The sequence below is a fragment of the Coptis chinensis genome, chromosome 5 (genome assembly GCF_015680905.1).
Source record: "Coptis chinensis isolate HL-2020 chromosome 5, ASM1568090v1, whole genome shotgun sequence".
Lineage (NCBI taxonomy): Eukaryota > Viridiplantae > Streptophyta > Magnoliopsida > Ranunculales > Ranunculaceae > Coptis > Coptis chinensis.
Window position 1 is genome coordinate 97974985 of NC_141460.1, and position 51052 is coordinate 98026036.

The 51052-nt window shown below is 35.6% G+C and overlaps 7 protein-coding genes and 1 pseudogene across 8 annotated transcripts; 2 read left to right on the forward strand and 6 right to left on the reverse strand.

The window, feature by feature from the left end:
• Positions 1-375: 375 nt before the first annotated feature.
• LOC147500751 (inactive protein kinase SELMODRAFT_444075-like) lies at positions 376-5235 on the forward strand. Its single transcript, XM_086562356.1, is given in 11 exon segments — positions 376-767; positions 1070-1218; positions 1302-1396; positions 2118-2647; positions 2748-3295; positions 3297-3333; positions 3421-3593; positions 3769-3845; positions 4077-4224; positions 4382-4531; positions 4641-5235. Coding segments are annotated over 11 exon segments (2490 nt in total). The 5' UTR covers positions 376-571; the 3' UTR covers positions 5028-5235.
• Positions 5236-6846: 1611 nt separating this feature from the next.
• On the reverse strand, positions 6847-10006 carry LOC147500752 (cyclin-dependent kinase inhibitor 5-like). The gene is made up of 3 exons (XM_086562365.1): positions 9354-10006; positions 7455-7658; positions 6847-7360 (listed from the first exon to the last, which is right to left on the reverse strand). Exons 1-3 carry the CDS (start codon positions 9794-9796, stop codon positions 7291-7293), a joined length of 717 nt encoding a protein of 238 aa, XP_086418491.1. The 5' UTR covers positions 9797-10006; the 3' UTR covers positions 6847-7290.
• A 3783-nt stretch (positions 10007-13789) lies between these two features.
• On the reverse strand, positions 13790-16382 carry LOC147500753 (vicilin-like seed storage protein At2g28490). The gene is made up of 5 exons (XM_086562358.1): positions 15904-16382; positions 15358-15539; positions 15174-15254; positions 14692-15069; positions 13790-14471 (listed from the first exon to the last, which is right to left on the reverse strand). The coding sequence occupies exons 1-5, from the start codon at positions 16247-16249 to the stop codon at positions 13977-13979; spliced, it is 1482 nt and encodes a 493-aa protein (XP_086418484.1). The 5' UTR covers positions 16250-16382; the 3' UTR covers positions 13790-13976.
• A 2292-nt stretch (positions 16383-18674) lies between these two features.
• LOC147500754 (E3 ubiquitin-protein ligase PRT1-like) lies at positions 18675-20685 on the reverse strand. The gene is made up of 5 exons (XM_086562362.1): positions 20357-20685; positions 20234-20262; positions 19983-20162; positions 19098-19499; positions 18675-18995 (listed from the first exon to the last, which is right to left on the reverse strand). The coding sequence occupies exons 1-5, from the start codon at positions 20449-20451 to the stop codon at positions 18697-18699; spliced, it is 1005 nt and encodes a 334-aa protein (XP_086418488.1). The 5' UTR covers positions 20452-20685; the 3' UTR covers positions 18675-18696.
• Positions 20686-35347: 14662 nt separating this feature from the next.
• Positions 35348-37719, reverse strand: LOC147500755 (vicilin-like seed storage protein At2g28490; annotated as a pseudogene).
• Positions 37625-41328, reverse strand: LOC147500756 (E3 ubiquitin-protein ligase PRT1-like). Of its 2 annotated transcripts, none has more exons than XM_086562359.1 (8): positions 41121-41328; positions 40998-41026; positions 40745-40924; positions 39947-40348; positions 39613-39816; positions 39353-39474; positions 38602-38932; positions 37625-37935 (listed from the first exon to the last, which is right to left on the reverse strand). In XM_086562359.1, coding segments are annotated over exons 1-8 (1353 nt in total). In that variant the 5' UTR covers positions 41204-41328; the 3' UTR covers positions 37625-37933. The 2 variants fall into 2 exon arrangements, with proteins under 2 accessions (XP_086418485.1, XP_086418486.1); XM_086562360.1 differs by having other exon boundaries at positions 39628-39816; positions 41121-41324.
• A 1763-nt stretch (positions 41329-43091) lies between these two features.
• LOC147500757 (putative vacuolar membrane protein YML018C) lies at positions 43092-50722 on the forward strand. The gene is made up of 4 exons (XM_086562361.1): positions 43092-43177; positions 43274-43859; positions 43970-44390; positions 49441-50722. The coding sequence occupies exons 2-4, from the start codon at positions 43293-43295 to the stop codon at positions 49722-49724; spliced, it is 1272 nt and encodes a 423-aa protein (XP_086418487.1). The 5' UTR covers positions 43092-43177; positions 43274-43292; the 3' UTR covers positions 49725-50722.
• Positions 45483-48704, reverse strand: LOC147500758 (peptidyl-prolyl cis-trans isomerase CYP22-like). Its single transcript, XM_086562366.1, has 6 exons — positions 48145-48704; positions 47137-47224; positions 46774-46866; positions 46584-46616; positions 45840-45896; positions 45483-45728 (listed from the first exon to the last, which is right to left on the reverse strand). The coding sequence occupies exons 2-6, from the start codon at positions 47161-47163 to the stop codon at positions 45618-45620; spliced, it is 321 nt and encodes a 106-aa protein (XP_086418492.1). The 5' UTR covers positions 47164-47224; positions 48145-48704; the 3' UTR covers positions 45483-45617.
• Positions 50723-51052: the final 330 nt, after the last annotated feature.

Consider the following 51052-nt stretch of genomic DNA (forward strand, 5'->3'; position numbering starts at 1 on the left):
CAATGAAAATTTTCATTTTTCTTAGTGTAGTATAGCACGTAAAGAATTCTACATTCTCTGCAACAAAAGCAACTAGGTGGATGACCACAGCCCACAGGGTGTCCCAATCACCATCCAAGAAAATTACAAAAAACAAAGGAAACGTCAAAGTCTGAATTTTTGAATTTCTTATTATACTTGCAAAGTTGCAAGGTATGAAGTTGGAATGAAAGTTTCAAATATCAATACAAACAGAATGATAGACATCACCATCCAACTGCAATAAGACAGAACTACAGTTAATTGCAGTACCTTATTCTGCCCAATGGTGCATATTGCACCCTCTCAAGACTCTGTCATCCCCAATGCCAAGCTGTTTTGTCTTCCCATACTTTGATACTTTCCAACATCACCTTCAGACGTCTTCAGACACTTTTAACACTTGTGATTCCTCCAAATTTATAAAGTAATAATTAAACAAGAATATCTCTTAAGTCAATAGCCCATTTCTCTATGCTACTATTTGAGTTCATAGAATCAAAGATATATACTTAGGTTGATTGTAGTTGGATTTTTTGAGATTCATAGCAGAATGGGTGGTGAGGTCGTATTAGTTGCAGTTGATGCAACTAAAGAGATAACGGATTACGCTCTTGAATGGGCAGTGCGCAATGTGATTGAAGCAACAGATTCTATGGTCTTCCTCGCAATACTTCCTTCTCTTAGTCAACCTCCAGTGTCTGCAAATCGAACTAAACACCATTCTGGAATTCATCAGTTCCTTGCATGTAATACTTATGCCTCTACTCAGTAGTCCAAGTATCTTTTCTTGCTCCTTCACTCTTTGATAATTCTCAAAGTACCCTTCCTCTGTTGAGGAATCCAACTTCTTAGTTGTTCTTTGTAATATAGATGGCCATCTATACATTTTATGATTTAAGTGACTTAGGCATACTCATTTGAAACAAAATACTTATGCTAGCTAGGCTTATTACGGTGCCAAATAATCTTGGAAGTTTATCATTGCTCCTCATCGCAGTAATTTGTATTGAGCCATTGAGGTTTATGTCTTCATTGGTTTTTGTCCCAGGTCTACTAAAGAAATTCCGTAACAGCACAGATGATTCAACAGATCAGATTGGACTTGTAAATGCAATTAGTCAGGATGCATATCATCGAATGACTGAGGTCTGTCTTCAGATGATGAGGCAGTTATGTGTGGCGAATAACGTTAGGCAGGTATGCATTCTTTTTTCTGGTCGGAGTGTAGTTACTTGTATGGTTTTGGATTTTCTGTTTTGATAAATATATAGCCACATTAGGTGCAAACCAAAGTAATAGTTGCTGCTGATGCACCTTTGGGAACAGTTGCTACAAAAGCAGAAGACCTTGGAGCAACATGGGTTGTTCTTGATAGGTATGTGACCATCATATTAATACTTTTGATTTTAATAAGTTGGAGTCTCAGAATAAAGGTTTTAAAGAATCTCCTATAATGTTGTACACTAGAAATAATTCAATACCACTTAAAGTTGATGTCTACTTATATAAATAAGTAATTAATATATATATTAACAAGAAATAAAACAGAAAAAAAAGGGTCTAAAATCTGTGCAATGGAGGCGTACGCCTCGATAAGCTTCAACAATGCCTCAATGCTTCAGGAACGCTTCACACACTGAAGCGTGTGCTGCCAATGGATACATGCTTTGCTCAATGCTTCTAGGCGTTTTAGGTACGCCTCACCTTGAGGCGCGCCTCGAGGCGTACGCCTCAAAGGCTTTCAAAACATTGCCGACTAGAACACTGCAAAGTAGTCACGGAAGAGGCCTATTAATTCGACAGTTAACTTGTTAATTATTTGGACATTGCTGCTGTAAAGGACTAGGAGTGTCCACTTTTTACTGCTTATGAGCAGTGCCACTCCACCACACTATGTGCTCGTTTATGAGAACACATAAACTGAAATATCTTCAAGAATGATAACATTAAAGTCGGGCTAAGGTGCTTACTATTACTTTTTCTTCTAAAGACATATTTATTACGGTAAATATGGTATAAATGTATAATGGAACATTTTCAACTGCAAGGGCTTTCTTTTCCATTCAAATTAAGTTGATTGTTGCTGATCATATCAGGAGATTGAAGAAGGAATGCGACTGCTGCTTGGAGCAATTGAATTGCAACATCGTAGTCGTGGACCATGCCATTCCAAAATACCTGAAAACAGTGAGCTCCCAATCCATGAAAAAAAGAAATATGAGTAAGCACCAAAATGACCACGTACCACTAGCAGATGTGTTGGGTGTTTTCCCAACTTACAATCTTGATTCCAACAGTGTAAATACTTCAAGTAGCCTTGGTTTCAATACTCATAGTCCACATACAGACGGTTCATGCTCCTTATCGTATAAAGAAAAAGCCGCCAATGTCCACAAAACCACCAACTTAATAACCAATATCCAATCCTCCAATACATATGTTCAACATTACACACAGTTCGTTCACCAGACCAAACCCAAGGTTACTGCATATCCTTCCAGCCGTTACAGTAACTCGCAACCGTTGAACAAGGTTTCAATATTTGATTTCGATGAAAAGTCAAGTAAATCCTCCGCTAGCCCCAGGAGGGAAAGAACAAAAAGCTACAGCGGTCTTCTAAAGAGTGGTAAGTGGACAAATCAGAAATTTCATACGGAAATAAACTTTAACTTATTTTGAAAATCCAGAAAAAACGACTTGTAAAAGCTTTTTGTGAACATGAACAGATGCAAACCAAGGATTTCCACCAAAAGCACTTATACCAACTAGAAGGTCAACAGATACTCCAAGATTCAGGCGGAGTGCTTTAAGCCAATCAAGACAACTTATAGTGAGTAAGCAAGCCTCCAAAGATTGGAACAGACACACTGCCCCCCTGTGCCCGTCGTCTCCGATTGATAGAACTTCAAGTATAAGAAGAGCTATGTCTATCTCCATCAAACAGCCTCCAACTCCGCCACCTCTTTGCTCTGTGTGCAAATACAATGCCCCTATCTTCGGAAAGCCTCCAAGAAAGTTCAGCTACAAAGAAATTGAAATAGCAACAGATGTATTCTCAAGTGTTAACTTCTTGGCTGAGGGTGGTTACGGTCCTGTATACAGAGGAGTCATGCCAGATGGACAAGTTGTTGCAGTGAAACGGCATAAGGTAGTAAGTGCACAAGGAGCATCAGAGTTTTGCTCGGAGGTTGAAGTGTTGAGCTGTGCACAACATAGGAATTTGGTTATGTTAGTAGGCTACTGTACTGAGCCTGAGTGGCTCCTTGTTTACGAAGTTCGCGTGCAATGAGTCCTTGGACAGCCATTTATACAGTAAGATAAACGTACACTGCTACTGCCTTTGTAGATTTAGTTATATGTATCACCATAACTAAATGGATTTTGAATATTTAATGACAGATTCCAGTGGAACTGGGGGACAAGAAGTGATGACTTGGAAAAATAGGATGAAGGTTGCGATTGGAACAGCCAGAGGTCTGAGATATCTTCATGAGGATTGTCGTGTTGGTTGTATCATACATAGAGACTTGAGGCCTAAGAACATTCTCCTGACACATGATTTTGAACCCATGGTTAGTTCAACTATGTACTACTTCCATTTTGAATCAGTTTTCTTATTGAACTGACTGATCATGTATTTGTTCTATGCCTACTGTAACGATATGATCCCTCTTTAGTCTCTCATATTTTAATATTAAGAAGAAAATTCTTCTCAAGTACCATAAATCTCACAACTGTAATACATAGGTGGGAGATTTTGGTCTAGCAAGGTTGCAATCAGACGGTCAGTCAGCTGAAGAGACGCGTGTCATTGGAGCATTTGGGTAGAAATTCAATCTTTTTTCATTTGAATCATCTTGTACTATGCATAGAAGTCTCATCTGGGGCTTTCTACACATGTTTCAGGTTCATTTTATTGTTTAGAGTTATGAGAATAGTTACTTGCACTCTGACATTACATATATATGCATATAGCTCATTGTCCAGAATTGCATTTTAGGAATTTAGGATGCTGTATGGTTTTAACTTTTAACTTACTTCCACAAGTTAAGCAGGTATTTAGCCCCAGAGTACACACAGACAGGGTTAATCACAGCGAAAGCTGATGTATACGCATTCGGAGTTGTGTTATTAGAACTGTTAAGTGGTCTAAAGGCAACCGATTTATCCAGAAGCGAGGAGCAACAATATTTACCAGAATGGGTTAGTAACTTAATATCTGCTTTGTTCTTCTGTGGTAACCATTTGTCTGAGATAAAACTCATATCAGTTTCTCAAGAGAATTGTAATATTGTAAAAAGAATGCGAAAATTGTACATACGACTTGGGGATTTAACATCCGCTGATTCTGGTATGGCAGTGTCATACCTTGCTTGAAAAGAAGATGTTGACTGAGATTATTGATCCAAGACTGGAGAGCGACTACAATGAACAGGAAGTAGAGTCCATGCTTCGCTCTGCCAGTTTATGTATTTCACCTGACCCTGAAAGACGACCCACGATGTCCAAGGTTCTTCATTAACATAAATCCTTGCCTCTCATTTAAGCTTTTGTCATTCCATTCTCCCTTTATTGTCTCTGTTCTCTTTATTCTCATTTCCTTTAAACCGAATCTATAGGTTTTGCGGATATTGGAAGGAGACATGCCAAGTGACATCGCATATCAGCATGGTGAACCAACCTCACCCTTCATGGATTACCGAAGAAAGAGTACTTCCGCTGCTACTAGACCATTCAATCGACCTCATCCAAACAGTCGTGATTTCAGTCCTTCACCTCCAATAGAATCAATGCATCATATGAAGCTCTCTTCGTTTAGCCCCAGAGCGTATAAAGTTGACACACATAACATGAATATCGTGCCAACTACATCATTGAACAGTCATGGACTTGAGAGACGAAGCAATAGTACTAGAAGCTTAAATCAAAATGAAGAATCAGTCAGCAAAGACTACCAAGATTATCTTCAAGAATCACTTGTAGAGTTTATTCACAACATGAATTGAAATAAAAATGCATTGAAGTTAACAGAGAACACACGCCATCTTTCGTGCTGCAGCATGCACATAACACTATCATGTCTCGTTCTCACTGAGACACTGACTAATAATAGTGACTGGTAATTGTAGTAACAACAACAGAAGCTCGTTTGGCCTTCTCTTGATTTCTTGCTTCAAGCATTAATGATTTTTTTTTTCTATTTTTCTGTAAAAACCACTCAATATACATTTCTAAATTTCTTCATATAAATTTCAAAAAACAGTCACTCTAAAATACAAGATTTTTGTGGAAGATTATACTTCATAAAAGTAGTTCATCATGAAATTCTCAATCATTTAGCTCATCAAAATTCATCATAACTTTGTCGTCCAGCATCATCATTATAGGACAGGCCAAAAAATTGTATCAGAAATTATGAAAAATGTTTGCCACGCCACCTATATCGTTCATAGGCATATGTGATTTGCTTATGAAATCTAAGCACGTTATACGCTGCATCAATCGGTCATGACTGATTTCAAAGAATTCTTGATTAACACTAAGAGATTCAAATAATTATGACGATGAGACTTTTACAAGTTACACTTAGTCAATGTAAGCAATTGATGAAATTTTTGACCATAACTATTTGACAAATGGTCCTAGTCAATTGTCAATCAATTTAGGAAATTACCTTAAAAACTGTATTTTTATTGAGTCAGTGGAGGTATCAAATCAGTTCTAACCTCTAAGAAAGGATCCTCTAATTCCTCTTTCTCAAGGATGATCAGTCAAGGGCTTTTAATGTGTTGAATACAGCAAGTATAAAATTTCAAATTTTCAATGCGACACACCTTAGAAACCAGATTAGTTTTGAGTACAAAATCGCCACACTAACTCCGTACATAAATGGTTCCCATTATTGACTAGCATCACGTAATGCCAAAGTCTTCCCTCATAATAATACACTCTAGAAGTGATCTGCAGGACCATGGTGTAGGGCGGTCCAGGCACCAAAAGCATATCCGTATAAATTATAAAGAAGTAAATATATAATGGATGTGTCCTCCTTTCCGTACCCATATTCCATTAGATCTATTGGCAAAAAGGAAAAGAAGATAAAACTAAAAGTTCCGCACTTCTAATTCTTCAAAACAACTGCCATAGTTAGATTTCTGGTTGCCTTCACCAAGAAAGCAAGATCGACTGACTATATAAATCATGCCCACATGTTTCTCAGACGACACTCGAGGCCCTCACAGAAACTTCTAAGGCGGTGAATGAATGAAATGGTCCAAAGTGTTGACACAAAAAACTACCTTGGATTTTCACATTACTATTGAATTTTCATAGGGTCATTTACATCAGTACCATAGAACTAGTACAGTATCCCACGTGAGATGGAATTTATGTGCACATTAATATAGTAAAGATTCCATCAATCAGTCCTGAAGCAACCACAACCATCACTACTCACATGGGGGAGAAAATATGAGCAAGCAATACAAACAAAATCAATTAGATGTTGAAATTCGGCACCCCCTTTTGCTACATGTTAAAATCTGTCAAACAGAGTGAGCTTAAAATTCATCCAAAAAATTTTTGAGCAAGAAACCCACCTACACGGCTACACCAACCATTCTCACAAGTTAAAGGACTATCAACATCTCACAAAATGTCAAAACTAAGGGAGAGAGAGGAAACCAACAGTTTACTTGGATAAAGATGGACATACAAATCTAAAGTCTGTTGCAAAAGTGAAATCATTGATAATGTGACAAACAGGTAAAAAGAACAGTGCAAGCCAGAGATTCTGCAAATAATAAGACAAAGGACAAGAGGGGAAACGGGGAAACGGGCCTTGTTTATTTCGAAAGAGCTATCAAGTTCCATCAGTCCTAGTATAGACAAAAGAAAGCGCAACAAAAGAAAACAAAACCTGGTAATTTGCTATACCCCCACTAGTCACTCTAACCTACCTACCAGATTGAACACATTCCTAACCCTAAGTTGAACCCTTTGCCCCTCTCAAATGATCTGTTAGACAATGGACTTCAGATTTATACTTACTATTGCTCGACTCATCAGCTCTGTTATGTTACAGACCATTAGTAGACTACACATCTTTCACAGTTCCCTTTCTACTTTTTTACAACAGAAAAAGGGTGGAAAATGAAACCACCACTGTCACTGCTGGCTGCCACACCACCGCCGTTCCCCTGCCCATCTTCAAACAAAATAATTGAGACATTGCAGGAAAAGAGCCCCGGTGGAACCTGAGCTGCACATCTACGGATCTACTCTTTGCCATTCATAACGTCCAGGAAGAGGCGAATCATTCACAGGGTCGAAGTTGTACCTGCACCAAGTCAGATGTAAGAAAAGTTTTCATTAGAAATCATGTTAGAGAACACACCTAAAAGAGTTCAAGCAATAAAATATATTTTTTGTACTTCTCTGTAAAAACTCTCTGTTGCTGTTGCTCTGCACCAGCAAAAAACTCCTCCATCTCATGTGGCGTCGGGACATTTCTCCGAATGGAACTCTGTATTCTCCGGTTGGTGGCAGCTGAATTGGTACGTCTGGTAGTAGAGCCAGGGGTCCTGACAGTATCTGAGCCCCTTATCAGACTGCACGGTGTAGTTTCCCTAGTGCTCCTGGACATTTAATTAAATATTAAGAACATGAACTCGATAAGGTTGAAAAGAAAACTAATTCAGTATTGATAATAGTATATTTCAAGCATGATTGCAAGCTTCAATAGAAGTTATTCTTAGAAATTAACAATACAACTTACTATAATGAAAGGCAATCATTGTGATAAAACAATGGTAAGCAGGAATCAATTCCTTTTAGCAAGTAGTATTATATTCTGATATCATGATCCTTTACTAAGGACCACATAACATGCATGGTAACTCACATATAAGTTGCAGCCACAAGATGACCCCAGGAGCCCAACAATTGCACCACATCAGTCACAAAGGAGGTATCAAAGTTTCCAACATGAGCATTTTTTAATATACAAAAAGAGAATAAAAAGGTGTAACATATTACAGTATTCTATCACAAATGCCATACATATTATCCTTGAAAAAAAAAAAAAAAAAAAACCCTATGAAGACAGTTGCCAAGAATTTCAAGGAAGCAACTATAACAACTATCATTGTGGACTATATATAAAAGATAGTCTTCAAAAATCAGTTGGACTAAGGGCAAAACTGACACTTTTATATCGGTACAAATGTAGAATATATTCTTATATATTTCACTATTCACAAAACTCGAAACAAATAGAACCTCACCGACCCTCTTCTTTTCTATTTTACTCTTTTCTGAACCGAACATTTTTCTCTGGTTAAACAAGATAAGTGCATTATATCAAGTTTTACTAGTATAGAAACACCAATCAGCAACCATAAATAACATTATTTTTTTTAAAGAACTGCAAGTGGATACATTTCTTTCAGAATCAAGAAACAAAACTGATATCAAAGAGAATTAAGTTCAACCAGTACTATTTTTACTGGAGTTAAAAATAGTACTGATGCTATATCAAAGAGAATTAAGTGGGACTGAAGTTAAATGAATATATCTTCAACCAGTACTGTTTTTACAGGAACTACAAATGATGTCAAATTGTATGGAAAGACATAAAGATATCAAAGCATCAGAACCTCTCAAACAGAATTAAGTTCGACATTTACCTTTTTTCAGTTATTAAATAGTAAAAACATCCCCATTCAGAACAAGTTCAAAATATAAAGAACTGCTTGAAAAGCCATATACAGCTATATTTGGTGACACAGAACACCCAGACAGACCGCTGATACATGCATAAATTGTTTGCCCCTTAAAAGAAAGCTCATTCTTATATGTTTCCATGTTGAACAAAGTACTTTAAACACAAATAAATGGTGAAACAAGAAGAGACTAGCCTTAAAAACAAACATGAAAAAAAGAAAGCACCCTAACTTTTAACATGCAAAGCTACACCAGTAAAGTAATCCATTCTAAAAGCAGTTTCCTCACCTTGTCCTTTTCAACTTTCAAGATTAATGGTTGTAGACTGTGGTTCAATTTTGTTTGTTTCTGAACTGTATACTTCACTTAAGGTGATGTAATTTTTTATTTTTTTTAATTCATTAAATAGAAACTTTAAACCTTCCAACATTCACAAATTCAAGAAAAATGAGAGAAAATCTACTAAAAAGAACATATCTTTACACAACAACAACAGTAAAAAGAGGAGGGCAAAACCCCCAATTTTTCAAGCCCTAAAACAAATTAAACAAAAATTTAACCTAAACATAAAAATAAACAAAATTTAAACAAGTGTAAAAAGAACAAACCTTCCTTCAATTTCCAAAACATTTTCACCAAAAGAAGCTTCAACAGCAGCAGCAACACCCAAATCATGAAAATTATCACTTCCATCTTCACTCTTCTTCTCATTCCTCAAAGAAACAGAGGCAACTGAAGCTGAATTATTAGCTAACCTAGAACTAGGGTTAGGGTTTGGCTTCTTATTAGAATCAGTAGCAGTAGTATTATGATTATGACTAACACCACTAAGTAAAGAAGGTGGCTTTTTTTCAAGTCTTCTACTTCTAAGTTGTAAATAACAAGAAGAAGAGTCATTTGATGAACCACTAGTTGTTTTTTGTAGTCTTTGTAAAGCTAATGTTTTTGCTCTTGTTCTAACACCACTTACTAAAGAAGTAGTTGTTGTTGTAGCTAGTTCCATCACTGCTATCTCTCCTGTTATTTTCGCCTTCCTCATATACTTGCCCATTTTATGTTTTTTCAACTCTAAAAATTTAAACTTTCATCAAGTTTTGAAGCAAAGGGTAGAAATGGAACAAGGGTTTAAGGGGTTTTGAGACAGAACGGGGGAGAGTGGGTTTGGTTTTTGTGTGTTTTGTGAGTTGAGAGAGAAGGGGAAAAGAGAGAAGTAGAGAGAAAAGGGGTATTTTTATTTGTATAAGAGTGGGCAGAGGAGAAAAAGTAGGGTTGAGTGTGAGAGTGTGTAGAGGTGTTAGAAAGAAATTGTACTTTCAATTTCTCTTTTGTTTTGTGTATACTATTGGATGAGAAGTTTAGTAGATGAGATTTTGAGATGTTTTTTTTTGTTTGTTTGTTTTTTGGGATAAAGATTAAATTGTAAAAGAGTTCTGAAATTGGTAATTGTGTGTGGGGAGTTAATTTGGAATTTGTTAAGCATTTATTAGTTCTTATCTTAGAAGATTCCTTGTGATAAATGGCATTAATTTCTGTGTGAGTTTTGAGATTTGTGTGTGTGTGAATTGTGAATGGGTGAAAGTGGAAATGGATGTTTTTAGTAAGTGTACTATTTTAGTAGTTATAAATCTTTATACAGGTTAAATAAGTTGTAGACAATGCTTATGTTGATTTTTGAAAAAATCACAATGTTTGGTAACATCTTTATAATTGATGCACGTTTATTGGATTTGGATTTATATTTTAATTAGTCTATTAGATGACTTTTATCTTTATAATTGATGCACGTTTATTGGATTTGGATTTATATTTCAATTAGTCTATTAGATGACTTTTCATAATACATGTGGTTTTAAACATGGTACGACTTAGTCTCACAAGTTTTGTGTGCCTTTTATTGTGTCAAATAGATCTACGCAAGCCTAATCGATTCAAATTTCAAAAATTATAACTGTTGAGAATGCTAAAGATGAACTTGTTTATCTATTTTTTTTTTTTAATGAATGTGAACAAATACATGATGGTCGTTGAAGTAGAATAAAACGATTGGTTAAGTATCATTTTTTGGAAAAGAAATGTAAAACTTTCACCTACTAAAATGATATAGCATTAGGATTGGTCTTACTTCAAGGCCAAAAGATTATTGTTAGGTGATGTATTTAAGTTTTTATGTTAATTTGATTGATTGGGTAAGATTATGTAGAAAACTTTTACATTACCATAGATGATTTATCCAATATTCCAATTACAAAATTAATATGGGTACCGAATAAACATATAGTTCGAGGAGAAATTTCATTTATCGTGATATAAATGGAACGAGACTTTAAGCTATGACTTGACAACCAAGTCATTGGATTCCTCTTCATGATAGACAGGTGGACAGTGCCTTGCTTTTTGGTCATTATCTTTTGATATTTTATCCACCGTTTTAAATTATTTTAATAAACATATCAACGGCGTTATTTTCCATTAAATTATCATGATTTTATGCTGCTCACGGTACCAATAAAAGCTTTAATGGCCTTAACTTATATACTGTATATATATAGTACACTCAGTGCAGCTGGGCAGTGGGGAATAAAAGAAGCAACCCATATACAAAATTTTGCATAAGTGGTGCATTCCATTCCACTAGAATTTCAGATTTAAGAAATTTTTTATTTTCTGAAAGTCTGAAGTTTCACTTGAAATCCGACACATTTCCGGTACTTGTTTGCATTCCCAACATAGTAACAGTGTAATACTGTTCCATGCAAACATGAAATAATGCATACATATCAAAAATAGCTAAATAACAACAGAAAATGTTAGCAGTTAGATTAGTAGGTATTAAGATATGATTTCTTGAAAAAGCATCTTACTCGAATGTACCTTTTCCCAATACAAACGAATCTTTTTCATTTTTCAATTTTCATAGTTACAAGTTCCCCGCTAAAAATGTACCGGAAAGAGGTATTCCCGCCAAAACAATCTTGCGTAGCTGCTCTAGGTAATATTATACTTTTGTAGGCCCCAACAGTTCCAATTTTATTTTGTAACATTTCATTCTTATTTCCATGAACAAAATATTTAAGAAAATGATGAGTACTTCACCACTATCTTAGTTAATTAACTGACTTAATTATATAATGCATAACATCATTGAGTTGATATTTCAATCACACTATAGTTTATATAAAAAAAATCATATGTTAAGTTCATAGTTAATTAAGGTGTTTATGGTGATTTAATCGGGCTGCCTCCGCTCAAAGCCCGACAACTAAGTCCAACAACAATAGCCCAATACACCCCATTTCGCATATCCACTACTATTTTTTTAAAACATTTTCAACGTGTTCATACTTCGAGTGTTGAGTTGTAAATCAATAATGGGAATTGAATTTGACGACTTCACCCAATTCGAATCGTGTCCTGTTTGAGTAAACTTGGTTGAGTTGATTAAACTTAATTAAGTTGATTAAATTTGATTGAGTGAGAGATTGGGTTAATTAAATTTGATTGGGGTGAAAGATTGGGTTGATTAAACTTGATGTTTTTTTGGAGTTTGGGTTGATTAAACTTAAGTTCGAGTTTGCCCAAGCTTGATGAAATCATTTTCGAGTTTGAGTTGATTAAGTGAAAGTTGATTTTTAAAATGAACATCGTGACAAACAAACCGAATTTTTTAAGTCCAAACGACCCAGCCATGTCACCCAAAAGAATCCCTAAACGACCCGCCATTTGTTTCCTCTGAGACCGCCAAACGACCCCGCCATATCGCCTAAGCAAAAGTCGAAGTTTTGTCTCAAACGACACGCGTATGCGGGTTAAAGTGTACACTCAAACTACATGGTGAGGTTATTTAAGTGTACGCTCAAACTTCATAGCGAAACCGTTCACTCAAACGACCCGAGAAGTTCGTTATGGCGAGACCAGCTGGATTGGTTGTTAAGTCTAGACTTTGATGACAAACTTGTAATATATATATTTTTTGAGGTTAGACAATCCAATTTGACAATTTGATGAGTGCCCCACACAGGACCCTTAATTAAACATTGTTCATCAGACCACGAGAGTCAAATGATACTAAGGTTGTGCATTCACTATAAGGCTGTTTTTATCGCTATTGTGGTATTGGCGTATTGCCCCACTACACTAGTGTAACTCCTTATGACTTTGGCATGCAATATTTTTTTTTATATCCAGATGTAACAAAAAGATGATATAGATTAATCACAAATCAGTTGATGCAGACGAAAGCACCCACTTTTGGAACCCTAATTTCTGCCCTTTTTGAACATAGAATCTACTAGAAGAGGTGAATACCTGAGAAACCCTAACCCTATTTAGTAGTTTACATTGTCTTATTAAAGAAGAAAAATATTATTTTAAGTCTATGGGCACGGATTCCAGGGGTTTTCACCTCGATTTATTGGTCTATAAAACCGTACAATGACCCACGTGTGGGCACTCAACCAATCATCACTCTGTGTAAATTGCAAACCACCTCAACGGGATTACCCACTCAAAGTCTGAAAGTGAATCATGAATCATCATCATCAAATGACATAAATTTTTAAGTGAAAGTATCCAGTGCTTTTCCAGTTTGATCTTGTTTTCAACTTTTCATAAAATAGTATGCGCGTAATAAATAGCTACATGGCAACTCCATTTTGTGAGCTGCATACATGCTCTCTGCCTTGAGAAAATAAGCTCATTTATGCAACACACTCAGATACATATTACTTTTCCTGATTCACTGCATGCACGTTATTCTAAGACTACATTTTCCTGATAGCATTCCTCCACAGACATTGTTCAAATTGTTAAATTTTTATTCTCCCAAGTCTCAAATCGACCAATTCCTCGGCTTAGTATTATATTAGAGAATCTTCTTGTGTATGGACCATACCATCCCACATCGGATAGCAAAGAAGCTTACTCCTAATCTGGGTTCTCGCCCTTGCACTAAACAGAGAAATTATGCTAACTGCATTTTTTTCAGTGTTTGAACTTTGAAGGCACAGTATATGCCTACTTGCAAAACACATACATGAGCCTGATATAAACCAAGCAGGTGCTTTATTACCAGATGATATATACTATATATCTGACCAAACTTAAGATCAACCACAGTGATCCTACGCATAACTCAAACGCACACAAGTATCCGCATTACAACATACATAAAAACAGAATTAGATGCATCATACGCATATTTGTACTAGTTCCTGATCTAACCAAATCCATTCTCACCAAAGCTCTATCAGTTCACCCTCTGGATCAGTTTGCTTATGATGCTCGTGCTCTTGTTCATGCTCCTGCTCCTGCTCTTGTTCATGCTTGTGCCTACGTCCTTGCCTTGGTGGTGCCGCAGGTGCAGATGGTAGAATAGCAGACTCGTTCTGGGCGTTGATCAGCTTAGTGAACCTGTCCTGACTTACACCAAATGCTGTCGCAAGTTCAGGTCCATTCATAGTTCGGAGAATTGAGCTAGCCCCAATGAGAAACTGGGGGTGGTTATTGCCAGCGGATGTGGTGAATCCAAAGAATTCAAATGGCCCATGTCGAGACGCAATTTGAGAAAAAGGGAAGTATCTCGGCACCCAGAAAACGTCACCTTCGTTCACCACGGTGTTCATTGCAGATGTGCCATTTGGATATACTACTTGGACCGATCCTGATCCCATTAACACAACACCATATTCTGTAGCTCTTGGGTTCACATGGGGTGCCATCATCGCTCCCTGCAATGTATCACATTGCGTCATAAGTTACAACTCAGATTGTACTATCTTCCATAAAACTTCAACTAAAAATTTAACAGAAATCCCAATCTATCAAGTGGTTGGTTCATGTGTTAGTTATGATTTATTTCGTTTAAAGTCCATATTCTAAATCCTAATGTGCTCAAACACAAGCTCTGTTTCTAAGTGAAATAAGAAAGCAAAAGACAGTGTTACATACCGCTGTGAGGTTAACATGGTAAACTCCAATGTCAGAGTGAGCCAGGGGAGCATAATCTTTGTCTGTGAGAGCTAAACTCGATCCATATTTGTTTACAAAATCAGGCTTTCTATCATAGAGATTGTAGGCATCAGTCGATTTGACGCTTCTCTTTGGAGCCTTTTCGCCAACCACAAAGTTCATAAGCTTCCTCCATGTCCATGAGTCTTGTTCATCAGTTTTGTCAACCTCATCATGCTCGGCAATGTCATATGGTCTCTCCTGATGTTTCAATTGCATAAATGAAGCCCATTTGCTTGAATCATGTGTACCATTTACAAAAACAAATGGACCTTCTTGTTGCCTTGTAAATATGCTCTCCAATTGACTCGAGGATACCTACAACCATCAACAAAACAGAACAATACAAAACTTTGTAGAAAAAGATAGCATATAAAAAATCAATAATATTGCGCAACTCATAACAAGCAAGAGAGGCTTACATTGAATGCCGTAGTGAGGGTTCTTTCATCAAAACCTGCCAGTATAGACATTGGAGACAATCCTCCACCAATGAAGAATGACTGCATCAAATTGATTTTGAAGTACATGATCAATAAAAGTTCATTCTTAATTTGAACATCATGTTTTATTTGAAAGGCAGCAAAGAGGTTTCTAAATTATTACTTGGAAAGCACCCGTTCCCAAGCTCTCCGAAGTATCGATACTGCAAATCATTTGAAGAATTTGTCCTTCACCTGTATTAACAATGTAGAATGTAGAACCTGCTGGAATTCTGTAAACATCTCCAATCTTCAAATTTTTCTCCACCAAGCCATCTTTGTATATCCATCCAATCTTAGCTTTCCCTGCCTCATACCAAAATTAAGAAAGCATATAATTAACATAATCTTATGTTCGTACTCAAAGACAAAACGTTATGTCATCTGAACATCTAAGCCATAAAATTATGCACTTGCATTTGAAAGTCATCAAGAATATAAACTGAAGGCATAAGAACATCGATCAGACCAACCTACCCAAGTCTAGCACTATCTTTCTTTTTTTATTTCTTAAAGATTTTGTTAAAATCACGCATTTCATATATTGACCATGAGTTGGGTGTTGCTTTTGAGATTGATGTGCATAAGATCACAAACATTTATCAGAAATATATGAATATAAATCAATTTATCATTCGAAACTGCTTGAAATTGCACTATTAATCGTTACCTCGGCGGACAAAGATGATCAAGCTTGAATCAAGGTACTGAGGAACGAAAAGAGACTTAGGTTCCATATTGATAAATCCAATGTGCATTGGGGGTTGGCTATCAATACCGCTTCTCTTCTTCCCCACGTTAAAACCACTCACAACTCTGAATTCCCCTGCTTCACTCCTCATTACTTGCCTTGATTTTGGCAACAAAAACACCTGCTCTTCTCCTCCTCCTCCATATCTACCTTCCTCTTCTTCTTCATAACCTCCACTTCCTTCACTGTACCCAAATGCCAAGGTAACTGAGAAGAAAAACAGCAACAGGAACACAAACAGCTTTGACGATCTTGGTGCAATCATCTTGTTTAATCAGCTTATGAGGCTTGCTTTCTCTCTTCCTTTCTGATTCTACTTTTCAAGGCTTCAACTACTGCAACTGATGAGTGGTGTTGTGAATGTAAGTAGTGAATCTGTGCGGATAGCTAGAGAGCAATGTGTGCGAGTTTATGAAGACTGAAGAGATGAAAGTGAATAACACGTAGCAGCCATGCAAATACTTTTGTGTCTTGCTGGCTGATTTTGCTATAGCCAACGCATGCAGATAAAAATCAGACAGACAGAGTCACAGAGACTATTTTATCTAATTCTTTTTTTTAAGATAGCGGTAATCCCAAACCATCATCAAAATCTTGCACCCTCGGATGCACGACCCGTCTTGCCAAGCATCCTTGTAAAAGTTACATGGCTGAGTGAGTCCTACCCGTGGAGACCATAAGAAAAACCATTTGGCGAGGCCTACCAAAATATGGTTGGTACCATTTGATCTGACCACAAGCATGATGTTTCCTCACTTTGGTTTTGCCATCCCCTTAAATTTGCATTTCATGCTAACATGGTAGAGTAAGTTTAAACAACATGATGATTTAGACAGAAAACAACCTCACCATTTCAAGTTTTTACTTTCTGTAACACACTCAATCACAGTATATACAAATATGTGAATAGTTATCTCTCTGAGTCTTTCCAAGAGATGATGAAAAATTATTGAGGAGTTTCCTAATAGTAGTATGTAACAATACATTCTATTAAAAAAAAATCCAGGGTAGACATTACCTGTTGATGATTTACATACACAAATATATCACTTTCTTTCGTTCATTGGCGAACACGGCAAAAACCGATAATTACAAGATGTCATATGTATTACACGTTCTTATTTTCCTGAAGAAGATGCAATACTGAATCATTTAGAATAGTAATAATTTTAAACCGTGACAGCTCTCCAGTAGTGTCCTCGCCTAAAATTGTCGCTTAATTCTCTCTCCCGCCAACGGATTGCAATCTTCTTCTTTGCTCAAGTCATTCTGTAACGAAAACCCCAATGTCAAAATATTGTTTTCAATTGCACTCCGGGCAATTATAAATGAGAATACATTTAATGAATATCCAAGTCATTATATCTACAAACACCAGGTATCAAAAACTAACTCGTGAATCAAGAGTTATATTATTTGGAAGTTAAGAAAGAAAATCGGGGAAGCAGAAGGGAAAAGGCAAAAATGATTTCTCTGTTGCACAATCCCTCCGTCAAAATGCACTTTTCTCTTTTCTTTCCCCTTTTGGACTGAACGTTATTCAAGGGTTTTCAGAACAAAGATGATGTATTAACATATAAACACACTGAGGTTATAAAAAGTGAGAACAAAGTACTCACTAACAGACTTGAAATGCAGCCATTTGGGTCCAGTCCCACTGGCGGACTGACCGTAATATGACAACTAAACTTTTGCCTCCTTATTTTTTCATTTCTCTATCAGTATACCAGATAGATTGAATCCTTCAATAACCAGAAGTTCAAATTCTCTAATAATTCATAATGAAATATAAAGTATTCAGATTGAACTTACAACTTTGTCTTGTGGAATGAGAATCTCCTTCTTGATTCTCCTCGGAGTATCATCGAGGGTGCATGAGAAGGAAGACCATCTTCTAAATCTTCCAAACGCCATCGAGAGAACAGAGTAGAACTGTCTTCAAAGTGTTCAGATACCAACCTCCTCATTATATTACGTTATCAAGTCGGAGTTAATGTGCTCAAACTTATGCTCGGTGTATGTTGCTGATTAAATCGACCGAAGCTTGGAGGAAGTATTATAACACTCTCCACACAAATCAAAACCAATTGCCTCCTCACAGTCATTGCATTTATATCTCTCACCAACTATAGGAAACATCCAAGGGAGCAATCAAGAGATAAGAGAACGAGTGAAGGAAAAAGGTATTACTAGGAAATTATTGGATATCATCCTATTGAAGATGTTACCATAAATCAAGATGGCCAATATGCTTCAAACATGGAAATAAGGCAGCCAAAAATTCAAAATTTTTGTATGCACTAATCTATCTGAATCGACTTTCCAATCTGAAAAAATAGATGCCCCACCACCGATTAGGTATTTCACCTCTAATCCAAATATCATCATACAATACTTGCATGTTGACAATTATCCGAAGTGTGTGACACTCTTTCCTCAAATGACTTAGTACAAATAAGAACACTAGGAATTTACTCTAATTGGTTCAAAGATACCAGAAAAAATATAATATCTTTCAAATAACAAGAAATTACGAGAAAGACGTTACCCCACAATAATCACAACCAATTCCAAGATGGACATTTAAACCACGGTCGCCTAACCAAGACAAGTAGCTCCAAGTAAGAGGAGGCGATGATTGGGGACACTACATCTATCAAGTTTGGCACCGAGAACATAACTTTGTCTTAGTAAATATAGAAACAAGTTGTGCTAGACGATAAAGACATGTGCACAACACATATATGTTATACGAAACATGAAATATGTATCACTTGAAAGGAGCATATAATATAGGTGATACACACCAGCTGATGGATTACCCTGTTGTCCATGAATAGGTTGAAGCTGAACAGCCTCTCTTCGCAATGCATATTCTTTGGGGAATATTTTCTCCAATAGATGATCAAGTTCTAGACAGACCTTCGGTAATCCTTTAGGATGTGAACTTTGACAAAGTTGACATCTAAGCGCTTCATTTACTGGAATAACTATACAAGATTGACAACAGACTGCAAAAAGAGAGAAATCAGGATGATTTGACTTTCAACATGATACATGTCAGTGTAGTACACTAGTATATATAGCGACTCTTTACATGACTAAGTTCCTACCATGCCCACAATTAAGAACTGCAGGTCGAAAGAGCAGTTGTTTGCATGCAACACAAAGTACATCACTGATTGAAACAAGCTCGCATATTCCATCCTTCAGATCATTTTCTAAGATACTACTTTCTTCAACAGCTAAAGCACTTATCACTTCCAAACCAGAATGAGCTTCCGCAGAAAGTAATGAAGCATTTGCATGAGCCAACATGTCAGGAGTTTGCTTCTCCACAGTACTAGAGGTATTTATTTTCCCATTGGAACAAGTGCTACCATATGAGGCAGCTTGGGAACACATGCTGGAGAATGCTTCAGGGGAATCCAGACAATTTGATTTCTCACAACTATGTGCACTCAACACATTGTCACCAAGCTGAGGTGAGAAGAAGCCTTGATTCTTTTCTTTTTCTGTAGAAGGAAATACATCAGGACAAATAAACCTTAGTTATAGAATTAATCAGATCAAATAAAACTAGAAAAGCTTCAGCTAACCTAGGATAATAATATAAGCATTGGTGTAATAATGTGTATTGTTCACAAGAGGTTCTATAACAGCAGTGTTTTTGATAATCAATCCTACAAAACAATAATAATAATACCAATTTGATCCAACTTATGTGTTCTGTTGATTTCACACAATTTTAGCAATTATCAAAGGGATAATGATGGCAAATTATGTTTCTATCGAGATCCAAGAAGTATGATATCAAGACACCTCAGAACTATACGTGGGCTTTTTGCTTAAAGAATACATGAAACAAGATAGAAACAAGAACAACAACAAGGAAGTAAAATGCTCCAAAGTGTTAAAAGCACAAAACTACTACACAGGTACTAAAAAGCATACAAATAAAAAGAGAAAGTATAAATAGCTTATATGTTAAAAATTACCTAGCACTTGTTTTGCCCTTCTCTTGTAGGCCACAGGGTACATTTTCAAGAGCAAAAAATGAAGCAATTGACAGATACTAGGGAAGTGACTATATGGACAAGTACATATAGGACAATGAGACTCTCCCATTCCGCTCATTTCCAAGTGGACACACCAAAAACAAGAAATATGGCCACAAGCTGCAAGGGAAAAGAAGAAAGTTAATCACTTTAAACTTTAGTCCTCACAACAAGTAGTAAAATTTACTCACCGAGTACAATCGGCTTGTAAATAAGATCCCTGTAAATCAAACATAGATTAACTATCAGTCATAAAAATTTAAAAAAAAAAAAAAAACAATAAACGAATTAAAAAAAAAGCTTTGACAACTTACAAGCAAACGGAACAAAGAAAGGCTTCCTCAACATTCTCAACTTCATCAATTACAAGAGATGATAAATTATCTGTTTTAGAATTAAGATGATCCATTATTATATTTAAAGAAAAAAACAAGTGTGAATGAGGAGACTCCTTTTTATCTGTTCTTCGGGTGGATTTTTTTTTTTTTTTGTCCCGCGAATTTATGGAATTTCAGAGTTTTAGTATTTAGAGCTTTGGTAGGCCAACAGAGGAAACTAACCGGAGGAATTGTTTAGTAAAGGAATAATTAGAAATGAGAGAGAGAGAGGTGACTCTTCATTCTTTTCTAAGAGCATTCCCAGTCACAAATATTCACCTCCACAACTCTACAGGGGCAGTATTTTCTTTTTTTTTTTCTACCGTTTTGATAAAAAACAAAGTGAGACTACTCAATGCAAAGGTGAAAAATAATCTCGGACGGGATGTTATATTCTGTTTGAATGTAAAAATTGAAAAAACTAGTCGGACGGAATGAAACATCCCGTCTGAAGTTTTAAAAAAAAACGAAAAAAAGTTGAAAACACGCGAGACGGAATCCAACATCCCGTCCGAAATTCACAACTCAACCACTATCTCGGTTGAAAGTTTCACTCTTGTTTTGACTTGGGAAAATAGTCACCGATATATTCATCTTTGTATTGGGCAAATGTTTTGAACCATAAAGAGGTTAATAAAGTCACATTCCCACCATATCCACCTGCATTGGGAATTAGGGGTGTCCATGGGTCGGTTCTGGGTCGGTTCTTACCGGTTTCGATTCTGGGTCTATTTTTAGCGGTTCCTATCGGGTTTAGTTTTTTCGGGTTTTTTTCTATATTTTGAAAACCCGGACCCATACCCATTAAATAAGTCGATTCCGATTCCGGTTTCGGTTCTTTATTGGGTTATACATTTTTATTGCTAAAATTATTTTTTTTAGTTATATAACCGATATAAAAGTTGGTTTACGGGGACTATAACACTTGTCATCGATATTTTTATCCTCTCATAAGAAGCAATGGTCCTAAATTTAATAATAATATTTGAAAGTTATCTAAAAATTTTAAATACATTCTCATACATTATATGTATGTGTATATTTTAAATCGAACATATGTATATTATACTATACGTAATGCGTCATATATAGAATAAATACCACATGTACCAATTGTTGTTAGTTAGCATTGCACGATTATTCGTTATCTAATATATATACATATAATATATCAAGCACGCATTAACGCTCATGTATTAGTTAATATAAACAGTGCATAAGTTAATTCATAGTATATCTAATATACGTATAGACGTAGACACGTAAATATTATTATTAATATTTATAATACACATATTTAATGTAATATTATAAAAGATGCATTTAATAACACACATTCACTATTATGCTAAATGTTATATATATTTAGTATAATTTTACACCTAACAAATATAGACTATATATAATACTATATATAATAATAATGTTTGGATTTGTTTTTATTTAGTGTAATATAATACTAAATTATATATATCAAAATCAAACTAATCGGTTTCGGTTTCGGTTCGGGTACCCATCGGTTTTTTACTATTCGGTTCTAACGGGTTCGGTTCTTTATCGGGTCGGTTCTTGAAGACCCACTTTAAATGGGTATAACATTTTAGGATCCAGACCCGCTATAAATGGTTCCAGTTCCGGCTCGGGTTCGGATAATTGGGTACCCATGCACACCCCTATTGGGAATGCTATAAGTGTCGAATTAGTTTTCCATTTTTTTTACTATGCAAATCCATAACTACACCATGGTTGTATTAACTACTATATATTACTTCAAAATTCAAACATTGTTTTAGCTTTAGAGATTGCTTACGTGTACAATACTTTACATTGAAATCAAATAATTAATTTAAAGATATGATTTGTTTGAAGAGGAAAACAAAAATAATAGGATGTGTTATAGTACTTAGAGGTCAAAAAAAGATATGAGAATAAAAATAGATGAGAATAATGGATATCTACTATCTATATACTAAAGCAGAGACCTCTAATAGAGGATTTTCTCTCTCCTACGTGGCACTCTAATATGAGAGTTAGTTTTTTTCTCTTTCCTATGTGACACTCTAATATGAAAGATAGTATTTTTTAATAGCCTACAATCTCATGTACATGGAATCTCTTTGGAGAATTTAAGTGTATTTATAATTCTTATATTTGGAGAGTTTTAGTGTATTTCCAATTCTTATATATTTGATCAAATAAAAAAAAAAATTGCTAAAAAATAGGTGATTTGTAAAAAGTAATTTCGTATTACGAATCAAACACTTTTTAGTGTTCCAATTCTTATATATTTGATCAAATAAAAAAAATTGTTAAAAAATAGGTGATTTGTAAAAACTAATTCCCTATTACAAATCATACAATTTTAGTGTCTATGATAAAGCACCGACTTATTTCGAATATATTCTTAACACGGCCTCAAAACATAGTTAAAAACAATTATACAAAAAATAACGTCACAAAGGCTGTGTTTGGTTCAACGAATTTTGATTCTCAAAGAAAGAGAAAATCAAGAAACTAATTTGCCATAATCTATTTTCGAAGAATGTGTTTTCTAATTGTTTGGTTCACAATTTTTAAAACTGGTCCACTGGATCAAACCCCACCTAAAACCTGATAACTCTGTACACACAAGTGACTTTCTAGTTCCTCTACGAAATAACTTCAGCAAATCTCGCCCGACAGACAAAAGGAAAGCAACTTCTCTCGTTTTAAAAAAGATGTTGTTTTCCTCATTATTAGCCCTGAATGGAAAATGTTTTCTCTGTTTATCATTTTCCATGGTCTACCAAACACTTAATAGAATTTAAAATCCAATAAAATATTTTCTTTTCTCCCATTTTCCATGAACCAAACACAGCCAAAATATATAATAGAAAATGAAAAAAAAAAATAACGGTAAAGCAATAATGACAAATATTTTAAAAATATATATAATACTAAATGAAACTAACATAAAAAAACAATTAATGGGGAACCGAAAACTGAATGCAAATGCATCGAACTAACCTCAAATAATATTTAACGGGAAATCGAAAACTGGATGCAAATACAAGCATTAAACTAATCTTAAAAAGTAATTAATAGAAAATTGGAATATGGATACAATTGCATTAAACTAATCTTAAATAATAATTAACAGAAAATCAAAACTTGGATGCAAATACATCAAATTAACATAAAAAATAATAATTGTCATAAAATCGAAAACTGGATGCAAATGCATTGAGCTAACCCTCAAAGATTAAATTAAAAAAAAATCGAAAACTGGACGCAACTGCATTGAACTAACCTCAAAGAAAAATTAATTATAAATTGGAAAATGATGCAAATGTGTGGAACTAATATTAAAAAATAATTAACATGAAATCGGAAACCGGATGTAACTGCACTTAACTGATCTCAAAAAATAAATTTGATGCAAATGCATTGAACTAATCTTAAGAAAATAATTAACGGGAAATCGGAAACTGGATGCAAATTCATTGAACTAACCTCAAACAATAATTAACGATAAATTTAAAACTAGATTCAAATACAACTTTATCAAATAATAAACGAGAAATCGAAAACTGGATGCAAATGCATTAAACTAATCTCATAGAATAATTAACGGGAAATCAGAAACTAAATGCAAATGCATTGAACTAACCTCAAAGAACAATTATATTAACAGGAAATTGGAAATTGGATGCAAATGTATTGAACTAACCAAAAAGAATAATTAACGAGAAATCAGAAATTGGATGCAACTGATAGGGTTATATACTAAAAACATTACTTTTGTATTAACTCTAATTATTTATATTTTGAATGAGAATCATATGGGCAAATGTTATGCATATTATATATGTTATTAGTTATATGTATGTGTCTAATACTTTATGTTGTAGATGATATGGTGTGAACACCTGTAAGATCATATCATCAAGATTTTTTATAAAGTATAAGTAACGTTCACAACCTAGATGGATTTTGACAAACCATTGGTACGGTTGTAGTATAATCTAGTATTAGTCTATCTTGACTATAAGATTACACTAGTACACTTTGTGTGTATTGAACAGGACCAAGTGAGGTTGTTTTTCTTTATACTGACTATATAAGATAACAAACGCCTCTGTTATTATGGATGTTTGTCCTTTTAATCCGGATATAATAACGGACATTTACGTACATTATATATTGCTTTAAATCATCAATGAGTGAGATTCATTTGTGAATCAACAAACTCGATAGATTGGGTAATGATATTATATGTAGGTGTGATGTTGATTATAGAAGGAATCTGTGACCTGCAGAAAGTCGGGTTGATGATGTCCCCTTGAAGAGCTCATAAAGATTGTCATGTAAACCCTGCAGGTGGATTTATTCCGACATGACAATAAGGTTGAGTGGTATTACTCAAGGACATAAGAAGTTGATTGATGTAGTTCTCAGTAACTTGACTTAATCAACGGACATTCAATATCTTAAACACGGGGAGATCAACGAGCATATAATATGGAGTCTATAAACGCTGACACGTAATTTGGGATTAAGGCGGTAGTGCAACAATGGCCTTTAGTGGAATAAGTCATTTGTTGACGGACTTGGGCAGTGTGTTTTGGGCGAACATAGGAAGCCCAAGCCCGTCAGGAGGCCCAACCCTAATTTCTCCTCATGATCCCTGTTGTAGCCTATAAATAGAATCCCTTCTCTCCTGGCCGAAATTCACTATTCACTGGATTGAAAAGAGAGGCAAGGAAAGATAAATCCAAAATTGGATCTAGCTTTGTGAGAAAGAAGGGGGTTGGTAAATCGTTGCCCACACAACGTCCAATCTATTGAAAGGAATACAACAAAAGATCAAGGGGTTAATCCTTGATTTGATTTCATAGCTATTGGATTCTCAGAGATATCACAACCGGATCTAAAGGTATGTTTCCTATCCAAAACCGTGAACCCCATTAATTCCACTGCGGTAGTTTTCACGGTTTGTAGAAATATTCATTCTGAAATAACAGTTCCTACAACAATTGCATTGAACTGATCTCAAAAAATAAATAACGGGAATTGAAAATTGGATACAACTGCATTAAACTAACCTCAAAATATAAATAACGGAAAATCAGAAATTGGATGCAAATGCATTGAACTAACCTCAAAACATAGTTGGGTTATATGTTGTGGGAATGTCTCGATAAGTATAGTTTGACATTTAAAATGATGTTTATTTTATCTATTTCCGTATGATTGGGAACTCCTTGCCATTCAAGTAGCTTCAATATATATGAACTTCACCTTATTAGGCAATTTCACAAAACTTCAGTCAAACTTCTATTATTAAACAACAAAATGAAGTTGAAGGGTTTTATCAAATGTGAGTTTTTTTTTTTAATGGAGAGTGAGATTTTCACGTTATAAGAATTGTGGTTGAGTGATCAATATAATATTAATATATAATAGTTCTGCATAGTTGCAAATATTTTTTAGAATAATTAATATAATAACACCCGTTCGTAGATAATCTTTGAATATTCTACATAGTGAGTCATGCATAATTTAAAGAATAATTAATGAGAAATCGGAAACTGGATAATTTTCGATGATCCCACATAGTAAATCAAGCATAATTTACTTTTTATGTCATGTTTGCAAAGACACTACAGATGGATCAGTAGAAGTTGGTATTACACTACACCACATTGGATAGTTAAAAGGAAATCGGAAACTAGATTCAAATACATAACTAAGTTCAAAGAGTAATTAACGCAAAATCGGAAACTTTATGCAAATGCAATAAACTAAACTCAAAAAGTAATTAATTGAAAATCGGAAACTGGATGCAATTACATTAAACTAACGTCAGATAATAACTAATGTGAGATTATTAGAAATTTGATGCAAATCCTTGAAAAATATATAATCGGAAACGGTATGCAAATACATCAAACAAACCTCATATAATAATTAATGGGAAACAGGAAACTGGATGCAAATACATTGAACTAAACTCAAAAAAATAATTAACTGAAAATCAAAAACCGAATGCAACTGCATTGAACTAACCTCATAGAATAATTTGTGGAAAATCATAAACTAAATGCAAATGCATTGAAGTAATCTCAAAGAATAATTAACGAAAAATCAGAAACTGGATATAATTGCATTGAACTAACCTCAAGGCATAAATAATCAGAAACTAGATGCAGGTGTATTAAACTAACCTTAAAGAGTTATTAACGGGATATCAGAAACTGGATCCAAATACAATGAACTAATCTCAAAGACTAATTAACGAAACATTAAAAAATGGATGAAACTACACAGAACTAACATAAATGAATAATTAACAAAAAATTATAAATTTGATGTAACTGCATTGATCAAACTAACCTCAAAAAATAATTAACGGGAAATCGGAAACTTGATGCAAATGCATTGAACTAACCTCAAATAACAATTAACATAAAATCAGAAATTAGATGTAACTGCATTGAACTAATCTTAAAGAATACTTAATGAAAAACCAAAAACTGAATGCAACTGCACTAAACTAATTAACTAACGAAAAATTAGAAATTTGATACAAATGCATTGAAATAACCTCAAAAAATAGTTAACTGGAAATTAGAAATCGGATGTAACTGCATCACATTTACCTCAAAGCATAAATGTCCGCTTTTTTAGCATTCTCACATGAGTAATTACGAGTAATTAGGAACCCAAAACGAAAGTGAGTTTATAAAAACAGACTCTTACATGTATGCAAACTGTATAGAAATTGTAAACTATCGAACTAACCTAGAAAAACAATTAACGGAAATCGAACCGGATGCGATGTATTGAACTAACCTCAAAGAGTAATTAACGGGAGATTGGAACCTGGATGCAAATGCAATGAACTAGTCTCAAATACTAATTAACGAAACATCGAAAACTAGATGCAACTGTACTGAATTAACCTTAATGAATAACTAACAAGAAATCATAAAGTGGATGCAATTGCACTGAACTAACCTCAAATAATAATTAACAGAAAATCGAAAACCTTGATGCAACTGTATTATTGAACTAACCTCAAAGAATAATTAATGAGAAATTGAAAACTAGATGCAACGTACTACATTAAACTAACCTCAAAGAATAATTAATGGAAAATCATAAACTTAATGCAAATGCATTGAAGTAATAACTGTCACACCCCGAATTTCGATAAATCAGATAATAATAATGATATCCGACTCCTCGATATCCGAGATGTAACAACAACCTCACAACCCAATCTATCTCATAACCCTAATGAATAATAACACATGCGGAAAAACTAAACAATAAAATACTCAAAACAATCCACTCATCATTAAGAAAACTTGTGATCAAAAAATTAAGTTACAAACTTCTTCACTTAAGAATTCGGAAAAATAAATTAAACATATGTCCCCAACAAATTCCACTACATCTCTGAGGAAAAATGAAACGACATCTTATTAAAAATAAATGCTAACATCAATCACGAGCAGCACGCCACCTTCTCGAACATCAGCTAACCCTGTCCAGGCTGATCGACTATGTTCATATAAGAACACATCCGATTAGCAAATATGCAAATTGGGTCAACATTATAAATAATGTTGGTATGAGTAGCCTTAGTAAAACCATTTAGACATACATAATATTTCATTCTTTACATGGCAGGTAGTTCCTCCATCGAGGCGCCTTAGCTTAAGGTAGTTAGTTCCTTCATAAAGGTACCTTAACTTCTAACTAAGAGTAAATAACTTATGTCAGCCTAGTACTTACCTTTATGCATGCTCTATCACAGAGTGGGTCCTCTCTACAAGAATAATTAGTTTAACCCACTCTCCTCGCCAAAGAATTTGTAATAATCATAACAAAATGAAACTTAACTTGAAAGTCTTAAATCAATAACCACACCTGAGGAAAATATCATGGCGGTAACATTTATCAAGTGTCCCTAGTAACCCGTCGTCTCTATGTTTTACCTAGTTTTCCTAGCTACCACAATCGCTACCCAACGCCGAACATGTACATCCACATGCCTCCCCTTACATAATGTACCACTTCGCTCGTGTAAATCACTCCTCGGCGGGGATGCCACACACCAGGTAACCCTCACACGAAAGCCATCATGTAAGTAATGCCACTATTCGCCATAAAAGTAATGCGTGTCTCGTTCTAAAGTTTTGCGAACGAGATAATCAAGCCACTATTCGGCTACGCCAGAAGGGTCATTCAGATTTACTGAAACGCCCGAAGGGCCAATCAAATTACACATGCCCACACAGGGCAAATCACATGAGTTGTGGTAGCTAGGTTCTAGGATTTTCGTTACGTAATTTACTCAAATGTATATATCTATGCATCTTAAAATTTCCCTATCTTCACGTGTCAATATTCACACAAGATCAACGTCAAATCTATATTAGATACTGACAAACAAGTTTATACAAGAGTCACCCACATCCTATCATCAGATTGGTCCATAAATTCAATCTATAACATTTTTGGAAAAAGTCAACAGTCAACCCAACAGTCAACGGTCCTAACCGGTGGTCATTCCACCTGGTCCTCACCCAAACCCATATTTAAAAAAAAGAGTTCAAACCCTGGTCCTAAGCGACTGGCTAAACTGACCCGATTTAACCCGGTCCATAAACTGATTTGGCCCAACTTGAAAATTTCGAAACTAAATAGTTCTCATGCGACCCACTTAAAATTTTAGGGACCATCCCACATATACATATTAAACTGGCCCAAAATAAAAGACTAAAAGAATTGGCCCAAAACAAAACTGATGTGGTCCCTAAAGGTAACCCAACTAGTGTGGTCCGCCCAACTAAAATAGTACCCAAACAAAACATCAGGAACAGTGGCCAATCCCTTCATCTTCTCCAGCGCTCCAACCTAATTTCCGGCCACCCAAAAGCCTTCACACACCACCCAAAACTAACCAACCGAAATTGGTTAGGGTGAAAAACCACAAAACTTTAATTCCTCAAGAAACCCCAAATTCTCAGTTTTCGAAATCGCTCTCCAATCACAGATCCGACCGCCATTAACGTTCTTGAAGCTTTCAACCACTATCAAACTTTCCCCCTACCACCATTCATTCAACCAACAACCCGCAATACAAAAAAAAAAACAATTTAAAATACAAAAATAAATACAAATATCAAATCCCTCAGTATCACAGTAATGGCGTTTTTTTACAGGGGAGGAGGTTTGGGGGCTCGCGCCTCCCTTTACCACCACCTAATGGTGTTGACAGTCCTAACAAATCTACTAAGTTTTAAACATTTACAGGAAGAGTAATGGTTGAAGAGAACAGAGAAGAAAAAATGATAAAATGAACGAAACAAGGTTCTACAGTAAAGTGGTCTCGTGTCTAGATACGAGAAAAAAATAAAGAATAAACCACTCACCTCCTGTTACCGTGAAAAGAAAACTATCGAAGAAAATAATGTGAGAACCAATCCCAGCTAGCTCGCGAAATCCGCGCTCTTCTCCGTTTTTTTGCTTGTGTGTGTTGTTTATGGTTTTCAGGAAAAACTAGTTTCTCCGGAGACACCCTATATTCTGCTTAACTTCCAATTTTTACTAAATATTCTTACATCATAACTATGGAATATTATTTCTATTAAAAGTATTATATATATTATGTTCCTTAGGTTAATACCTTGTTTCCTATTTATTTAAACTTTCCAAAAAAAAATTAAAGATAAACTATACCCAACATTCAAAATTCAAATATTATTTTCCTATATTAACATTATTCGAAATTACTATTTGGTATTCCCTCCTTTCTCTTTCTATCAAAAGTCAAACCCACATATTAGCACGTTGACCAGAAAAATACAATCAAATACAGACATACTAAATATTGTTACGAAAAATAATGTAAATAGAAAATAGGGGTCTTACAATAACCCTAAAACATATTTGTATTATTTGTAGGGGAATAAATGTCTCGACAAATATAGTTTTGCATTTTAAGTAGTGTTTATCATAATTCTTTTATTGTGATTGAGAATGCATTGCTATTCAAGTAGCTTCAATATTATCTTCGTCACATTGGGCATTCTCACAAAATTTCAATTAAACTTATATTATTAAACCTAACAATAAATAGAAATCGATGAGTTTTATCAAGGTTTGATGCTTCATTTTTATATAGAGTGGTGCAAGAAATTTAAATGAGTAATTAATATAATTTTCATATCTTATAGCTATGCATAGTTGCTAATATTTTTTAGAATAATTTAATATAACGGTACCCATTTGTAGGACACGTTCATGTGATAAATCTTTTCAAGTGGGAGTAGTGTATTATTTGAGGATACACATTAGTATGTAAGCCGAGCGGTGATGATTTACCGTTAAATCACCATAAATCTAATAAAACTATTATACAAGCTAGATCGAGTTTAAGATAATTCAATTTAAAAATTACGGATTAATATCCTAAACCACAAAGTGAATAGGCTATCTCAATTTGATCCCTTAGTTTCCAAGTACTTATGCACCATAATCGCTGCTCATTAACGTATTTTGATTTATTTTCAATAAAAATATATTCTGATTCAAAAGTTTGCCGCTAAATCACCATAAATCGAAGAAAACTATTATATAAGCTAGATCGAGTTTAAAATAATTCTATTACGTGGGTGATTCCCCTCAATTCTCTCATTCAATTTCTCATTTGAATTTTGAAATTGAATCCTGTTTTAACTCTCCCACCTAGATATATTCATATTTGATCTGGTAGTCTCTCTAACATCACATATCCTGACCGTTTTCATCCAACAGTAAGCAACCACGTCATGCCCCTGATTGATCCCCATCTGACCCCTTGAGACTTCATCAAATGACCTTCCCAAGTAAACCCGCCAAGCCTCATAGTGATCCCACTCACCAATTACCAGTTGAAATTTAAATACACCAACACCAAATTCAGTCAACACTCACACCGGATATCTAATTCCATCTTCAATTAACATAATGATAAGCGGAATTTTCAATAAATTGTATACATGAACCAGAACTTTCACACTTGACTTCTCCATATACCCCCACCATCATCTTCCACCTTAATGGGAACTCCAAAAGTTTGGCAAAGCTTTTTGAAAACCTCTAATGACAGTATACCCAAAAATTGAACCTATTGTTGTCACTACTCCAATTCTTTCCCCCTAAACATCATCTTCCAAAGCATCAAACTCCTCCCCAAACCCAAACTTCACATCCACACTATACCCCAGCACCCTTTCATACCCTGTCTTGTTACCTTGAACATCGACCCTTCACATTTGATCCCCATTTCTCTTTACCATTTGCACCGAGTATCTTTCTCGAAACATAGCTTACTTACAGAAAACAAAAAGTATCATTTACTTTAAAATGATATCTATAACAAAAAGTACCACTTCTCCACCCATCACAATTATAAGTGCAGGAAAAAAACAAAAAATAAACAAAAAATAAAAAATAAAAAATAAAAAACACCATTCCATGACAGATCAAATACGCTATTTGTACGGTGAATCGTACTTCTCGATATATAAATAAATAAATATCTCCCTTTACCAAAAGAAAAGGATAGGGGGACTACCTGCATTGGCAGTCTCGAAACCTTTGAGTTTCATCCTCGAGTCGTTACCAACGAAAACGGCATTAGAAACATCGCATCCACATTACCATGTCGAACCTTGTTTCGATTTAGATAAAAGATTAAGCTCAACAGGTTGCTGAAATTGCAAAATATATAAAAATGTGTAAATATAGAGCAGTGTTTACTAGAATAAAAGGCATGATGAAAAGAATAGAAAATATAAAACAATTAAAACAAAACAAATACTAACTTACCTGAGGAGTTTTCTGTAAAACCGAGTGATGCCAACCAGTTTTTTGTTAGCCACAATATAACTATACATATTACTTTCACATTACATTGATTTTGGAACATAAAAATATATTACACACATGTAAGTTTAATACAAATAAAGGTGTGATATTTGGATTTGAAAAGTTCAGGAATACCTTGGTGGATGTTTTGCAAAACGACCTTGGTATGCTTGTAGGTGATACAATAGTTATTCCTGAAGAAGGAGATCTGCTTGCTATGCTTATAGTTTATATAATAGTTATTCCTGAAGAAGGAGTCATAAAGATCCTTGACAATACCTATATATATTACTTTCGCATTACATTGACTTTAGAGCATAAAAATATATTACACGCCTGTAAGTTTAATACAAATAAAGGTGTGATCTTTGGATTTGAGAAGTTCAGGAATACCATATATTCTGATTCGAAAATTTGTGTGAGATATTTTGTAAAGTCTTTTCAGCACACAAAATATTTAATAGATCCCGGACATATGCCCGAGTCCAAAATCTAGTATGATCTAAATAAAGAGAAAAAGGGGAGGCGGTAAGGTTGAAAATTGGGGAAAAAAATGTGATGTAATAAAATAAAATTTACAAGATTGTTTGAGGATATTTGAGGTCTATATAGTTTAAGTTACTTGCATTTAAGTATTTGAAGGTGCAAAAAACAATGACAATAAAATAGAAGCAGTATGTGGAGGCGGTGGGTAATGATGGTAAGAGTGTTTCTCGTTATGTTGTGAGGGGATTATCAAACCTCGGCTACACATGTTATTTTAATTTGATCACACAAAACATTATTGTTACAAATTAGCTTAAGGATTCCTCAATGAAATTGATTGAGTAAGTAAGTTTACTAAACATGTAAAAGATATTGTTTTTTGCAATAAAGTTCAAATAATCCAATCAAGTTGAAAGATTTTTTTTTTTTTTTTTTGGGTGGGGGGCGATAATCTAAGAGTCACACATCAAGACAAGTATGAGTTGCTTGTTAGTTTACTTGATGGTATTCCACATGCATGCGTAGAGTAAATGTTTTACGGTAAGTTTTCAAGTATTGTTATTGATCACTACAAACAATATTCTTTTCAAGAAGATAATTCTTTGATCTCTAAAGAAGATAATTTCTTTGATCTCTAATGCCACACTTTGCATGCAAGTATATTATTCATGAATGATTTGCTTGAGCATTTAAATCTAAAAAGATGATCAGTGCAGTTTATCAAATTAATTTAGGGTCCGGTTCTGGGGACTCAAGTTTTTTTTACTCAAGTTTACTCAAATTTTTGACCGCCAGATTAATATCATCTAACGGTTCCTTATTAAACTCTATTGGTTGACGTCATGTGGGACTCACCAATTTTACTTCAGTTTTTCTTGTTTGTACGACTTGTTCCAATAATCATGTTCCCCTTCTTTCTCTCCCAACCACTTCACAACACCCCCTCACCAATCACCATTGTTGTTACTTGGTTCCCAATAATGTAATGCTTTGGTTTTTTACAGCGAATAGTTGAAAATTAAAACAGATTCATTTTTATGAAACCAATTAGAAGGTCATTACCATTATCTCTCTCTTCTACAAAAACTCAACAACTTTTGCAATTCTTCTATTGTTTTTTTTTTTTTTTATCACTTAAGAGGAAGAAAATCATTGAAACAATGAAGCTCACTTTCTTCAATTGACAACTAATTGTGACTCATTATCATTCCCCACAATACATTTAATTTCGTTGAAACCATAACATCTTTAAAATTAAAATATAACCATCATTATGGATAATTTGGAAGTTAAGGTGTTGTGAGAGAAAGAATAGTGAAAGTGGTTGGTTGGTTGTGTGGTGGTGTGATGGTAGATGGTAAATTGGTAATGGGAGCGGAGTAACCAAAAGAGAGAAGAAGAAGAAGTGAAAATCTCTATTCGAACTATTAAGTGTGATTATATATGAGACAGAAAATGAGTAAATAAACAAAAAGTAAATTGAGTGAGTCCTATATGACATCACCAAGAGAGGGAATAAAATTGTTTTACCTGTACAATTGAGAACCATTAGATGATGTTAATCTGGCGGTCAAAAATTTGAGTAAACTCCGAGTTAAAAAAACTTGAGTCCCTATAACCGGACCCATTAATTTATCTCATTTTTAAGTATGAGCCTTTTTAGACCTTGCTGTCAATATTAATACTTATTAATTCGTAATTGGACACCTAAAATGGTTTAAGAAGTATTTTGTATATATGTTGAAAAAGGAAAAACAAATTTTGTGAAATTTGTTTGCTCAGTGATTATGTGCTTTCATTTGGAAAAGACTGCAAATTAATGGAGCTTTGGCCTGGTGAATGCCCACAAAGTCATTCTAATCAAATGTGCTAGAGTACCTACTCCGACGATGCATCTAAATAGATTTGAGAGAGGAAATAAAATAGTAACGTGATATTTCCTAAAACATACCGATCTTAGTTTTTTTAGGATAGTTTACTGGTAATTCTTTAGTAGTCGAAATTCCCGAGCCTTTTTTTTACTTCAAAATTATCAACACCTTCTAGCACCTTTGTTATATAACAATAATTCTATTCTTACCTACAACCTGACCAATGTCGATTTGTATTTCAAAATACAAATTAACTCGGTCTAGGATTCTAGGTAGTGAATAGGAGTAGCTATAACTCTATCAGAAACTGGTGGTGTAGGGCTCTATCAGAAACCGGTGATGTCTTTTAAGTTTATCTGATGGCCCAAAGCCCACTTTGAAGCTCCATACATGATTTGGATAAGGGCTAGCTGGACCTGGGCTTGGACTTTTGAGTTTAACCCGATCTAACATTACAAAAAGGCTAATACGGTTGTGTCCATAAACTGATGATCTAGTGAATGAATGAACTCACGCTCGGTTCCTAAAACTAGGCCCTAGACTTTTGATATGGAAAGTGTTGAATCTCTAGATCAGTTTGCTTCTAATGCTCGTGCTCTTGTTCAAACTTGTGCCTACGTCCTTGCCGTGGTGGTGCTGCTGCAGGTGCAGATGGTAGAATAGCAGACTAGTTCTGGGCGTTGATCAACTTAGTGAACCTGTCCCAACTTACACCAAATGCTGTAGCAAGTTCATGTCCATTCGTTGTTCGGAGAATTGAGCTAGCCCCAATGAGAAACTGGGGTGGTTATTGCCAGCGGATGTGGTGAATCCAAAGAATTCAAATGGCCCCTGTGGAGACGCAATTTGGCAAATTGGCAGCACCCAGAAAACGTCACCTTCCTTCAGCACGGCGTTCATTGCTGATCCTCTTAATAGAATGCCATATTCTGTAGCTCTTGGGTTCACATGGGGTGCCATCATCGCTCCCTGTAATGGATCACATAGCATTTGTTATAATAAGTTATAACTCACATTGTACCATCATCCATAAAAGTGCAACTAAAAAATTTCACAGAAATCCCAATCTATCAATTAGTTGGTTCATGTGTTGGTTATGATTTATTTTGTTCAAAGTCCAATGTCTAAATCCTAAGGTGCTCAACCACAACCAGTGTTTTATTTGAAAGGCAGCAAAGAGGTTTATGAATAATTACTTGGAAAGCACCCATTCCCAAGCTCTCCGAATTATCGATACTGCAAATCATTTGAAGAATTTGTCCTTCACCTGTATTAACAAAATATAGAACGTTGAACCTGCTGGAATTCTGTAAACATCTCCAATCTTCAATTTTTTCTCCACCAAGCCATCTTTGTATATCCATCCAATCTTAGCTTTCCCTGCATCATACCAAAATTAAGAAAGCATATAATTAACATACTCTTATGTTAGTACTCAAAGACAAAACGTTATGTCATCTGAACATCTAAGCCCATAAAATTATGCACTTGCTTTAGAAAGTCATCAAGAATATAAACTGAAGGCATAAGAACATCGATCAGACCAACCTACCCAAGTCTAGCACTACCTTTTTTATTTCTTTAATGAAGGGGATACATAGATTGTAAATTTTCTTTAATCAATCTATGTACTCCCTCTTGTCTTGCAAAATGGAGCCAGTATAATTGTTAACTCCTAATGATATGAAACTCTAAATAAATCTCAAGTTTATGAATAAATTGTTGTATATAATGATGTAGCACAGAGTTTACTTCACTTTATTGATTTTTGTTTGTTCAATCTTGATTTGTACTGCTTAGAACTTTATACTTACATAATAGGAAATTTTTAGAATTAAGAAAATGTCATACGCTTGAGGAGTTGAGGCTTACACCTTGCGCCTTTGAGGCTTATGCCGTCGAGTCATGAGCTGGTCAATCTCCTTGCCCCGGCGCTTTCGCGTTTTAAAATGAAATTGCACTATTAATCGGACAAAGATGATCAAGGTACTGAGGAACGAAAAGAGACTTAGGTTCCATGTTGATAAACCCAATGTGCATTGGGGTTGGCTATCAATACCAGTTCTCTTCTTCCCCACATTTCCCCTGCTTCACTCCTCATTACTTGCCTTGATTTTGGCAACAAAAACACCTGCTCTTCTTATCCTCCATATCTACCTTCCTATTTTTCTTCATAGGCTCTTCTTCCTTCACTGTACCCAAATGCCAAGGTAGCTGAGAAGAAAAACTGCAACAGGAACACCAACAGCTTTGACGATCTTGATGCAATCATCTTGTTTAATCAGCTTATGGGTCTCTCTTTCGCTCTTTTCTTTCTGAATCTACTTTTCAAGTCTTCAACTACTATAACTCTAGAACTGATGAGTGGTGTTGTGAATGTAAGTAGTCTGTGTGGATAGAGAGAGCAATGTGTGCGAGTTTATGAAGACTGACGAGAAGAAAGTTACGCAAATATTTTTGTTACTTGCTGGCTGGTTTTGCTATAGGCAACGCATGCAGATGTGAGAAAAATCAAACGGACAGATGTATCTTTCCTTTTTTTTAAGATAGCGGCAAACCCGAACCATGATCAAAATCTTGAACCCTCTAATGCACGACGTCTTGGCCTTAGAAGTGCATCCTTACCTTGTGAGTCACATGGTTGAGTCCTACGCTTGTGCATCATGAACCATTGGAGACCCTAAGAAAAACCATTTGACGAGGCCTACCAAAATATGGTTGGTACCATTTGATCTGACCCTAAGCATGATGTTTCCTCACTTTGGTTTTGCCATCCCATGGCAGAGTACGTTTAAACAACATGATGATTTAGTCAGAAAACAAACTCACCATTGCAAGTTTACTTTCTGTAACACTCAGTCACAGTATATACAAATATGTGAATAGTTATTTCTCCGTGTATTTCCAAGAGATGATGAAAAATTATTGGGGGGTTTCCTAATAGTAGTCTGTAACAATACATTCTATAAAAAAAATCCAAGATAGACATTACCTGTTGATATACATACGCTGATACCCAAATACATCCCTTTCTTTCATTCATTGGCCAACATGGCAAAGACCTATAATTACAAGATGTCATATGTATTACACTTTCTTATTTTCCTTGCCGAAGAAGATACAATACTGACTCATTTACAGTAGTAATAATTTTAAACAGTGTCTGCTCTCCAGTAGTGTCCTCTCCTAAAAATGTCGCTTAATTCTCTCTCCCGCCAAAGGATTGCAATCTTCTTCTTTTTTGCTCAAGTCATTCTGTAACGAACAACCCAATGTCAAAATGTCAAAATATTGTTTTCAGTTGCACTCCAGGCAATTATAATTGAGAATACACACTCAAAAAAAGAAAAACACATCATCAATGGTACAAAAACAAAGTAGAGAATTGGCATTTTGCATAGACCCACTTGCATTTTGCACCCTTTAATATAAGCCAGTGTAGAGAATGGCTTGCCAATAATAATAATAAAATGAAATCTACAAACACCAGGTATCAAAAACTAACTTTCGTGAATCAAGAGTTATATTATTTGGAAGTTACGAAAAGAAAGAGGGGCAAGCAGAAGGGGAAGGTAACATTGATTTCTCTGTTGCACAATCTCTCCATAAAACGACTTTCTCTGTTCTCTCCTCTTTTGGATTGTATTTTTATTCAACGGCTTTCAGAACAGAGATGTTGTATTAGCATATAAACACACTGAGGATATAAAAAGTGGGTACAAAGTACTCACTAAGACTCGAACTGCAGCCATTTGGGTCCAGTCCCACTGACTGACTGGATCGTAATGACAACTAAACTTTTGTCTCCATATTTTTTCGTTTCTCTATCAGTATACCAGATATATTGAATCCCTTAATACCCAGAAGTTCAAATTCTCTAATAATTCATAATGAAATATAAAGTATTCAGATTGAACTTACAACTTGGTACGGTGGAATGAGAATCTCCTTCTTGATCCTCCTGGAGTATCATCGAGGGTGCATGAGAAGGAAAACCATCTTCTAAATCTTCTGAAGCATCATCAGAGAGAACAAGAGCAGAACTGTCTTCAGAGTGTTCAGATACCAACCTCCTCATTATATTGCGTATCAAGTCAGATTTAACAGGCTCAAACTTATGCTCTGGTGTATGCTGCTGATTAAATCGACCTGGAAGCTTGGAGGAAGTATTATAACACTCTCCACACAAATCAAAACCAATTGCCTCCTCACAGTCTTTGCATTTATATCTCTCACCAACTATAGGATACATCTGAAGACAGCAATCAAGAGGTAAGAGAACGAGTGAAGAAAAAAGGTATTACTAGGAAATTATTGGATATCATCCTATTGAAGATGTTACCATAAATCCGTATGGCCAATATGCTTCAAACATGGATATATGGCAGCCAAAATTCAAAATTTTTGTATGCATTAATCTATCTGAAATGACTTTCAAATCTGAAAAAAATAGATGCCCGACCACCCAGATTAGGTATTTCAGTCTCTAATCCAAATATCATCATACAATACTTGCATGTTGACAATTATCTGAAAGTGTGTGACACTCTTTCTGTAATGACATGGTACAAATAACTGAATAAGAATACTAGGACTTTACTCTAATTGGCTCCGCATGCCAGAAAAAATATAATATCTTTCAAATAACAAGAAATTACGAGAAAGACATTACCCCACAATAATCACAACCAACTCCAAGATGGACATTTAAACCACGGTCGCCTAACCAAGACAAGCAACTCCAAGTAAGGGGAGGCGATGAATGGGGACACTTCTGTCCATCAAGTTCGGGGCCTGAGAACATAACTTTGTCTTAGTAAATATAGAAACAAGTTGTGCTAGACGATAAAGATGTGCACAGACACATGGATGTAATACGAAACATGCAATATATATCACTTGAAAGGGGCATATAATACAGTTGATACACACCAGCTAATGAATTACCCTGTTGTCCATGAATTGGTTGAAGCTGAACAGCCTCTCTTCGCAATGCATATTCTTTGGGGAATCTTTTCTCCAATAGATGATCAAGCTCTAGACAGACCTTCGGTATTCCTTTAGGATGTGAACTTTGGCAAAGTTGACATCTAAGAGCTTCATTTACTGGTATAACTATACAAGATTGACAATAGACTGCAAAAAGAGATAAATTAGGATGATTTGACTTTCAACATGATACATGTCATTGTAGTACACTGGTATATATAACGATATTGTAGTACACTGGTATATATAACGATTCTTTACATAACTAAGTTCCTACCATGCCCACAATTAAGAACTGCAGGTCGGAATAGCAGTTGTTTGCATGCAACACAAAGTACATCACTGATTGAAACAAGCTTGCATATTCCATCCTTCAGATCATTTTCTAAGATACTACTTTCTTCAACGGCTAAAGTATTTGTCACTTCCGAACCAGAATGAGCTTCCGCAGAAAGTAATGTAGCATTTGCATGAGCCAAAATGTCAGGAGTTTGCTTCTCCACAGTACTTGAGGTATTTATTTTCCCATTGGAACAAGTGCTACCATATGGGGAAGTTTGGAAACACATGCCGGAGAATGTTTCAGGGGAGTCCAGACAATTTGATTCCTCACAAATATGTGCCCTCAACACATTGTCACCAAGCTGAGGTGAGAAGAAGCCTCGCCTCTTTTCTTCTTCTGTAGAAGGAAAGACATCAGGACAAAAAAATCTTAGTAACAGAATTACTCAGATCAAATAAAACTAGAAAACCTTCATCTAACCTAGGATAATGATATAACCATATAATCATTGGTGTAATACTGTGTATTGTTCACAAGAGGTTCTAAAACAGAAGTGTTTTTTATAATCAATTCTACAAAACAACAACAATAATAATAAAACTACCAATTTGATCCAACTTATGTTGATTTCACACAATTTTAGCAATTATCAAAGGCAACCGGCAATCGCAGACAAACAGAAAAGCAATGGATGAATATTATTGTGGCTCTTTGCTTATATGTTACTACAGGTACTAAAAAACATACAGATAAAAAATAGAAAACATGAATAGCTTATATGTTAAAAATTACCTAACATTTGTTTTTCCCTTCTCTTGTAGGCCACAGGGTACATTTTCAAGAGCAAAAAATGAAGCAATTGACAGATACTAGGGAAGTGACTATATGGACACCTACATATAGGACAATGAGACTCTCCCATTCCACTCATTGCCCAGTGGACACACCAAAAACAAGATATATGCCCACAAGCTGCAATGAAAAAGAAGAAAGTTAATCACTTTAAACTTTAAAATCCTCACAACATGTACTCATATTTACTCACCAAGTACAATTGGCTTGTAAAGAAGATCCCTGTAAATCAAACACAGATTAGCTCTTGTAAATTTATTATCATAAGAGTGAATCATTTTTTGTATTGATTGGTAATTTAATATTGACAACTTACAAGCAAACGCAGCAAATAAAAGCTTCCTCGACATCCTCAACGTCATCAATTAAGTTATCAGTTCTCAAATTCTTCTTTTCCATTACTATTAATTTGTACAAAAACAAAAAAAAAAAAAAAAAAAGGATATAAATTAAACAGAGATTTTATTGTTTATTTGAGAAAGAAGAAACGAGGAGCGTCCTTTTTATTTCTTCTTTCGGTGCGGTGGTCGACAGATAATATATATAAAGTTATAAAACAACGGTTGTTTTTTTTTTTCCTTCGTTTGTCCTGAGAATTTACGGCATTCCACGATACATCGGAATGTCGGCATTATCAGTACTAGTAATACTGTGCATGAACAAAGAGACAGTTGATAAAACAAAATCTAAATAGTAACTAGTATACTGCTAAGTAGTGGGGGTGAGCGGAGTGGGAGGGGAAGATGGAGAAGGAGGAGTGGAGATTTAGAGTGTCTGGAGAGGGAGAGGAAAATGGAGAGTGAGAGAGAAAAAAAAAAGGGAAGGAAGAGATGAGGATGGACTCGATAACCCCCTTCTCCCAAAAAAATGTTAAACTCCACTCACGGACTACACTATAATTGACATAATCTAAATGTATTATTTGACAGTCATAATAGTAAACTGCATAGCAGTGGGGCGTGAGCGGAGAGGGAGAGGGAGAGGGAGGACCGGAGAGGGGAGAGGGAGAGGGATGAATAGGAGAAGATGAGGACAGACTTTAAACCAACCAAATAACGTTTTGGGCCACCTTACCCCCACCCGGGCCAAAATCGTTCGCTCCGCTCACTTGATAATCATTTTTTTTTCCTATTCCCTCCCAACAATTCAAGAGTTCGTTTCACTAAAGGACTCGAGATCTCTATAACTGGGTACAGAGATCATTTCTGTAACCGTGTTATCTCGCTGTTGATCCGAATCCGAGATGTGTGTGTGTGCCTCGATACCTGTGTGTGTGTTCCGAGATGTATGTGTGTGCGCCGAGATACGAGATGTGTGTGTGTGGTACAGAGATCAATCTCTGTACCCGGTTATAGAGGAACCGGTCTCTTCACTAAAAGATGATTATTGTATGTTATATAAATGTGTACATTATTAAATTTTAATTTTTAGTCTATAAGTATCTAACAACACAATTAAGTTTTAATTGTACTCTTATATCATGACTCTTCACTCTCTTAAATGCCAACCCTGAACTAGTTAAAATTAAATCATGACTCAAATTAAATGCCAACCCCGAACTAGTATCATGACTATTATATCATGACTCTTCATTCTTCATTCTTTTACAATTAAGTTGGTGCATATGGTTAAAATTTATAGAAATTAGAAGAAAAACAAATGTGAAGAAAAATATAATAGCATGAAATTTACAAAAATTGTTTGATGATATTTGAGACCTATGTAGTTTACTTGCATTTAACCGTTTGAAGGAAGTTCATTCTAACCAAAGACAAGATTTTGACCATACATTATATTTGAGGGAGGAAATAAAGTAGTCATGTGATGTTTCCATAACATACCGACCTTAGTTTCTTTAGTATGACAGGGTATATGTTGTTGAATGATGATTATCATGTTGAGAATTGTTGTTAGCTAAATATTAACTTGTAAGTGGCGAATTCCAATACAACATATTTTGTAAATCTCTAGTAGTTGATTAGGTAATATCCTAAATTATTTAGTAGTCAAAATTCCATGATGTGTTGATCAAGCCTAGCCTTTAGATATTGAAATGGCATTTGAATTTTTGACTTAAAAATTATCAACACCTTCTAGGCTTCTAGCAACCTAGGTATTGAATATAGAAAATAGGAAGTTCAGAAACTGATGGTGTCTTTTAAGTTTGTGTATCTGATGGCCCAAAGCCCACTCTGAAGCTCTATTCAACACCTGGTGTGTCGGCCCGGCCCGGCCCATATAACCAACTACCCAACAACAACAAGTCAACAATATAACAGTAATAACAGAAAGTCAGAAACATTCTTTCTTCCTTCCTTCCATTCATATCCAAATTCTCCAATTCAAGTAGAGCCCAAAAAGATCTAGAAAAGAGTAACACCCTATTCAAATCCATTTTTTAATCTATGATTCATAATTGGAAAGTGTACTAGATTATAAAGTTTGTTTTTTTTTGTGTATGTTTGATAGGCAAGTTTGATTGAAAGAAATGACTAGTAAAGTATGGAGATGGAGTTTGGGATTGTCTTATATAATAGCTGTTGCTATAATCTGGATAGCTGCTAGTTTTGTTGTTCAGTCAGTAGTTGATTCAGGTGTTTCCCCGTTTCTCATTACTTACATTTGCAATTCTTTGTTTATTGTTTACCTTCCCTTGGTTGAAATTGCCCGTTACGTGGAGGACTCTTTTGGGTCTTGGCGTGGTAATAAGGATAAGGATAGTAGTTATTTGGAAAAATTAGGAGAGGCAGAGGAAGTAGTTCTTCTTGGTGGGAGTGATTTGAGTACCAAATTGGAGAGTTTAGTTCCTTTGGGATCCATTGAAGAAGGAGGAACGAGTGAGAGAGCAGAGATTGTATTGTATGAGCCTGAAATGACATTGCCCAGTGAAGTTGATAGTGGAATAGTTAACATAATAGAAGATATTAGTGGAGGATTGGATTCGAAAGGGCGTTGGACGCGTACTAGGACAGCAAAAGTTAGCCTATTGATATGCCCCTTTTGGTTTCTTGCACAGCTCACTTTCAATCTCTCTCTCAAGTATACTACTGTGACTGTAAGCATCTCGACATTTTAGCAATTTTCCCTTTAGTTATTTGTTTCTTTTAGTCAGTTTTAGATTGAATTATTTTGGTGCTATTAATAATGTTTTCGATCTTCTTGCAGTCAAATACGATCTTAAGCACTGCATCTAGCCTTTTCACCTTTTTTCTAGCTCTGATTTTCTTGGGGGAGAGGTTTACGTGGATTAAACTGATTAGTGTGCTTCTCTGCATGGGAGGGACAATTATAGTCAGCTTGGGTGATTCTGAGTCCGGGTCAAGTGCTGTTGCTACAAATCCTGTTCTTGGAGACATTCTAGCTCTTATTTCGGCAGGCTTTTACGCTGTGTATATTACTCTCATCCGGAAAAAGTTACCAGATGAGGACGATAAGGTTGGGAAAGCCAGTATGGCACAGTTTCTAGGATTTCTTGGGCTGTTCAATCTCTTGATTTTTCTACCTGTTGCTCTTGTTCTGAACTTTGCAAGGTTGGAGCCCTTCCATGCACTCAGCTGGAAGCAGATTGGTCTCATTATTGGCAAAGGTTCGTTATAGGTCCTGAAATGCTTGTCTGATATATCTTTCATATTATGTCTAGTAGTAGTACTTTCAGGTGATGGGGTGATATTAGTATAGCAATTTTTGATAGTTTACAATAGTCAATAAGCCTCTCTATTATAGTACACTAGTATTACAGCCCTGTAGGATAATGACGTTGTATGATAAGCGTCTGTATGTTCACACCCATTCATTGCAGTGGAGCGTGAGCGGAGTAGGAGTGGAGAAGAGATAGGTATTGGTGAGAAAGGAGAGAGAGGGAGAGATGGGTTTTGCCGGCAATTTGAGAGAAGAAAATAATCAAATCAGCAAGTGAGGGGGGAGCAGTGGGCGTGAACGGGGAAATAGTGGGTGGAGGAGAGGTCGGCTGGGGAAAAGTTGGGAGAGAGAGAGTGTGGAGTTGTGAAGAGAAGAAGAGAGAGGGAGGGGGTAGGTACACACAGAAGATAAACAACATTTTGCCCAACTTTCCAAACCCAACTCAAAAACGATCGCTACAGCTCACTTGATTATTTCCATAACAACTTCATCTTTATATCGTTTTTCTTTATAGGACGGTTAAGATTTGTTACACTGATACATTTGTTTGGCAGAAGTAAATATCTACAAGACTTTAATCCGTGAGCGTGAGCGAACTCTTGAGGTCGCTTTTCTAAAGTCACCCAAAAAACCACTTCATACGTGTCATTCTCCCATGTGTATGTCCGTACCCCCAAATAACTCTTACTTTGTGTCTGACCGTACCCCCCTCTTATCTCATTTTTCATTTTTCCGTCTTCACCTCCAACCTCTCCCAATCTCTCCTCCAAACTATTCTCACAATCTACTCATAATCTAAGAGTGATTTACACAGTCTTAATCTCCCTCCTTCACTCTTCCTCTCCCTCTCCCTCTCTCCTTCCTTCTCAACCAAACCCAATTCTCTCTCTTCCCACCACAAACTCATCTCTCCCTCTCTTTTCTACCTCCGCTCACGGCCCCACTGCCTTGCAGTTATCTAGTAGTTTAATATGCTGTTTTCTTGTTTAATGTGACAGACGAAATGCTCTGGCAGAAGGTAATGGAGGATTCAAGGTCATCATTGCCAAATAATAAAACTCAGTAATCAATAACGTTAGGGTTAATAACGATCCAATACAAATGACACGGAAAAAAAAATGCCTCTGTATATCATCCTCAAAGTTGTACACTTCTAGCTAAAAAATACGAGTTTCTACATTTCCCCGCATTCAACAATAACACAGGAAAGTTTAGGACGGTTGTTAGGTCCAGTAGCTACATTCTCAATCTTCCTCACAACCAAAAGACCATCTCCAAACACCCTCTGATAAAATAAGAGAAGAAACAAACACAGTTAGGAGGAAACGTTATCAACAGTTTTCACAACAAGGACTGATAAATCAAAAGGTGGTTTCCACTAAGAAAATGAACTTACCCCAAAGACGACATGCTTATTGTCGAGCCAATCAAATTTTGAGCACGTTATGAAGAACTGCAGTGCAAAAGAGATCGTAGACTGAATAAGAGACTACTGAACTATTTCATCTAAAAGATTAGAAACATCCCAAGTAAAACAGCAAAATTTGAGGAAACCTCTGTTGTAATAAATAGCCAATCTGTGTCTATGTTCAAAAGTCATGTGCAGTTTACAAAAACTGGTATGACTTTGTACTCAAACATTGGAACATTGTGAATATTGCATTTTGGCCTTAAATAGGTTATCAGTTCGTTTTCCTTCTTCTCTTTTGGGATCTGAGGGTACGCTGTCCAAGCAGCAGACCAAATTCAAGCAACTACCTGCTTGCCTAACGTATTTTTCACCTAGAATAAAGGCTTGGTTCAAGTTGAAGGCTCAAGTTCAAATGCTGAGCATATGCAATATCTCAAGAAACTCACTTAAACAATTCTCTACTTTAAAGCCATGTGCAATCTGGAAAACTGTAGTACTCAAGAACTGGGCTATGGATTTACTCACCGATATTTGCAATCAAAGTTTCACAACTCTTGCTTTTTTCACATAATGTAGAATATTAGCCTCTTAATGTGCAGAAATCCAGTTTTACACCTTAAATACTAAGGGATAATTTGGACCAGACTTGAGGGGGAAAAAACAAGTCTCAAATTGAACATGTAGACTTAGATTAGATCAAAGTAACAAATAACAATAACGAAATAGTACCTGGCATCCATTGGTGTTCGGTCCGCTATTTGCCTGCAACCAAACAAATGAACAACAAAAGGATGCATTAAGTTTGGAAGTATAAGTTAGACTAACTTGAACAGGAAAAACTAAAATAGTTTACAATAGACCGACGAAAGAAAAATATACACTGAGATACTTGAAGTTTAATTTGAGCAACAACTCTTACCATCGATAACAAGCCAGGACCAGTATGCTTCGCAATGAAATTTTCATCATCGAACTTACTTCCATATATGGATACACACCCACTACCATCGTTCTGAAACATTAACAACATTGTCAAATAGAGTCAGTAACAAATATGAGAGTGACGTTATAAAAATTGTGGCAAATATAACCTTGAAAGGTTTCAGACTGGAAGATTCTCAAACAAAAAAAATCATCCAATTTTAGGCACTCCTACCTCCTACATCATCTAACCGTCTCTGTGTGAGGAAGATGATGTAGAAAGTAGGTCTGAAACCTTAACAGTGTCCTAGATGATAAACCAGAAGTCCACAACGTTTGAAGATTGATAAGAGATACCAACCTTTAAAAAGTCACCAGTCTGTATCATAAAATCCTTGATCACCCTGTGAAACTGACAATTTTTGTACCCAACTGGTGTTACCCCTTTTCTGCAAATCAACTCCAACGAATTGAGACATATTATCAAAAACAAATATCCTCTGTGTGTAGCAACAACAGAAACTATTGTTGGTGAACTGAAATCGTCTTATGAGGATCCTGACGCAGCACCATCAGGATTCCAGGAAGATATACACTTTGTAATTTTTATCCATATAATATTTTGAAAAGTAATAGTGGGAAGTAACACACAGAGATTAAAGGAAAGTATTTCCATATACCCTAGTGACTATTAGCAGAATAAAAGAGGAATTTTCAAACTACATAATAGGCATTATCAGATTTGCAGCTGAACACAAAAGTGAGTACGACAATTTTACTGCCCTAAAAAGAAGAGAAGTAATAGGGAGCTTTGTTCCCATGCAATTTGATCTTTATCTGAGATTATACCACCTCAATCAACAAAAAAATAAAATAAAATCTCCAAACTATTTTGAGCCAAATCCAGTTTCTTTAAGAAACTTCAGAGTTCAGACCCAATATTGACTCACTGAACTGACCAACAAGACCAATGTGTTTGAATGATGGTAAACTCCTCTTAAAACTAGCCCAATGTCATCAAAATCCACTAGACATCATTGACTAAGCAGCAAAGGTGACACAACCAATCCCTATTTTAAGATTTTTTTTATTAAACATACTGATCACTGTCTGAATCTTAATGTCTGATTTTAGCTAAACCAAGGTGAAATTGTGATTCAGTTCGGGGTATCCAACCCCTTAAGTTTCAAACTTTTGAAGACGCACTTCACTTGTAGAGAGAGAGAAATGTGTAGCACTCAGTGCATAAAAAGCCACATTCTGTTTTTGATCCTCAGAAAAACCATGGATATATAATACAGCCACAAATTAAAGTTATAACTACTCAAGCGGAATAAAGGATAGCTGTATATCAAGTGTGCTGACTTACCTGTGTTCACCAGTACAGAACTGCCTGCAAAACAAACAGATACAAGGTCAGTCTTCTTCCCTTCCCTCTCCTTAAACCTCCTTTTCTCAACCACCACTTCTCTTCCAGCAAGACTCACATCCCTCCTCGAAACAAAAACCCCACTTCCATAACCACCACCACCAAGACCAAAAACCCAATACCCTAATTTCACTAAAGCTCTAAAAACAATAACAATTACAAAACCCCAAAGTAAAGTTTCACCTAAAAACGCAAGTGATGACCTACGACATGAAATAATCACTCTTCTATCATAATCAACTGTAACCAATGTTTTGAAATCTTCCAATGCTTCATTTCCTGATGAAATGAATCTATTGTATTTGTACTTTGAAGTGGCGAATCCGAGAGAGAGAAATATAATAATCTGAGAGCAAGAAATATCTTAACAAAATATAGTATGTGTGATTTAAAAGATTTCAATTGGTTCGGTTTGAAGGAAAACCCACTTGAATTATGGGCGTTTTTTCAAGATAGATTGTGAGAACAGGCATGATGGAGGAGAGATTGGGAGATTGGAGGCGAAGACAAAAGAAAATGAGAAAATAGAGGGGGGTACGGTCAGACACAAACGAAGGGTTATTTGGGGGTACGGACAGACACAGGAGAGAGTGACACGTAGCAAGTGGTTTTTTGGGTGATTTAAGAAAAGCGACCTCAAGAGTTCGCTACGCTCACGGATTATCTCCTTAGCTCACAATTCCCAGTATCTTGATTATAGCTAGTAATCGTGGTAATATTTATTCGCTGAACTAGAAGAAAAGCACACATGTTCTGTATTATATGTGTACGCCATCTTATAGTTGGATGGCCTCCCAAGATCAATGATATGTCAAAACTTTGACATAGGCATCGTATAAAGGTTTACAGGAAAATATATTATAATTCGAAATAATGGTTTCAGAAGCCAGGTCTTTCTTAGTGGTTTAGTCTACAATTCCTCGAAAGTATCATACAGGGAAGTGTACATCATTTTCTTTCATTGTTATTGGTGGTCCTAGTTAAACAACCAAAATCATACTAAGTGCCAAAATTAGATGAGGTTGTGAATTTTGACTTCTATTATCCTATATCATGCATGGAAAAAAAAATGATTTTCTATCACTTTCTTCTCATTTCCTTGAAGTTAAGGTTGTTGGATATTTGGAATCAAAGACTTTCATTTTTGTTCATTATGCTTTTCCTTCCAATGGAAAGATTCTATTTTGCCAGAGATGTTTACACTTAACACCAATACGTTTTGATCTTCATGTTCAGGTCTTCTTGATAATGTTCTCAGCGACTACCTATGGGCGAAGGCTGTTCTTTTAACAAGCACTACTGTGGCAACTGCTGGTCTCACAATTCAGGTTCCCTTGGCAGCTATTGTGGATTCAATAACAGGCCATGCCCCTCATCTCATGGATTACTTTGGAGCTGCGGCTGTCATGGTCGGGTTCGCTGGCATCAACATCCCCTCTGGCGCTTGTTGCAGTACAAAGGATGTAGGTCCAGGGATAGCCGATACAAATGTGGTTACAGAAAATGAAGATCATAATTAGTAAAACATCTTGTAGAATACTGTGGATGCGATACGTAATCAAGTAGCTTATGTCCTGACCTATCCATTTGGGAAAACGTGTAGGTCGATTCAGTTGTGTCATATGATTGGTAGCTGCATTGAATTGTACTCCAGTTCAAAATTAGTACACGAGTGGCATCATTAACTTAAGAAGATTGTATATGCGCTGATGCACAGATTTCTAGCTCTCTGCATTGTCTGGGATGATCTGTGTTCTTATCAACTTGGTTGATCGACTCTATGTTTTGTGTCGAAGCCATCTCCTCTGAGACCCAAATCAAAGCACTAGCAGTCTGGCAGAATATAGCCCACAAGAATTTGTTTCCACTGCTAGAATTAGTTGCTCAAGAAGCTGATAATATATGATGAGCGTCAGTCCGAATTGCTAACAAGTTTGATGTGCAATTTGAATGACAAAGGCAAAGGTTCGCGAGTCCATCGAGGTTTTCAGAAGCACTAGAGAAGAAAGAGACTGAATGCACCTTCCAAGGGTCTCAAAGGACACTGACTCCAAAGGTTAGACTAAGAGTCTGAATTTGAATTTAGCGATCAGGACACAGCCTTTAGAACTTAAGTTTCATTGTTTTGGTGTGTTGGCCACCTCTCAAATGGATTTCAGAGTAGACTGCTTCTGCTGCTACGTCGCTATGACAATATATATGAAAGGTTCCCCGTCAATGCCTCTACATTCTATTCACAAATATCAGGATTTTAACAAGTCGTTTGCTATTTCCATCTGCTATTGATCTGTCCTCTATAAATTTACCAAGCTCACATTCTGATTGGTATGGTAATTGCGTCATTACTCACCTAGCGTGCTGCTCCCAACATGTAACTTTTCGGCTCACACATTCATGCCTTCCAGAGGGAAAGAAAATACAAGGGAAGCATTGGTATGGAAAGTGTTGAATATTAATTTGGAGTATTTTTTTTTATTTTATTTCTTATAATAATTCATATAGGTCGCTTGTGATGGCCGATTAATGGTCTTAACATGCTAATGCTTGAGTCTTTCACCAATTTAGAGTTTTTGCATTTTCTACAAATTTTTTCCTCTGCTCCTGTTACCACAAACTCCCAAAGGTGATTTTTCTTGAAACTTGCATGCCAAGTAAAAACACAAGTGTCCCGACTCCTCGCGTTGTACGCATTGCCTTCAAGACCAGTTAATATAAAACCTACCACATGTACGTTTTCCTGGTGGAAGAGTGAAGTTTTGTCTACCTTCGTGATGGTGTGGGTGCTGTATATTGACCTTTGGTATTACTTATTGTACCCTGGCCTCTCAGTATTATTGAAATTGAAGGC

Bases quoted from the DNA above. Each gene is read 5' to 3' on its own strand.
- LOC147500757 (XM_086562361.1), top strand. From the start codon at position 43,293: ATGACTAGTAAAGTATGGAGATGGAGTTTGGGATTGTCTTATATAATA. The intron at 43,860-43,969 runs GTAAGCATCTCG...ATCTTCTTGCAG, and splicing joins TCAAGTATACTACTGTGACT to TCAAATACGATCTTAAGCAC. The intron at 44,391-49,440 runs GTTCGTTATAGG...CTTCATGTTCAG, and splicing joins TGGTCTCATTATTGGCAAAG to GTCTTCTTGATAATGTTCTC.
- LOC147500752 (XM_086562365.1), bottom strand. From the start codon at position 9,796: ATGGGCAAGTATATGAGGAAGGCGAAAATAACAGGAGAGATAGCAGTG. The intron at 7,659-9,353 runs GTTTGTTCTTTT...TTAAATGTCCAG, and splicing joins GTTTTGGAAATTGAAGGAAG to GAGCACTAGGGAAACTACAC. The intron at 7,361-7,454 runs GTACAAAAAATA...GACTTGGTGCAG, and splicing joins CAGAGAGTTTTTACAGAGAA to GTACAACTTCGACCCTGTGA.
- LOC147500753 (XM_086562358.1), bottom strand. From the start codon at position 16,249: ATGATTGCACCAAGATCGTCAAAGCTGTTTGTGTTCCTGTTGCTGTTT. The intron at 15,255-15,357 runs GTAATAATTTAG...AATTTGATGCAG, and splicing joins TGGGAACGGGTGCTTTCCAA to TCATTCTTCATTGGTGGAGG. The intron at 15,070-15,173 runs GTAAGCCTCTCT...TGATGGTTGTAG, and splicing joins CCCTCACTACGGCATTCAAT to GTATCCTCGAGTCAATTGGA.
- LOC147500758 (XM_086562366.1), bottom strand. From the start codon at position 47,163: ATGATACAGACTGGTGACTTTTTAAAG. The intron at 46,867-47,136 runs GTTGGTATCTCT...TTAATGTTTCAG, and splicing joins AGACTGGTGACTTTTTAAAG to AACGATGGTAGTGGGTGTGT. The intron at 46,617-46,773 runs GTAAGAGTTGTT...GTTTGGTTGCAG, and splicing joins GTCCTGGCTTGTTATCGATG to GCAAATAGCGGACCGAACAC.
- LOC147500754 (XM_086562362.1), bottom strand. From the start codon at position 20,451: ATGGATCATCTTAATTCTAAAACAGATAATTTATCATCTCTTGTAATT. The intron at 20,163-20,233 runs GTGAGTAAATTT...TTTCCCTTGCAG, and splicing joins TTACAAGCCGATTGTACTCG to CTTGTGGCCATATTTCTTGT. The intron at 19,500-19,982 runs GTAATTTTTAAC...TTCCTTCTACAG, and splicing joins AAGGGCAAAACAAGTGCTAG to AAAAAGAAAAGAATCAAGGC.
- LOC147500756 (XM_086562359.1), bottom strand. From the start codon at position 41,203: ATGGAAAAGAAGAATTTGAGAACTGATAACTTAATTGATGACGTTGAG. The intron at 40,925-40,997 runs GTGAGTAAATAT...TTTTCATTGCAG, and splicing joins TTACAAGCCAATTGTACTTG to CTTGTGGGCATATATCTTGT. The intron at 39,475-39,612 runs GTGTGTATCAAC...TTATGTTCTCAG, and splicing joins ACAGGGTAATTCATTAGCTG to GCCCCGAACTTGATGGACAG.